Raw genomic sequence first — 60,948 nt, 5'->3', positions numbered from 1 at the left:
ACTAAGCCCAAGTATTAGACCTCTCCAACGGCGGAGGAGGCGAGCGAGTCAAAAAAGCGGAAAGAGGAAAACAAGACAGTGTACAAACCACTGCTGGATAATATTGATTCTCTAATTACACTATATGATGTACGATTCTCTACTCCTAGTCTACTGCACATGGTCAGCGGTGTGATGACGGTCGTACGGGGGACTTAAGCAGCATACGCAGTGAATTACTTCACATCATTGTGGTGTGTATCGTGTGTCAGTGTACATCGTTCGCTCAGAGCGTGCACAGTTGATATTTTTTATCTCAGCTTTATGCACAGGGGCTACTAAAAAGGATTATATATCAGTTAAGAACATCGGCCATTAGGCGGGATCTAGTGGATTTGTATCTGTGAACCTGGACGTTAATTCAGTCGGAGGAATGCCATGCATGGTAAGGAGTTCTTGTGGTTTTGTGTCAAGCTATAGTCCCTGTTTGCGATTGGGTATAGAGACAATCGAGTGAAAGTGTTAACGGCTCTCTTTGATTGTGTGCTAATATTTTTGGGGGGTGGGTGAGCTTTCCTGTGGTCTGTAGAGAGTTTATCAGAGTGTCCCAGATTATCAAATACAGGAATGATATTAAGTCTGTTTTTCAATTTTATTTTTTGCCTTTGGAAAAATCAAATTTTTGTTATTTGTACGGCCTGAAAAATCTGTTACAGTCTACACCATGTGTACGTACATGTAGGTCCGCCCTTGTACTTGATAAAATGTTCATTTTTCATTGGATCAAAGATCATGCCAGTAAATGTGTCTTGATTTCCCTCTACATTCAGAGTTGACTTGGCTGTATTCAGATGGTTGGGATTTTATTTTATATGCTGGATTAATTATTGATAAGGTCTTTGATGATATTCCGGCATTGAAGTTCAACTGTAAAGGTTGAGAAACAACTGCATTCAAGTGGATTTTGTTGTTTCGACTGTCGGACTACTGTAATTCTGCAAATAGCCTTTTGCTTGTGAGCAAAAGTGCGTCAACCAATGGAAATGTGGGTTAGGTGCTCCAAAAATATTTGACATGCGCGGCGTTTAGACAAATATTTGGAGATAAAAACATACGAATTCAAAATTTAACAGTACATTACCGGTCTGCAGCTTTTTTGTTTAAATGCTATAATTATTCATTTTTGTTTGCATCCTAATACACCGATGTGTGTTAGCACTGTATACTCAGTACCCAAGTTCTGTGAAAAAACAAACAGGCATTTTACTCGGGTTGGATTTGAACCCACGACCTTTGCAATTCTAGAGCAGTGTCATTGGTCCTTGCTCTATGGTCATACCAACTAGACCACCGAGATTGCCCGGAGGCTAGAAGCAGTTCTAATCCTATGTTTTAGCAGCGGGTACTGCAAACCATTTAATAGATGTTAAATTTGCATCGGGGATAAAGAGCGTTTTGGTTTTTACCCAAATACACTGCTGTGTGTTAGCACTGTTTTAGCTAATTAAAAAAAGTATATTATTATATTATTAAGTAAACTTTCTAATGACATTAGAAGATTCTGTCTCAAAGACCATGTTCAAAACATGAGGCTATTAATGATTTTTTTTAATGATTTTTATTATTATGAATACTGAAATAAATCAGTTATTCAGATTTTGCGCAGACCAAATTTAATTTATTGGTTAAGTAAACTTTAGATTTTAAAACATCTCAGGACTTTCTGACCCAGATTATTCTCTTTCAACTGAGCAGATAATCTCTACTCCTTTATAAAATACAGCAACAGCAAGACCAAAAACATGAATCAAACGTGGAGCGCCTCTTTTGTACTGATGTAGGTTTTTGACTCTAATAATCAGCTAGAGTATCACTCAAAGGATATTGATTTTGATTGGCTCTATTACTCTAAAGTGTTTCCAGGCAAGGTCAAGGCTAGTTTCTGCAAAATAGGAAAACTAAAATGACTGCTCAAAATGTTTCGTCTGATATTTATTGACTCGTTCTGGTCCGGCAAGTCAATTTGTTTTATGATGTTATGTTTAATAAATTTAATGATAATAAATTATGTTTATAAACCCCTTACATACATGACTTGTTCTCAAGGCTCTGTACAAATTAAAATAGCACCAACTGAGAGGAAGAAAAAAACAGACAGCCTAAACAGATAACAAAAAATATCTATACAAAATTGACCAGCTAATTATTTTAACAGCACACCATTTGGGAAAAGGGAAAAGCCACATGCGGCTGAGAAGCCAAATCCATATGCAAGGCTCCGGTCCAGGTGTCGAACCGGGGTCCTCAAAGGTGAAAGGCAGGGATAGAAACCACTGAGCCAATCTGACTGCCCTGTGGTTTGTTATTTGATAAACATGCTTCGTCCTTCGGATGGGACATAAAGCCGTTGGTCCCGTGTGTTGTGTAATGCATGTAAAGGAACCCAATGCACTTACCAAAAAGAGAAGGGGTTCGCCACAGTGTTCCTGGTTTGATTGGCTGCATATTGGGCCACAGCACATTGTAAACAATTAAATGATGCTGTGTAAAAAGAGTAGGTCTCATAATTTAGATGTAGTCCCACATACCTTGCAGGAAAAAACTTTATGTTGAAGCGCCTTGAGTGTCACTAATGAGTGACGGATATGCGCGCTAATTAAGAAGCCACTATTTTTTTTACTATTGTTTATCATTTTGAATTACTCAGCAAGATGAATTTAGGACCAGTTGCCTTTTTTCATAAAAGTAGGTCAACCCGGTGAGATAAATGATCTTGTTTCCTGGTGAAATGGTATGGCACTCATGGGGCTCCATATACATAAGTACCAGTTGTCTTGTTTAATTAATTAGTTTTTTTATGAGGGTTTCCCATCACAAGGCCATTAACAACCACTCAAGTCAGGACGTGTGGGGGATTGTAGCTACAACAAAAAGGGAAGGAGAATTAAAACTCAAGAGAATAAGCGCCAATGTAATTTAAAACTGCTGATTGAGAACGATTTCCATTTTTAATAAATACCAGAGGTTGAGTAGAGTTTTGTTTTTGTCTCACTGTGTTGTTGGATGAAGGCGGGGGAGGGGAGAGGGGCAAAGTAATAATTTTGGGGTTTTCTTGGATGATTTTATAGATCTCATTTGAAAAAAAGGTGGAGTGGGGCAATTTTCATATGAGAAAAAAATGTCTTCCTATTTCTCAGCTCTTGTTCCAATTGCCAAATTGCATCGGTAATCCATTGGACAAGTTCAGGAAAATATGGAGAATAAACTTTTTGTTTGCTTTTCATTTAAAAAAAATAATAACATTGGTGTTTCCCCTTTAATATCTATTATGCTTGATCATTATTCATCATGTTAAACAAAAGAAAGACTAAATTGTTGTCGGGGAGCGAGAAAACGTCACAGAAGAGAGATCGTGTATGAAAAATCAATTGAATCAAGGCGCGATGCATGAGACTATTTTTTTTTCTTGTTCTTCCATCTTCCCCTTTGCCCTCCCTCCTTAAGATAATCAAGAGGGCTGTGTGGATATAATTCAGTGCCTTCAGCGTGTAACAATAATAACATCATATTGCTTCTTTGGTACATGGCACTGGGGTCTGTATAAACAGCTCAATACCGGCACACTTCAATATGTAGCCAGAGACCTGAGTGCAGTCTGGCTGGATGTGTTTAAAGGGTCTGGTGACAGCCACTAATTCCGTTCATTAGAGGGTTTGTGCACAACGGGCACTTCTGAGAGTTAGCTCCCTGATTTTTTGATAATTTTTGTTAGGGGGAGGGGGTATGTTTTTGTTTTGTTTTTTCCTTCTAAATTGTCTAAGGCCAGTGTTCTCACTTGGTGTATCGCATTGCATAAAATAACAAATTTGTGAACATTTTTATTCAATTGGTCGTCGAGTTTGCAAGAGAATGATGAAAGAAAATCGCACCCTTATTGCACAAAATGTGTGTGCTTTAAGATGCCCAATAAAAGGCTTCAGGCCTGAAGTCTTTTAATATTTTGAGTGAGAAATACCTCTTTTTTTTCTAAAAAATAGCCTACACTTGTTTAGGGGGAGCGGTTTCTCACAATATTTTATACTATCAACAGCTCTACATTGCTCTTACCAAGTAAGTTTCAATGCTAAAAATTATTTGGAGTAATTACCAATTCTGCTGATCAGAAACACCACTGCTTGAGTCCTGTGCGGATGACCGCTTGACCGCTCGGCCACAAATAGCCAGTCATACTTTTCATGTACATGTACACCGGTGTGACTTCACTTTAACATATTCTTTCCTAGGCACTAAAGACTGTTAGCTCCCCCTTCCAAACACCAATGATGTATTATACATGCACCTTTAATTGTGGATTCATATACAGTCATTTAGAATGTGTAGACATTTTAAGTACACAAAATAGGTACTTCAGGTATGAGGTAGCCAGGATGTGCCTAATGAATTACAAGAAATTTGAAATTAAAATTCTGCTTCTGTAATAACACAATTATTGTTTGAGAGCCGTATCCATTTTCAATTAAACCTACTTGGGTTACTGTACTTCTGATATTATTAGATGGTTAGGCACTTAAAGGCAGTGGACACGATTGATCAAAATAATTATTAGCACAAAACTATACTTGGTAACCAGTAATGGGAGACTTTGAAACGCCAGGTGGCAGCAGACTTACCAGGTAAATTTCCATTGTTTACGTAGTTCTGAGCGTACGCACATTACTGAGAACAATGGATTTTACCTGGTAAGTCTGCTGCCACCAAGCATCCCAAAAGTCTCCCATTGGGAGAGGTTGATAGTAAAAAACATTGTGAGAAACGTCTCCCTCTGAAGTGACGTAGTTTTCGAGAAAGAAGTAATTTACAGCGCATTTGATTTTGAGACCTTAGATTTAGAACTTGAGGTCTCGAATCAAGCATCTGAAAGCACACAATTTCGTGTGATGCAGTGTTTTTTTTCTTTTATTATTATCTCGCAACTCCGACGACTAATCAAGCTTAAATTTTCAGAGGTTTGTTATATTATGCATATGTTGCAATACACCAAGTGAGAAGACTGGTCTTTGACAATTACCAACAGTGTCCAGGGTCTTTAATATGTTTTTTTTTTTGCTGCTGAGAAATAGAAGTCTCTAGTAGACACAGTAGGTGTGGAAGTGAATTATTACTAGGGAAATTTGTATTGTTGGAGGAACATAATGATATTTTAATAGTATTGATCTGATGATGGAAAGGAAAATAATTTGAGTCACGTGTGTTCCTACTGTTTGATGATTTGTTAACATGCTGACATAGTCTTCTCTTGATGAAGTACAATTGCCACTGTTAGGCAACCCGGACATAGATATTGACAATTAACATGGAGACTGCCAACATAGGGCTAGAAAGTTAAAATTTTCTTTGTTCGACCCCAAATCATTTAAAATTTACCCAATCAGTTTCCCTTGTGGTTTATAATATTTGGATCTGAACTTAAGATACATGTATACCTTTAATCCTAATATTAAATAAATGTAAATGTACACAATTAAACTAACATTCATGAGATACCGCTGAAAATCCAGAGCGAATAAAATTGTGTCCATGCAAGAAAGTCCCCATAGGGATACACAATTAGTCTTAGAAGCGTTATCGCGTAACGTATCTCAGATTCAAATTTGGGGTTGTCTTGTAACAACTTTTTAAAAATACATTTAACCATATTACTTCAAAGTGAAATGTTTCTCAAAGTGCTTTATGGGTGGCATGGTTGGCTTGTGCGTAAAGCGCTCGCCTCTCACCAATGTGACCCCGGTTCGATTCCCGTCCAGGGCCATATGTGAGTTGAGTTGTGTGTTGGTTCTCTGCTGTGCCACAAAGGTTTTCAAGACCATCTGGTTTTCTTCCCTCGAGATCTTTGCTGTGCTCCGTGGTCATATTGGGTTGATGTGGCTAGCAGCCAAATGCCCCCTTGCATGCCTGCTTCTCGAACACGTTGTAGCCGTGTCCTTCGCAATTCAGCTCTTAGCTGCGAGTAAGGATGATTAGCCCCCCAAATTATTATTGTTATTATTAATATTTATATATCAAAAGCTGCTGTAGGCTTCTAAACAATGTTTTTATTGGCAATAACTACACGAGTAATAACCAAATGTATAGGGCCTACCTTCCCCTTTATCAATCCAGAAAAGAAGCATTCTATTAAAATTCAGTGTTTTTGTAGCTTATTGACAACACAACACTTCTACCACATCTAAAATGTAGGGCTCTGTTCACAGCAACGAGGTTAACATCAATGTAGGTCGGCCATTGTTGACAGTCAGTCGTTGTTTGACAAAGGCTAATTTGTGGCTAATCAAATTTGTCACGGTGTATTTGGTCGTTTGTTACAAGGAGAATAGAGGCTGTGTCAATTTTCACCGATGTCAGTTTGATTAAATTGGAAAACTATCAATCCAGTTAATTGAGCTGCTGACTTTGGAGCATTTCTCCTATTTCAAGGATTGTTGAACTCTTTTAATTTATGGACAGAATGTGTGTAGTTTGGGCGGGGTTGGATAAACCTCAAGTAGAAAATATTCCAAGGGGCCTCATTTCCATTCAGTGCATGCTCAGGTCAAATTTCCTACAAAATTGTGTCCAGAATGCCCCACAGGTTTTTAAAAAAAACATTGGGAGAACCCAAGTACAAGTGTCTCTGATGAGGTTAATATGAATAACGAATTGATAAGGCTGAGCTGACAAAGTGAAACATTATCCGTTATTGACACATAGCCTCCATGAAAGAGAAATTTCAATTTGGTCCGGGCGTGTACTTGCCCATAGCTATACACGCTTAGAGAATAAAAGCAAGACCTTTGGCTCTTTGGTTTGAGGTATCTCTGTCTGTAGCTTAGTGGTCGCCACTAAAACTATCGCAGATGGTCGGCACTCCATTTAGGATCATTGGAGATTGTGATTAATACTAAACCATCCAACGTGAAAATGAGGACCTGAATTGTGGTATTTAAAGGCACAGGGGTGGATTTCACAAAGAGTTAGGACTAGTCTTATCTTGAGTTAGGACCAGTTACTCGTCCTAACTTAGGACTATCCAAGCAAATTTGTATATCGACCCCTGGACACATTTGGTAGCTGTCAAAGACCAGTCTTCTCACTTGGTGTGTCCCAACATATGCATAAAATAACAAGCCTGTGAAAATTTGGGCTCATTGGTCATCGAAGTTGCAAGAGAATAATGGAAGAAAAAACACCCTTGTTGCATTACTTAGTGTGCTTTCAGATGCATAATAAAATGCTTCAGCTGATGAAGTTGTTTTATTATTTGAGTGAGAAATTACCTTTTACTCAAAAACTTTGTTACTTCAGTGGAAGCTTTTTCTCACAATGTTTTATACTATGAACAGCTCTCCATCGCTCGTTACCAAGTAAGGTTTTATGCTCACAATTATTTTGAGTAGTTATCAATAGTGTCCAGTGCCTTTAAGTCCGTTATGAGTGAACAGTCACGACTCTGATTCAGCGCGCGAATGTATGCGTCAGAAATCAGGGCAGGTTGCGGGGTGCAATCCAAACCGCCTTTTGTTCACGGGGCTAGAAATCTTAGCCAGAAACGCCTTGTTGTATAATGTTTGGGCGAGGTTCGTTTTACATCTCGCCACATCACACAATGTCATGCTTTCATTATGGGGATCGTGTGCTTGTTGACAGATCAGGACGGTCTCTCTGTGCGTAAAGTACAGTTCTGTGATTGCTATGTCCTGATAGACATGGGTGAATATGAGATTTTGCAGAGAGTGTTGGTGGGAAGAACAGGTGAAGAAACCAGGGCCCATTTTCATAGAGCTGCTTGGGCAAAAAAATGAGCGAATGCCAGTCACAAATTGTATGTGACATGATATTTTGGCTGGTAACCCTGTTCCGGTAAGCATCAATATATTGTGCTTAGCTAAAGTTGTTGTGCTTAAGCAGCTCCATGAAAATGGGCCCAGGGTTCTCTCCAAGGAAAAAAAAAATTATTTGGACACAAAATGGATTCAGGAATGCCTCAGGAGACATTCAGAATAATCTATCTCAAAAAGAGGGGGAAAATATTTTCAAAGACTAGTGCCCGCTCGGGAACTAGTCCCTGCAAAACCAGATTTTTTTTAAAAGTTTAGTCAGGAATGATGAAAATATTGCCAGCTTGGCCAGCTTGGTATTTTGTTTTCTTCTTTTTCGTTTCTTAATCATAATTATTATCTGTATTTTTTTTTTAACAAAAAACAAATTTTGATGTTCAGTTATTTCTTTTAAGTCATGAAATAGCTTTTAAAAAAGGCCAGTCAAACTTGTGTAGGCACTACGAACATCGGCCCTTGTACTCAATAAGATTTTCTCCTTTTTTGAAGTGTCAAATACTATGCCCGTTGTAAATGCACTGCACTGTGCTATCGGGAGCCATTAAATTAAAAATCATTCTGTCAGATTACTGTATTTTTTTTTTTTAAACAAACAACAAATTTTGATGTTCAGTTATTTCTTTTAAGTCATGAAATAGCTTTTAAAAAAGGCCAGTCAAACTTGTGTAGGCACTATGAAGATCGGCCCTTGTACTCAATAAGATTTTCTCCTTTTTTGAAGTGTCAAATACTATGCCCGTTGTAAATGCACTGCACTGTGCAATCTGGAGCCATTAAATTAAAAATCATTCTGTCAGATTACTCATTAGAAATTGTGTTAATGATTGATAATCGTGATGTGAATTTATTATGTTCCGTTTCAAGCCAAGTCCAGGCCTTGAATTTTGTTCTTGAAGGGGCACAGCAATTACCTGTGGTAAAGGCCACTTCTATGAGGAAAATTAAAATATTTGAACTTTGAAAAGGGCGCCAAGGCAATTGCTGTGGGTGCTATGGGTTATTTCGAGACTTGCATATAGGTCCCTTGAAGCGCCTGACCTTATTATCTCTGTTCATCGGGTCTGAAGCATTTTTTAAATTATCTCAACTACATTTGTCATTTGTCATTACAGACTTTTACGGTCTTGGAAATTCTGATTCTACATGAGATTGTTGAAGAACTTTTTTTATCGGAATCATTATAAAAGTAATTTTTGCGCACGTCTCCAAAAAGCTGATCAAGGCGCCTACACAAAAAATGACAGAAAAAAAGAAGAAGTTAATTCTACTTTGTAAGTTTCTTTTAGCTGTTCAATCTGTAACATGAATACATGTAACTATTTGCAACGAGGTAAACAAAACCTTTCAGTGTTCGGTCATGTTCCTTCAGTTTCAACATCAAGGGGACGTTGATCTATAAAATAATGCCTTTCCCTTGAGGCTTGTGTGTGTTAAAAGCCGTAAGTAATACGACTAAAGTGCCCCATGAAGTGCCTTACTGACAAGCTTCGAGAAAAGCTGGAGAAGTTTACTTTTGGTCATGTATTTGTTATGCACCTGGGGAGGATCAGGTGGGTGGCACATTTTAAAGGGTCAACACTCCCTTCGGATTGGGCGCTACGGGCTGCTGAATTCTTGCACAACACGCAGCATATCTTTTGCAGAAATATCCTTTGAAATTTTGTGGCTTTCTTGTTAGTTTGTAAACAAACGTGACTCATCATTTTGTTTCACAATAAATGCTTTTGGTTGCCCCAAAGTGTCCAAATCCGAAGGCACCGTGTCCCCTTATTAAATGATAGAAGTAATGTTGACAGGTTGTTGGATGGTGTCTGGGATTGGAAGATAAAACTGTAAATAAGAGAGGGATGCTGCTGAACGGTCTCGATCATTGTAAGAAACTATCTCAGTGTGAATTTATCAAGAGGACCGTCGTTTCCTTTGGGTCGGACATGAATGCTAAAGGCTTTTAAAGGGGGCATTTGCCGATGGAGACGTATACACCCATTAGTCAGGTGACTGTGCAGCAAGGCCTAAGAAATAGGACTGCCATGCTGCATCATTCTCAAATGTTACGTGAATATGAGGATGGACAGATCTAGAGCTTACACTTGAAGCCGACGAATCGTTGCCTTTAACTCCAAGAAAAGCCAGCATTTCTTGCTCAGCCATTAAATGCTCCGACACAATGCGCTGAATTCTTCTGCCCCAATTTATCTTGTCAGAAAAGTCGAACGCTGAAATGTAATGTTTCAGTTTACCATGAGGCTCATCATCCCTTACAGGCACTGGACACTATTGACAAATATACTCAAAATTATTATTTACATACAAAACTTGAAACTTAGCAATGGAGAGCTTTTGATAGTATAAAACATTGTGAGAAACGGCTCCCTCTATGAAGTAGAGTAGTTCTTGAGAAAGAGGTGATTTCGCACTCAAATATTAAAAGGAACATGTTGTCTTGGATCGGTCAAGTTGGTCTTTAATAAGTGTTTGTAACCGTTTGTTGTAACATGCATATGGTTAGAAAGATGTTATAAAAGTAGATCAAATGATCCACACAAACAATTACACAAATCCTGATACTTTGCAAACTAACATATCGGCCATTTATGGGACATAAATGGCCCACCGTGTTAGTTCACGAGGTAAAAGGAAAACCATGCAATTTCGAGTGATACTTGTGTGGATCATGATTCTACTTTTAAAATATCTTTCTAACCAACCATATGCTTTTTAAGGAACGGTTACAAACTCTTTTCAAAGACCAACAAAGATCCAAGGCAATGTGTTCTTTTAAACCACTGCAGGCCTAAAACCTTTTAATAGGCAACAAGAATGTTTTTCCTTTCATTATTCTCTTGTGACTTCGATGACCAATTGAGTCCAAATTGTTACATATTACACAGAATGAGAATATAGGTCTTTGACAAATACCAAAGGTGTCCATTGCCTTTAAGATTTATATCTAGACTCTGATAAGACACTAAGACATTTCTCGCTCAGCCTTGAAATGCTCAGACACACAGTGCCCTGATTTCTTCTGCGCCAATTTATCCTGTCGGGGAAAGTAAGAAAAGTCATTCACTGAAAATGCGTCTTTCAGTTTGCCATGAAGCTCATTCCTTTAGATTTATATCTAGACTATGATAAGATGCCCAGACATTTCTCTCTTAGCCATGAACGTCTCCGACACAATGCCCTGAATTCTTCTGCGCCAAATGATCTTGTAAAAAAATTTGAACGATGAAATTGAGTCTTTAGTTTGACCTGAAGCTCATCCCTTTAGATTTATATTTAGACTCTGATAAGATGCAAAGACATTTCTGGCTCAGCACTAAAATGCTCCGACAAACAATGCTCTGAATTCTTCTGCACAAATTTATCTCGTCAGAAAAATCAAACGGTGAAATTGGGTCATTTAGTTTGCCATGAAGTTCATCCCTTTAGATTTTTATCTAGACTCTGATAAGATGCCACGACATTTCTTGCTCAGCCATGAAATGCTCTGACACGATGTGCTGAATTCTTCTGAACCAATTTATCTCGTCAGAAAATTCACATGGTGAAACTGAGTCTCTTAGTTTGCCATGAAGCTCATCCCTTTAGATTTATATCTAAACTCTGATAAGATGCCCAAGACCTATCTTGCTCGGCCATGAACGTCTCCGACACAATGCCCTGAATTCTTCTGCGCCAGTTTATCTCAACAGAAAAGTCTATTGCTAAAATTCCTTTAGTCCTAAAGTCCTTTAGTAGATTTATATCTTGACTCTGATAAGATGCCAGATCCGTTTATTGGGTTATGAACTAAACCCCAGATCAAGTACGTCAGAGAAGCGGGGCGTTTGTTCTAGTTCTTGTGGGGTTATTTAGTCACATAGCCCATGAAGGAAGGCTTCCTCCATGCATGTAGTCCAAGAATAACAAAACTGGTTATATGCTGGCTAACACATAGGTGTATGGGTTAGGACACTAATAATGTTCTTTGTCGCCGATGGTCTTATATACAGCGCACGTATCTACCAATAAAGTACTCAAAGCAATTTAACACACTGAAGTACTTTAAGACAGTTTCTGTTTGTTATTGTGTTTTTTTTTAAGGTCAATTAATGTAAGGTTTTACAAGATACTGCAAATGTAGCATTTTATTCATGGGTAGATAGGGACTCTTTAGTTAGGGGCTGAGGGGTTGACCCCATCCACATAATATTAAATCTATAAATAAATAAACAACCAAAGAAACATGAAATTATACCAGACCGTAGCAACGTAAAGAAAAGCCGTGACAACCTGCACTGCATATAAATAGCCTTGCTGTAGCATTTACTAGTGTCATACCAGACAAACCTCCACTGCATGTGTCCAATCAATGGATGCAATATGGATTTGTAGCCGTGTCATGCTGCGGTGAACACCCATCGACGTGAAATTACATTAGGATTTGTAACTACAGTTCCAGTCGGGGGGCACGGCTTCCAATGAAATTAGATATGATAATTCTAGTTTGAAATGCTGTTGGAGAGATACGCCTTCGGGATGTATTTTTTTATTTCTTTTTTTTGGGTTGGGGGAGGAGGGGGATGTTTAAGTTTGTTTCAGACATGATGTGAGTAATACATTGGGGGTAGAAAGTTACTTCAAGCATGGATGAGATTTCTCTGTTTTTAACAGAAGGATTTTTTGTTTTCCTCCCTACGACCCCCCCCCCCCCCAGAAAAAAATATATAACAATAATAACTTTTTTACATTTTTTATTTTGAAGATCAAATTCATAAGAACATAAAGTAAAGATAAAAACCATATAGAACACCTTAGATTGCAGAGTAGGGCTTTTATAACCAATGATGTATGTAAGCAGGCTTCGCACTAGCAAGCTTCTAGTATTTGCCCCCCCCTTTTTTTTTTTACAACATCCCTCTTGAAGGTGAAGGTGAATCCACATAGAATATTGTGTAAAGCATGTCCAGATAATGATATAAAATGCCTTTTCCAACGTTTGAGTCCCATCAGTGTGATGGGAGTAGTCCAAAGAAGACTCAAGAAAGGGTACTTGTTCATGTGTCACTGTTGTATCTTTGTTCAGTCTATTTTTAATAAGGAGCATTCTTATCACATACATCTATTTTGAATCTACACAATATGGTCTCCTGCTAGCATTCCCTACAAATCAATAAATTAATAATTAAGACAACTGACTCACTGCAGAGCTTTTATAGATTCTATTTAAAGAACTGCATACTGTCTGAAAACATTGAAATTTCCATTCATGTAATTTTGTATTTAAACAGCATGTGACGGTGACTATTGCAAAATTATTTAACATTTACATCAATTTACTATAAATATCACTATACTTAAGGCACATCTTAATTTGGTGAATATTATTTAATTAATCCTGCATGCTTTCATCCAGTAAATCGTGCTCGGACACGTTACTCTGCCTCTATACATGACAGTTAATTAATCTGGACTGGACATGTTAATAACTTTGAAGCTGAAAATTCTACATTCATCAATCATTGAAAAAGAAAAATCGCCCACAGCGGCCCATGAGTCGCAAACGTGTATCTTCGGAGGCTTCTGGCTGATCCAGCGGCAGAATGGACTACTACAACGATGGCACGGTCCGCCTGTCGGACAATAAAGCTACGTTGTCTGCATGGGTGTAATGAAGCTTTTGGATTTTCGGATGCACTTTAGGAGGAAGCGATGCGCATAGTGTTCAGCAGTTGTGTTTGGATTGTTAATCTCAGAGTTATTTGTGAGCAGAGTTTTTATATTTGGATGCTTGTTTGAGGACAAACTGATAAGGAAATTGAGTGCTCACCCCTTTAGAGGCCTTAAAAACGCCCAGACGTTGCTAATATAAGTAATTTCTATAGTCAAATTTTGTGTCAACAGGAAAAAAACATGAAACATAAAATTTAGTTTTGTGTTTTGAAATTGGGATGCTCTCCATTGGAAATTTTCACCCCTGGACATGACCTTTACTTAAACCTCTTTGTGGAATGGAAATATGTCAAACCTATTGCGTCTGTATGCTATTTAAGGGCATTTTGGTACAAGCCGCTTCTGGCCGCTATGATCTCTATATAGAGGGTTAATGCGGGGGAAATCATCAACAGCAATACAGTCTTATAAGTAGAGGACACTCATTGTGTTCTAAGGTAGCAGAAAGGAATTTATAAATCAAAAACTAATTTTCACAATAATTCTGCAAGGGACTCGACGTCAAGGGACTTTGGGGTCAAGAGGGAACTAGGCAAACCTTCACAAACAAGGGGATAAACACCTACTTGTCAACAGCGAATCTCTCTCTAACAAACATTGGTTGAACATCTGTGATTATGAGTTGCACAAATCAAGAGATTGGTTCAGTGACTACTACATATATTACTTATTTTAGTCATTGTGAAGTGCGCTCTTAGCTTGGTAGGATTCAAACCTACAACCTTGTGATTGTAAGTACTGCAGTCTAACCACTTGACCACAGTGATTAGCTTGTAGGATTTGAACGTACAACAATTGTAATTGTAAGTACTGCAGTCTAACCACTTGAACATAGTGACTAGCTTGTAGGGTCTGAACCCACAACCATGGTATTTGTCAGTACTGCAGTCTAACCAATTGAACATAGTGACTAGCTTGTAGGGTCTGAACCCACAACCATGGTATTTGTAAGTACTGCAGTCTAACCACTTGAACATAGTGACTAGCTTGTAGGGTCTGAACCCACAACCATGGTATTTGTCAGTACTGCAGTCTAACCACTTGAACATAGTGACTAGCTTGTAGGGTCTGAACCCACAACCATGGTATTTGTCAGTACTGCAGTCTAACCACTTGAACATAGTGACTAGCTTGTAGGGTCTGAACCCACAACCATGGTATTTGTAAGTACTGCAGTCTAACCACTTGAACATAGTGACTAGCTTGTAGGGTCTGAACCCACAACCATGGTATTTGTCAGTACTGCAGTCTAACCACTTGAACATAGTGACTAGCTTGTAGGGTCTGAACCCACAACCATGGTATTTGTCAGTACTGCAGTCTAACCAATTGAACATAGTGACTAGCTTGTAGGGTCTGAACCCACAACCATGGTATTTGTAAGTACTGCAGTCTAACCACTTGAACATAGTGACTAGCTTGTAGGGTCTGAACCCACAACCATGGTATTTGTAAGTACTGCAGTCTAACCACTTGAACATAGTTACTAGCTTGTAGGGTCTGAACCCTCAGCCATGGTATTTGTCAGTACTGCAGTCTAACCACTTGAACACAGTGACTGATCATCTTTTCAGTGTGCTATCACCCTCTCAAACAAAATTCAAGGAATTGAAGAATTCAAATCACAGTCTAACGGTCCCCTCAGTTAGAAGCTAAATAGATTATTGTTTCTTTTGCTACGTCCACGCCTCTAATTATACCTTTAGTAGACAGCTAAAATAACATAAGCACTCGTACCCCACGCTCCTCTCCGTAAACAGACAGCGCGTACATGTAAGTGTACTCTAACAATTAATCATTGTTCAGTAGACAAAACAGTGTTTGTTTTTTTGCATTTCTTTTTGTCTATTTCCGTTGTGACTGGCAGTCAGTTGACTTACAACTGAATGCACTTTCCGTTGTCTCTATTGTATGAGTTGTTTACATTGGTTTGTACTATAATGTACGTTCAATTTATTAAAACCTCAGTGACTAGACTATATTTCAAAAAAGTTCCAAAGGAAATTATTTACAATGTTTTCTCATTTCCTGATTTTGATTGGCAGCTATTTATTTTTTTATTTGAAAACTTTAACGGTGTACTTGAAAAAACAAAACAAAAACAAAGTCAAGGTCAGAAAAAGTCATGCTTTAGGATTTATATGGAGACCTTCCTTGAAAAAGAAAAAGAAAATTTAATCAAAATGTTAGATTGTCAAGGGCCTATTTTCATAAAGCCTGTAAGCATAAACTCTTGCTTAGTACAGAAATATCATGCTTAGCAGAAACAGGTTACCAGTAAAAATTCCATTAACTTTGCATCGTCGCAACTAGTGCACCAATCAATTTTGGATTAGCAAAGTAGTATTTTCTGCTGAACAGCTCCATGACAGGGACTATTATTACAGTGTTCATGGTGCTGCTTAACAGCTGAATTTGCGCTTACTGGGCGACTTCCATTTTGTTAGTGTTGCTAAACGTCAGCACAGGGCTGCTATTAACCTGCCCAGGCTTAAAACTGTGAGCAAGTTATAAAAATGCCAATCCTGTGTGAATGTTGAGCAAAATAACCTTGCTAAACCTGTGATTTAAGTTGCGCTTTTAAACGAATTTGTTTATGCTTAAATATGCGTCAACATTTGCATGGCGTTACGCAGCTGTATTTCACAAAGCTGCTTAAGCACAAAAAGTAGCTAAGCACAACAAAATTCTTCTTACCAGAACATGGTTCCTGCCTAAAGACCAAGCCATATGCACATGGATTATCTGTATCTTGCTATTTTTTGCTTAGCAGAACATTCTTAGGCAATATTTTCTGCTTATGAGCAGCCTCATGAATCCGAAATTAGCTATGCACAGAAGGTTTAATGTATGTCATTGTTTACAAAAAGGTTTACAATCTTTTCCGCATGTCAATTTTTCTTTTCTTCTGAAGGCATTTAACTAAATAAGAGCTACTTGTCATGCAAATTTGTTGCTAAGCACAGAGGACATACTGCTTAGCAAATTTAGGTCACAGCAAGTACCATGTGCCATTGCCCTTGACTGGTCTGCTGCTTAGCTGAGTAGGTTTTTTTTTTTTCGTTTAGCAGCTCCACATTTATTACCAGGGCAGTAGAGGGTCTTCTCCTGGGTAGTCAAAACATAGCAGAGACCAGTACAAATTTTTACAGATTTATTATTTCATGCATATGTTAGGATACACCAAGTGAGAATACTGGTCTTTGACAATTACCAAAAGGTGTCCAGTGTCTTTAAACACCAATGTACCAGTGTGTTGATTATTAAGACACTGTGTGAGGAGCTTTTTCTTTGCACCTGTCCGGAAGCTATCTCTTTGCAGTCTCTTCCTCCAATAGATGCAAGTCTTGGGGGTTTGTTTCCCTACATTCACAAAGAGTCGTGCGATCAGGGAAAAGGAGGGGGGTAATAACAGGTGTCTTTTTCTCCATAAACACTCTGAGGTACAGGGAGGAGGGGGGCAGTTGTACTGTAATCATACATTTTTTTGCAAAGAAGCCTTTGACGGATTACTTAATTGATTCATTCAAATCAAGGATGCATATTCCATGTGTTTCCCCTTCTTCGTCAGAATATTGAAAACAAATCTTTTCTTATTTCCTTCGGCAGTGAAATCAAATTACTTTCAATTGAAGGTGTTTTTTTCCCCGATTTAATTGATGGGGGGGAACTTTAAAGGTTAATGCTGTTATTTATTGACCAAAAATTAGTTTTAGTTTGCAGCTTCATCAATTAAGTTGCAACTGTCAGTAAGTTTTTCATCAACTGTTGTCATATTTAGCTTGGGTACTTTTTGTATGACGCTTAACACAATATCCACTGATTTACAGTAAACTTGAACGGTTTGAAGATAATGATGGTAGAAAGCTTTCCTTCAAATATTGTGGAGGCTTTTTGAAAAATGAGTAAAGCAATGTCAAGAAAACAAACAAACAATTTGTTTTAGCATGTACAACGAGTTTACCCGACTCTTCTAAAAACAGACTGCTCTGTGATTTTCACTTGAATTGATGACTTATGAATCTGAAACTTCTACAGGTAAATAATATTACATATACCTTAATTAATATTGAGTAGGGATTCATGTTATCTATAAAAAGTATCAAAACCCTTTAAAGGTCAGGTCATAGATTAGTCTTTGTCAACATAATGCTTGGTTATGGGCAACATGATCAAGAAAGATACAATAACAGTCACATGTGACAGTTTCATCTGAGTGGCTGTTTCTTTACTTTTTAAGAAAACACACTGTGCAAAAAAAACTGTCGCTGTATTTCCAAGAATGTTGAACCCATGTTTTTACTGGGGTGACTGACCGTGGCAGGTACAATTTCATTTCTTATCTGTCCCCAGCATTCACAAATGGACATCATGGAAATTTGAATCTCCAAAACTCGCCTTGAGGTTGGTTCTGGAGATTCAAGTTTGTCAAGATACTTTGAATTCACTGGACATTTTTGGTAATGGTCATGGCCGAGCGGTTAAGAGCATATTATTTAAAACTTTATATCGTCGCGTTTGCACTTTGAATGGACTGGATGTACATTTACAATTCATTATTTAAAACTTTATATCGTCTGAACCATACGAAAAAGGGTTATAATTGTTGCTCTAAAACAGGTAGCTCATGAACCAAGTGTCAGAAAGTCACAATGTTTATGCCATCTTGTAAGTCTTGACACAAGTGCATTTTTTTTAAACATCAACTTTGACCTTTCCTTTCAATCCAAATAAGAAATTCATTTTTTATATGACGCGTGATTTTGTCCATATGATGATATTTTCTCTTTTTGTACCACCAACGGCCGAAACCCCAGTGTTTGTTTGCTCCAAACTTATCTCTAGTTTTAATAGGGTTAATCCAATTTCGAACCATTGATTATTATTATGTTTTTTTTTTTTGGTTTTTTTTTGGGGGGGGGGGGGGGGTCACCTGATTTCAGACCATTTTATAACCTCATGTGGGATATAGGATTTAAGACTTGTAATGATAATCTCTAAATGAGTTGGGGTGGTTCTGAAAAACACTGTTGGTTTCAACTCAACGTTTCGATCAGTATGCTCTGAGTGTTTTATGAATGTTGTCAATTGAGGGTAAATTTACCTGATTTGAGACCATCGATACCTTCATTTGGAATGGGTTCAATCATTTAATATTATAAGTAAATCCTATCTCCAGATTGCTTGTACATTTTTGCATCGCTATCAACAAATCAAATCAGACTGCTCCACATTCTGACAGATCTCGAAGGACATTCTGAGATGCTCATTGTTTACTAACGGATGCACAGATTGCAGCGGGTGCTTTTAAACTGTTTAGGTTGTGGCTCAGTCAGTGAGCTGGCATACAACAACCAACAGCTGAGCCATTGTTTGAGAAGATATAATTTGCTAACAGAGCAGGGCATAATTGACAACAAGGGACTTCCCTGCCCGAGTTCTGATTCTGTTACTTTAAAGGGCTGGCTTTGGTAATTACTCACAAATTAATACAAATTAACACAAAAATTCACTTTGTAAAGTGGAAAGCTGTTGGTGACCCCCATTGAAGTAATTTGCTTTTGGAGGAGCGCTAATTCTTCACCAGAAAAAAACCCTGTATCTTCTACCACCAGTCTATGCTATAGAATATTAAACATCTTCTAAGGGAAACCCTGGCCAAAACATCTCAGGGTGAAAGATCATCTACTTCTGATGCCCCTTCATCATGGAACAATTTCCTTCATCATAAATTGGCAAATCTGTGCCAAGGGTGTAGTGTTCAATCTGTGCTGTGGATTGAAGCATTTCATAAAATGTATATATCATGGTATGACATTAAAGGGAATGAAATAAGGGTGTAAAAGTGAGGCTTGGGTGCTGTGTGCCTCATTATGGCAGAGTGCCTCATAATGGCAAAATGCCTCCTCTCACATGTACCTCACCTCACAGGTATTGTACATTCCCCACAGACCTCACCCTGTCAGACTGAATGAACAGGATTCCATCCACTGACTCGTCATTGTGTTAATTAAAGAAAGATTTCTTCTGCTGAAGTCAGTCAACTGTCTATGCCAAGGGTGTTAGTTCAATCTGTGCTGTGGATGGAAGCGTTCTGTACCAATATATATATATACCATGGTATGACATTAAAGGGAATGAAATAAGTGTGTAAGTGAGGCTTGGGTGCCTCATTATGGCAGAGTGCCTCATACGGCAGTGAGTGCCTCCTCCCACATGTACACCTCATCACCTCACAGGTATCATACATTCCCCACAGACCTCACCCTGTCAGAATGAATGGGATTCCGTCCACTGACTCGTCATTGTGTTAATTAAAGGAAGATTCCCTCTGATGAAGTCAGTCAACTGTCTATGCCAAGGGTGTTAGTTCAATATGTGATGTGGATGGAAGCGTTTCATATAATGTTTATACCATGGTATGACATTTGATCAAGTTTTTTGGCCACGATTTAGATTCCTACTCAAAGATGTATGTAATATAATTTACCTGTAGAAGTTTCAGCTTCATTAGTCATCAAGTTTTTGAGAGAAAACAAAAAGTGAAAATCACAAAGCGATGTTTTCAGTAGAGTCGCGCAAATACCAGGACTGGTGTATCAATGTAACATGCTAAATTAATTTTGGTCTCCTGAGACGGAAATGATATTCGTACATTGGCAAGTTAGGTGTGCAGTGCATGTGCACATGCAGAGGTTTCTTGTTCACCATTCAAACGCTCTACTGTTTGGTCCCATTTTATTCACCACAAGCATTTTCTTTCTCTATATCGAAGGTAAGCAGCCCCAGGAAACTGGGCCAAGTTGATCAGCTTTTGTGGCAACAGTGTCTTTGAATGTATTAGGATGCGTGGTTTTCTTTTCCATTAGGAAACCCAATTACCAAGGCGAGTAGTTTAAGGAGGCACCAAGGCAAGGACTATACTGTTCTAAGGACAACTGAGAAATTCAATCGCATTTATTAACCTTTAAAGAGGTCCCTCGATCGTGGACGTAAACAAAATCCAATAACCTTGTTCTAAATAACGATAATGTAGTTTGCTCATCTGGTTGTGCGGTAGTGAGGATGCCGCAATTTGATCTCAGGCTGCGGCTTTGAATGGTTTGAATGTTTCCTGAACCTCAGTAGATATATCTTTGCTGGATGCAGAGGGATGGGTTGTTGAGACAGGTTAGGGTGGTTGCAAGCCTGGAGTTTCATGTTTAAAAGGGCAAGGCCATTTTTATTTTGCAAAGGGCACTTCCACTGGAAAATCTTAAAGTCAAGAGAAATTTTTGAAATACATTGTTTCACACAGGGACATTGACTCCCAAGATGGCACAACCAAGAGTTGTGATGATGACATCAGGCGAATTGGGTCCCAGTTAGTTTATATTTGTGGGGTTTGTTAGATTTGCGCAGATTAACTCTTTTGAAGATGCAGTGGTGTCCCCAATACCAATCCTAATGAGAATGATTTCCCTCCAAATAAGACCTTTTTACGCACATCCTGGCATGTCTCATTCAGACTAGAAGTCAAGCACCCTGGACACAATCTCTTGCCTTTCTCATCAATGTTGGTTTAAGTTTATTATAAATCTGCGGACATTTGTGTTTTGTGTCGTACAACAAGTACCCAAACCCTTTAAAGCAGTTTCCATTTTTGTATATCTTCAAACTGCTCTCAACAATTCTCTCTGTATCAACGTAGATAGACCCAAGGTATTATTTTATCTCCGCGCACGCTGTATGGTTTTATTGAAATGGTTTGGAATTACGATAAAAATCAGCAAATGCAATTACGTGGCCTTGGTAGTTGGGTACTCCAGGGTAATGAAAGATTCCTTGGCATTTCAGTGTCCTTGTGGAATATATGATACCGAGCTAGGATGAATTGACACAAATGGGAATTTAGCCGAGAAAATAGAATGTGGAAGTAGCACTTTATGAAGTGATGTTTGGTCAACTCATTTTTTTAATTTTTTTTTATTAATTAATATTTATTTCCATATTGGTGGAAAAGGAGATTAATAAACAAGTTAAGTACAATTATTTAAGTCAAAGACAGTCAAGAACAGGTTAAGAAAATAAATAATAAAAGATTAAATGAAAAAAATATAATGTATTGGATAGCCTATGTTGTTTGTTTGATTTTGGGCATATAAAAAAATATGTCCATTCGCACAACAACCTGAAGAAGAAAAAGAAAAGAAAGAAGAAAGAAAATTAGTTAGAATTGTTAATGAAAAAAGTTATTACAATTTTTTAAAGTTTTTTGGGTAAGTTTCAGTTTACTTTGGACGGTGTCCTCGAACTGTGATGGTTCTCCATAGGGTTCTGTCCTGCATTGCTTTCAATAGCTCTGCTGTCTCCGGTCCGGTGTCTTTCCTCAAATCTTCTAAGTAGGTCAAATTTGGTCTACCATATTTCTTGCATCCATGTTTTGGTTCCCAGTGAATGAGTTTTGATGCAGACTCCTTGCTCTTACTACGAGTGCCAAGCAAATCTCAATTCCTTGTTCCTTGATTTTATCACTCAATCTTGGCAAGTCTTCATACAGCTCTGCGTTTGTCACTCCCTATTCCAAGTAAATATTAAAGGAACACGTTGCCTTGGATCGGACGAGTTGGTCTATAAAAAGCGTTTGTAACCGTTTTTTTAAAATAAATGAAATGCATTTATATGGTTGGAAAGCTGAATTCCTTTTACCTCGTCTTCTAACACGTTGGATCATTTATGGGAGTCAAATTCTTTACTCTCATAAATGGCCGACCGTGTTAGTTCGCAAAGTAAAAGGAAAACCACGCAATTTCGAGGCAAATTTGTGTGGATTATTGTATTCTACTTTTACAACATCTTTTACCCCATATGCATTTTATAAAAAACAGTTACAGATGCTTTTTATAGACCAATTCAACCGATCCAAGGCAAAGTGTTCCTTTAAGGACAGTCCTGAGCGTAAAATTTAATAACTTAAAATGGAGGAAACATCTAACCTGAGGAGGTATATATAACCTTCCTTTAGTGGAGTTATACCCAGACTACAATTGGTTCATAAATTATACTAAGTTCTTGTGAAAATACATAATTTAAAAGGAAGATACTACACTCTCCCTGGGTCAACTAATAATAAGAATCAAATATGATAAAGAAAAGGAAAAAAAAAGAGTATTTTCTGCTGATTTAGAACATGAGCGGTGTCATATGCTAAACGGCAACAGATTTCTATCAAAGATTTTTTTACTTCTTTTTAGGATCTTTATTTTTGTCTGTTAGTGAGTTGGATATTTGTTGGGGATGTTGGGTTGTTGAGATGATGTTTTATTAATTTCTAAGTACTGAACAACTGACCCGACATATGCATAAAATAATAAATCTGTGAAAATTTGGATTCAATTGGTCATCAAAATTGAAAAAGAATAATAAAAGAAAAAACAACAACACTGTAATATCCAAGTGATAAATAACCTCTTTCTCAAAAACTAAGTTACTTCAGAGGGAGCCATTTCTCTTAATGTTTTATACTATTAACAGCTCTCCATTGCTCATTACCTAGTAAGTTTTCACGCAAATAATTATTTTGAGTAATTACCAATAGTGTCCAGTGCCTTTAAACTCAAAACTCAAAACTGATGAAATGTGCATAACTGATTGGCTGACTGCCAAGGGTGGTAGACCAAACTAATTGCAATCGGGTACCCTTTAAAACTAGTTCAACAACACAGTCCGCCAAAGGAATTTACATAAAATCATCTCGTGCCACTTGAGCGCACACTCAACAAACAGATCTGATTTATCTAGTTTCAAGTTTAATACCCTCTGCATTTTTTTTACCTCTTTCTTTTTCTTTTTCTCTTTTTTTTGCTGTCCATAGGTGCTGTCCGGATTAGAATCGACATAAGCGGGCATTTATAACGGGATTAGACACCGGGGTAGAGAATCCAACAAGGGAGGATTATCATAGGAGACAAAAAACAACCTGCAAACGCTTTTTATCACTCGCCATTCTGTCACACGGAAGAAGCGTGCCACATTTTAAAAACGAAGCTCCATCTCTGTAGTAGAGTGAATAATGGCTTCATGGACCATCCATTACAACTATTCACCAAGGCAATTGTGATTCACTGTTGGAGCACATTACATCAAACTGCTAGAGTAAAGCACCAAACGAGCCCCCCTTTATCGGGAATACTAATCTTACTGTTTGTCGCTGGCGTTGTTGGAACGCTTGTGGGTTGCGGGAAAGAAAATTGACTCACTGTCGATGCACGGTCATGATCGTTTTCTGATCCTAAACAGTTTGGTTATCTCGCAAAGTGGACTGCGTCTGTCATTCTGCAGATTTCTTAAAAAAAAAAAAAAAAAAAAACAGTTCTGCTGCAATTCTTGTCTCATGAAGCACTGACAGAAATTTCCAATTCATTCAAAAGTCAAAGAAACGCTGTTGAAAAAGAAAAAAAAATATTATTTGATATTCAAAATTAATTATTCAAGAAAAAACACCAAGAAAGGTCAGGTGGAATTCTCTTCATGCCATCGTTGTAATTTTCTACAAGGATCCACACCTGGGGGATACTCTAAAGGAGGGCTGTCGCCAAATCAGTAAGAACGACTGGTTCTGTAAAAGCCGGCCTGATCTAGTGTTCAGCCGGGAGGTATTCAATACTAGCGGACCTTAACACTCAGATGGAATAAATCCCCTCCATGGTTTTGCCTGGATTATAATTGGATTAGCTCATCTAATATCAGTCTCCAGACTACAGCGGAACATCGCAACATTTTTTTTCATCTTCTTCTCTCTGCGTGCTTCGGTGTGTGTGTGTTTGTTTTCGTCGTCAGCCACCATGAATTTTCTTCGGCGCCGTTTCTCCGACCCAAACTCTCTCGGAAATGTACCCAATGGATATTTTCAGAATATCGGGACTGAGGATACCCGGGATAAAGCTTTGGCGGCGGCGGCCGTGCCTCCCAAACGCGATCTGGGATTCTTAAGCTCGTTAACAACGGGGAAACAACAGGAGAGGACGAAGTGTAAGACGCTACTTGTCATCGATGATCAGCACACGGACTGGTAAGTGGAACATCTATTTATAAACTCAAATTAAAGGTGCATTTTTTTGTGTTTATTGAGTCTACTCTGACCCAGAGCCCTGTATATATGAAGAGACTATTTCGTTTTCGGTTACAACGTTACCGGACGCCATTTTTGGTCCAAATATGCACAAAATAATATGCAGTCTAGTCTGGCACCATTGTGTCTTTCTTGTGCTGAAATTGCCTTTTTGTATTCATTTGTATCCATCCTACTATTTAATTTAAAGGGAGTGCACAACATAATTAAGATTGAAGATGTGAATATTCTCAGTTTTGCACATAATTCTCAGTTTTGCACATATTTTTTTTTTCTTTTTTTTTGTAAACAGTGAAAACATACTATTACAAGGGTTTGGGGATGTTTTTTATACTTTATTCTACTTACTAAATGAATTTATTTAGCTCAAACTTTTACAGATTTTTCTGTTATTTCATGTTGGAAATTAGTGAACTCTTCAGTTAAACCACTTACTTGCCACATTTTAAAAATGTATTTTGTAAAGTTACAAGTAAATGCACAGTTCTAGTATAAGGAACTTCTGAACAAAGCTGACAGATGGCATAATGTCATTCATGCATATCTGTGCAATGAGATAATAATACCAGTTAACTCACTTTAGAATATTTCCCTGATCTTGAATGCAAAAATCACTGAATGGTTGACTGGGACCTATAAACCAAGACACCGTGTCTTTAGTTATAAACTTAAAAAAAAAACATGGTCAAGTGACTGAATTATATGTGTCATATCATACTTTAAATTTTTAAAGTTCATTTTGGTAAATTTACATCAAACATATCGGAGTGTCTTAAAGAAACTTAAACATTTCTTCGAGTGATGCACTGATGTCTTGAAAAACAAAAATTTCGCCAGAAGCTGAATAAATATTCAAGATAAAGTTAATGTATTCATCAGTGCATGATGTTAGATGATATAAATTAACATATTGAAATCTGTTTCACATAAACGCATGATAATAAGCATGCAGAGGTGTGAATATCAAATATGTTTTGAATATTCACCATAATTTAATCATCAGTGCATACATTTTAACATAAATTAAAACCTGATTTTGAAAGTGCATGATGATCAGCATGCAGAGGTGTGAATATCAAAACATTTTTTAAATATTCACCAAAAGCTGATTAAATATTGCAGGATAAACTTAATTTAGTCATCAGTGCATGATGCTAGACAAAATAAATTACCATATTCAAAACCGTTTTTGATCATATGCATGATGATCAGCATGCATGGGTGTGAAGAGGTTTTGACCAAGACTGCGCTGTGTGTGCACAAGTCCCGAAGGGAAATGTGGAGCTCCTTTCCAAGAGCTCCCGAGAGCACACAATACATATTTGCTCTTCTGTCGAGGGCAGAGTAGCCTCTTTAAAAACTGAAGTAGAATTACTTTTCTTTAGCGGTCAGGATGTCCCTACCCATCTCAGCAGCAAGACTCTGGCTGGAAATTCATTCGTCTGTCTGTCATGGGATGTGCGTATTGTGTTGTGCACAATCCTTTGTTGAAAATACATAACAAATAAAGACACAAAAAGCAGTATGCAATTCGCATACCTTCCCTTTGAAGTCAACATTTGATGATATTTTGGCTTGGTTTACTTGCACATTTTACTTTGATCACTTTTCTATATTATTTGCAGCACCGTACCGATCATTCACTTGTGATGTTCATCCTATTTCATGTCGATATGTCAGTGACATTTTGCCATGGCTATGCGTTGTTTACATTGGCCGCATCTAAGATGAGGTTTTACCTCATCACTGTGTGTACACTCTGATGCTTGTTAACCTAATATTGGGATCTATCTAGAGCAATAACGTAAGATAAACTAAGCTAAGAGAGGCCAGGTATCAGCTTGATTTGCTTCGCTTGGGTTATTGGGTTACTGAATTCTTGATTGATCTCTTTAAAGATAGAGAGTAAGAACTGGGGCCCAATTTTAATGGCTTACAGATTGCAAAGAATCCTGCGCTCGTCGACTAACACTGTCGGCCATTCATGTGAGTCAAACTTCCATTTAAATGGCAGACTGTCTTAGTTCGTAAAGTAAAATGAAAACCACGCAATTTTGAGGCAAATTTGTGTGGATCATTGTATTCTACTTTTAAAACATCTTTCCAACCAATGCATTTTATAACAAATGGTTATAAACACTTTTTATAGACCAACTCGTCCGATCCAAGGCAGCATGTTCCTTTAAAGAAGGAGGGAATTACGCACTTACAACAAGCATAATTCATGGGTTAGTGGGGAATGATTGCTTGTGCCCGGGCGTGTTCCTTGTTTGGTATTCTTCGCTTTCGTAGCTAGCGCAGAAATTTGGTGCTCACACATTAAGTTGCGAATGGTGGTTGTCAGCGCAGAATTCGGCTGTAAGCAGAGTCGTGACATTGTGCCAGGGCCTGTAAGCATAAAAACTTGCTAAATAAGCACATAAATATATTACTTAGCAGAAACAGGTTACCGGCCAATTATCGTTAAGTTTACATTGCTGCGACTAGTACTCCACTCAATTCTTGTACTAAGGCCACGACTAGGGCCCAATTTTATAGAGCCGGTAAGCAAACAAATTTGCTTAGCATGAAATTTCTTCCTTGATAAAAATAGGAGTACCAACCAAGTTTCCATTTGTTGCATATTGCGTGTTACTGGTATTCAGCTGTTGTTTGCTTATCCTGAAAATCACATGGAAATTTGGTTGGTAATCCTGTTTTTATCGAGGAAGAAATGTCATGCTTAGCAAATTTTTGTGCTTAGCAGCTCTATGAAATTGGGCCCAGAATACCTCGTTTCAATTCAACATGCTTTGGCCAATCATACGAACAGTTGGGGTCCAGAATACCCCACACACAGTTCGTGGGGAGAATCCTAATATATTAAAAACCACCTTTATAGACAGAAGTACATACACCCCCGTGATATTTGACTCCTCTGTGCAGACACATTTGTTTAATATGTTTTATTGTACTTGTTTATCGAGAACCCTAAATTTCCTGGGGACTCGAAAGATGAAGTCTCAGTTTGACTGTGACAGGCGACTTAAGACATCCTCAGACTCGGTATTTATTTATTTATTTATTTATTTATTTATTTCCAGGCAAAGAATAGGAAATAAAAAATAAGACTACACAGAGAACAAACCTGCAGATAACCATCTAAAGGCGATCTTAAGGCGATCTAACTATCTAAAGGCGATCAAGACAATAAAAATAACATAGGCACAAAAGGGCACAAGGACAAAAACGTCATAAAAATTGCACAGTCAAAAACCATATCAAATATATATAAAAACTATAGAAAATACATTAAATTTTGTATACAAAAAATATAGATCAACCAGAAGACCATGCATCCTCGCTCTTTTCATGTATTGACATTTTTTTTATGAGGTTTATTGCGGAGATGAAAAACAAATTGACATACTGTAACAATAATAAAAAAGATGTTCAGTTTTGTCAATATGAGTTTTTATTGGCGTGTCGTGCCCGAGTGGTAAAGTCCAACCGGACTTGAGCTCTGGTGTTTCTGATCAGCAGAGTGTGCGTTCGAATCCCAGTCATGACACCTGTGTCCTTAAGCAAGATACTTGACCATGATGCTTCGTCCTTTTTTTCCACATTTCAATTTTGCGCTTTAAAGAAAATTCTGGAGCCCTTGGCCCAATTTCATAGAGCTGTTATAAGCAGAAATTATCACTTATCAATTGTATGCTAAACAGAAATGTGCAGGAAACCAGTAATAAATTGTACATCATGTGACAAGGTAGTTTTTCTGGTAAGCATAATTTTGCTGTTCTTAGCTACTTTGTTTTGCTTATTAGCAGGTGTTTGAAATTATGCCCTGATATGTCTAGTCTTATTTCCAGTACCTGTAAGGATGCCTCGTTGAATACTTATGTCCACGATGACATACCCATTAAGACAAATGTCATAACACATCCACTGTGTGCCAATTCCTCTATAGCCTAATGCATACAATTTAGACCTGATTATGTGCATGGACGCTTTGCTGTTTCTTTCCTTTCCTTTTTTTTTTGAAGTAAATTGCTAAACGGATACCCAAATCAATTCTGTCTTTGTTACTGCTGCATGGTGGTCATAGCAAAGTACAGTGACTCAACCTCTTATGTTCAAACTCAAATTATCTTTAAAGGCAAAGGAAACCTTTTGTTTTCCAAACCGAGTGCTTCTTTTTAATCCTAATAAATGTGCCAGATTGTAGCACATTTTAATGAACCAATTCCAGGGGTGGGTTTTGGGGGTCATAACCAATAACTGTTTTTGTCATTGGCCAGCGATTAACCAATTGCCAAGTTCAACCGAAACAGTCACTGGTCAAAAACACACCCCTAAGATTATGAGTGAGCAGTTAGTCATGCTGGGAAAAAAATATGGCTCGGAAGTATAATGTTGCTACCCTGACTCTCCGCACAAGTTGAACTGCTCTGGATATGCTAGAATGAACTTTTCAGACATTCCACATGAACTTTGCAATTTCTTTCTTTTCTGGCGAGGCGAGGAGGGGGGGGGGGGAACAAATATTGTTTTCTAATAAATATTCAACCCAAAAGGTACTTGCAATAATTATTTGAAGTATGGATTTTATTTTTTTGGGACTTAGCCAATACTCCACAATGTGTAATCAATGTAAGTTGATTTCCCTTGTGGTGTATTACTCTTAATATAGATATAAACTTAAATCAGATAAAAATCATACCCAGAGAACGCTGTGCTCGGCTGCACTCAATGCCTAAACTGCGACGAATGAGTGCAGCGAACATTATTGTTACAGGCATAATGGCAAAATTATATTACATGACTTATGTGCGTTGCAAAGTAATATCGTGTGACAAGTGTGGTATGGCAAAAATGGGGAGATGCAGTGAGCATTTCTGTGGTTTTTGTTATTGTTCTATGTAATGAGGTGGTTGGAGTGCAGCGATCTGATACAATGTGACATGCATGTATGGGAAAATTATATCATATGACAAATGATGTGTGGTGCAGTGATATCATGTGACAGCGTGATATGACAAAAGTGGTGACATGCAGTGAGCATTTCTGCAATTTCTTATTGTTCGATCTAAATTGGGTGGATAGCCATATGTTGCCATACAGGTGTTTTGCAGGATATCATTTTTCCAAACTTGCCTCAGAAACAAAATGGCCAGGTGCAACCAGTTATTGGTCTTTAAACACAAAGTCACAAGGATAAATGGCTGATACAGCTGTCCATATATTATGCTCTCATGTTACACGGGGCACAAGTTGGTCACCTGGACCAAATTGTCATAGAGCTGCTTCTGTGCTTACTGAGGGAGTTATAATTTCATAGCGCTGCTATAACCCTAAGCCCACAAAAAAAGCAAGCAAAGTAACAATGCAACTCCATGATGAATGCGCAAGCTGGCTGCATAATTTTCTTAGTAACCCATGAAGTATTGCTTACGCTTCTAGTCACATTTGATGCTATAGTTAGCCATGAAATTTGCTTATTGTTAAGCAGCCGTATGAATAAATTTAGCGTACAAATTATGTTGTGTGAAAACGATGCAATGTCCAAAAATATGCACTACACTGTATAACACACAGGGACATTAACTCTCTTAATTACTGGTGCTACCTATAGATTGTTGTGATGATGGCGATTGTTGAATAGCACTATTCACTAATTAGTATTACGTCACTTTTAATCAAAACACCCGGATGTCAGACAAAGATTCCACCAAGGGCCCAATTTCATAGAGCTGCTAAGCACAAAAATTTGCTTAGCATGAAATTTCTTCCCTGATAAAAACAGGATTAACAACCAAGTTGCACATTGCTTGTTACTGGTATTAAGCTGTTGTTTGATTATTCTGAAAATCACATGGAAATTTGGTTGGTAATCTTGTTTTTATCAAGGAAGAAATTTCATGCTCAGCCAATTTGTGTGCTTAGCAGCTCTATGAAATTGGGCCCTGTGCATCAATGCGTCAGACTGCAACGAGTGGGACAGTCAGTACACATGAGTAATCATTTGGACACGATCGCTCGCATACGTTAGTCAAATTTGACACGAGACTGAGCGTATATTTTTAGCATTAGTACTATCGTGTCAATACACTCGGGAAGTTTGGCAAAAAAGAGGATATATTTTCAGCTACGTAGGCTATTTTGGAGATACCCAGACCCAATTACTCGATCCTCCGCAGAATTTTCCCTTTGTTGGAATCACAATATTTTATTATTATACTGTTTTATTTGCCATAACTGTAACAGTACAAAACAAAATACAAGACAAAATCCCCCGAGACGGGCAAGGGACAACAAAAGCAAACACATACTACGATCTGTAGATCTGTTGCCTTACATCTTGATTACACAATGATATCAATAAAGATAATTGTATACTAGTACACAGAGCAATAATAAAAGCAGATAATAAGGTCAAATATTTTCCCTGGTAAAAAATGCAGTAAATGGCAGTTTTTTTGTGCATCAACTGATCCCTTTAATGGATGTCTTCAAACAGTTTTCTGTCCGACTGCACATTTTACTTCCAGTATTTGCCCAACAAATCAACCAGTGTTTATTTTACCAATTAGATTTCTTCGTCCGAGGCAAAAGTGATGTATCGTGGACAGGCTTTCAAGCGCACCTCCTCAACACCACTAGGGGAGCAACCGACCACGATGGCACTCCCCATTAAGATAATTGCCTTTAATCATTTCCTTTCACTCTTCATTTTAAGGTCCAAGTATTTCAGAGGCAAGAAGATCCACGGAGAATTTGACATCAGAGTTGAGCAGGTAAAAGACCTCAATTTGAATTCTATCAGTGAGAAATCACATATCGGTAGCTCGTCTTCGGAGACGGAGGTCCAATTTCACGGCACTGCTTTAGCAAATCATTTTGCACTTTATGATCACAGGGTTTGGTGCAAGGTTCTGATGCGCCCAATTTCATAAAGCCTTTATAAGCATAAAAACTTTCTAAGCACAGAATAGTATCACTTAGCAGAAACGAGTACAGCCCAAAATGACATCTAAGTTTGCATTGTTGTGGCTGATGGTGCCTGGCTCAACTTTTGCTTAGCAAAGAAATTTGTCAAACAGTATCTTCTGCTTTATGAAATTGAGCCCGACACATCACTTTGTAAGCAAAGAAATCTTACCAATGTGAAGTAGACTCACTTTATACTTAGCAAAAAATTCCTTGCTAAGCAGTAAAAAAAAAAAAAAACATGAGCTTGAAATTGACTGTCACCTGAAGCCTCTCATATACTCTCAAAGAGGCATAGTTGCTTTTAAACCCCTTTCACACTAAATGTAATTTTCCCAAAAATGTTCTTGCTGCAATTTACAATATCACTTCCAATGACAATCATAAATTGATAACATTTCTGTTTGTGTACAGTGTGAGTTTTCCGAGTTGAACCTGGCAGCGTATGACGATGGTGGAGTCACCGTGGACCTTAGAGGATTCCGTCAGGGGCAAAAGATCGTCAGGTAAATCTGCTCACCAGCTTCTTAAGTTATTCTCAATAAATTTTATAAAAATAAAAAATTTACTTTTTGAATTCTAGGTTTTCCTTTTCACTTGGCTCACACCTTGTTAATAAGAATAGTGCAGATTTTTACCTCCTGAATAAATTCTGTGACAATGCACTTGTAAGCATTCAACATTTGTTTGTTACCAACTGAAGGTATTCATGGTGATCTGGTTGGCTTGGTGGTATCTTTCCTTGCCTTCCACCTCTCTAGTGGGGCAGCTTAGATTGTGCACTTTCCCTTAAAGACAGTGGACACTATTGGTAATTACTCAAAATAATTGTTAGCATAAAACCTTTCTTGATTACGAGTGATGGGGAGAGGTTGATAGTACAAAACATTGTGAGAAACGGCTCCCTCTGAAGTGACGTAGTTTTCGAGAAAGAAGTAATTTTCCACAAATTTGATTTCGAGACTTCAGATTTAGAATTTGAGGTCTCGAAATCAAGCATCTGAAAGCACACAACTTCGTGTGACAAGGTCGTTTTTGTCTTTCATTATTATCTTGCAACTTCGACGACCAATTAAATCATGCTGAAACCTCCCATTTACTCTGTCATTTTACGTTTCTCCCTGGAGTAGGACATTCAAGCCAGATTTTGTCCTGGTCCGCCAGCATGCAAGGAGCATGGAGGTACAGGAAGACTGGAAGAACATCATCATTGGGTTCCAGTATGGAAACATTCCCAGCATTAACTCATGGCAAGCTGTCTACAACTTCATGGACAAGCCTTGGGTTGTAAGTAATATTTGCACGTCATTGTACTATGTAATATTTGGGGTTGAACAAAGAAAAATTGACTAGAGCACGATTTGAACCTCTGGAGTAACGTGCCGTTGTCCCAAGGATATTGATCCGCCGGAGATTCTGTCCCCCCTATTATGGGAAAACAACATGAGCTGAAGGAGGATGATTCAAAAGAGGGCGCTATCAGAAGTAGTTTGTACAGTTCGCCAAATGGAAGGACAGAATCTCCTGCCGCACCGGCTATAGCTCTACCAACTGAGCTATTTAGCCCTATTTGTGTGATCTCCCTATGTTGTCAATATCTTTGTTCGAGGGTGCCAGTTGGAACAAATACAACCCTTAACTGCCATGTAGCCGGAATCTCACCGAAGTTTACGATACAACCTCAGGGAAGTGGCAGCCAGAGGATCACCTTAAGTGGATGCAACCTTTTAATTTCAGATATCAAATAATGAACCACAAGACAACTGACCACCAACATAGGGCTCATTTGGTAGAGCGTCGGTATTTTTAACCGGCAGTCACAGGTTCAGGTCCTGTTGTGAAATCCAAATTAAGATTTACTAAGTGCTCAATTTCATGGTTTTTCAAAGTGTAAACCGTGAAAGCCCAAACTGAAAAATGTGAAAGCTATTTCCAGATATTGATTATTGATTAAGCATTTGTCTTGGTGTGGGAGTATCTATAATTGAGTTAACTGAGCATTACGAATCAATGTCTGCAATTCTGGACAGAAAAGCTTTAAATAAGTGCTCATTAAAGGGTTTGGGTGCTTTTTGTACGACACAGATTTACATTAAATTTACACGGTACAAAGCTTCCCCTAAAGTATTACTTGCTGAGGTACTGTAGTTTTTGAGAAATGAGTAAAACAACATCAGGAAAGTAATTTTTGTCATGGTGAGACGAAAATTATTTTAGCTACAACTGATTTACGGGACTCTCCTAAAAACAATGCTCTATTATTTTTCAAAGTGAGTACGGATTTATGTCATGGCCGAAAAAATTGACCTACAATAGGCACCAAAACCCTTTTAGAGCAAGTTAGTGTGGGTTACTAGAGTTGACCATAGTTGATGTAGGTCAGCCTTAAGCCTGGTTCATACTTCCCGCAAACGCGAAGGGAATTTTGACGTCACATGGCTGTTTTCACAGCGAATGTTTCGCAGGAGTTGAGAACAAGTCAACTGATGCGAATTATTCATTGCAAATTTGTGACGTCAACATTTGTATTGACTCGCATTCGCAGGAAGTATGAGTTCGGGCTTAACGCTACGTGGTTTGACTAGCTCATCTAAGTAGATCTACCTAGCCCCAGAGCTTCGTTTCTTCTGTCACTTTTCTGAGTTACATCAGAACATTTTTGTTTGTTTATTTCTTGAATGACATAAAATAAAATAAACACAATATTTGGTATAGTGCCTAATCATCATAGATGTGAAATAACCAAATATGGGATGAGAGACAAATAAAATGGTAGTCATTGGGATTTGAACCCAAGACCCCTGACACTCTGGGCAGATGTTCTACCAACTGAGCTTAGAGGCACAGGGGTATACTCCCTCAGGTTTTCTCTAAGAACCACATTTTTCTCTTGGTGTTGATTGGGTGCGCAACTGGGCCAAATTAGTAACAAACAAAGTATTTGGTATGGTGTCTTATCACCAATAGAAATGAAAACATGGGATGAGAAATAAAACAGAAATCATCGGACCATTATTTTTTTCCCAAAACAAAAAGTGAGATTCATCGAACCAATCTTTCAACAAACCCTCTACATTTTGTCCTCTTAGTTTGCCCAGCTGACCAAGATGCAAGACAAGCACGGCAGAGAGAAGTTCCCACTGATAGATCAAGCCTTCTATCCCAACCACAAGGAGATGGTAAGTCCGTCAATGGATTCCCGCCCCCTCCCTCCTCCATCTTGATTTTTGCATGATTGATTCAATTGTTACGCTGGGCTGGTATGACTTGAGGCTACCATTGGTAACCTGCAGCACTGAAGTTCCTTTTATGCGATCAATAGAAGTGCTGGAATGTGATTTGTCCAAGAAAATTTAAGCGTCAACTGGGACTGTCTTTGATTTGAGGTGGGAGGAAAGAAATACCTGTTCCTTACTTATAGAGGCACTGGACACTAATGGTTGTTACTGAAAATAATTGTTAGCATAAAAACTTACTTGGTAACTTGAGAGCTGTTGATAGTATAAAACATTGTGAGAATTGGCTCCCACTGAAGTAACATAGTTTTTGATAACAAGGTAATATCTCTCTCTCTCAAATAATGAAAAACTTCAGTCCTAAAGTCTTTCAATAGGTATCTGAAAGCATACAAATTTGTGCAATAGGAGTGTTTTTTCTTGCATTATTCTCTTGCCTTGCAATTTTGATGACCAATCGAGTCCAAATTTTTCAGAGATTTGTTTTTTGTATGCATATGTTGGGATGCACCAAAATGAGAATACTGGTCTTTGACAATTACCAAACGTGTCCAGTGCCTTTAATGCGTATTGATCATCAGACCACTGCCTTTGTGCCAACTTATTTGATTTGTGAGAGGAAAAGACAATTAATTTATTACTGCAGGTCAGGGGTCAATACAGTAAATTTCAGAGCTGGCTAACGGTCCCTCACATATGCTCATTACATTTTGATCTTCTGTTCTTTGTTTTGACCCTACCCACGATTTCTAAAAGTAAAATCAAAATAATTTAGCCTCAATTACTCTGAACGGCCCATAAGAGCAGTTGGACAAATGCAAAACGCTGTGCCTCATGCCACCAGCGGTATCCTCATCAAAATAGGTGTGAAACGCTCATGTGCTAATCAGTGGTGTTATATGCGCACGCGTGAATTTAATCAGCATACTTGAAGTAGAACAATTATGACCGACAAGTCATATAGGTGTTTTAAGGCGTTTTTATCGTTTTGACGGCCGGCACGTTCAGGGAACTATCTCTCTGTGGTAGCCTCACTGCTCATACCATCTCAGTCTGTGTGTTGTGAAACTAACATTAACATTGCAACAGGATTGGGTGTTTGTCTGGTCTTCAAGCTATGAAAGCAAAAGGTTGACACCCAAAAACGACCGTGAAGAAATCAAATCGACACTGTGACCATCAAAGGCATCTGGCTTCAAGGAGAGAGTGTGGCCATCACCCACAGAACAAACTAATATAATAAATTTGTAACCCCAAGTGTTTCTACTTTGATAGGAAAAGGTTTTGTACTTTATATTTCAGGCATGATGTTCTTCCTACTTTTGTCGGATTTGTTTTGCCCTTGGAAAGATTGGACAATTTGTGATAAATTAGCCTGAAAAGTCTATAAGAGCCTTTTCCCGTACGTGTAAACATCTAGATCAGCCATTGTACTTTTTCAAATGTTCCCCCTTTTTTTTCAAGGACTAAATACAATGCCTGATACTAGGGATGCGAAGTTCCACATGTAACTTGTTTTTAAACTTCCTTGAGGAATTTACTTTTAAATCTTTGATGTCGTAACAGTCTGAAACGTTTTTGCGACTTGACTTTTTCTCGGAGCCTCTCACAAATCTTGAGTTTCTCCGCCCTGTTGGATTATTACAGGCACTGGACACTATTGGTAATTACTCAAAATAATTGTTAGCATAAAAACTTATTTGGTATAAAAGATTGTGAGAAATGGCTCCCTCTGAAGTTTTTTGAGAAAGAGGTAAATTTTCACTCAAACAATATAGGGAAGCCTTTTATGGTGCATCTGAAAGTACACAAAGTTGTGCAACAACGGTGTTTTTTCTTTCATTATTTTGACTTGTTCAAAGTTTAGTTATTCTATGCATATGTTGGGGTACGCCGATTGAGAATACTGGTCTTTTACAATTACCAAAAGTGTCCAGTGCCTTTAATTCACTGTCATTCAAAGCCATAAGTCATTTTGATAACGTAGCAATGTCTCCCTTAACCTCGGGCTGAAAACATGTCTAAGTAACCAGATAGCCGCACGACATAGGAACAAATGAGATTAAATCTCTTTCTATGTCCCCCCCCCCCCCCCCCCCCCCCCCCCTCATATTGATTTTTGTATGTTGCCAGAAATGGACTGTCTCCGATGAAGTCGGGACAGAAAGACACTTCGTGATAATTTTCTCAATCTATGAATTTGTTGGCTGCCTGTATACCTGATATATACCTTTTGTTTTAAGTGTCTCAGATTTTGTTAAAGCTGAAGTATTTTAAGTAATTCACAGAAGTCTATATAGGAATGATATTCTTCCTACTTCAGTTGGATTTCCGATTGTTTTGCCCTTGACAAAAATAGAAAAACTGTGATTAAACTGCCTGAACAGTCTACTAAATCCTATACATTATGATAGGTTAGCCCTTGTACTAAATACAATTTTATTAAAATTTCAAAGGACCAAAATATCATGCTTAGCTTATGTTTTTTTTAAAGAGCTTGTCTTGCTAAACAGGTAACTTTACCACTTGATAGATTTTCTGCATTTTTCTCAAAAGAACTGTCATGCTTATTCACTATTGTGGTGTGGTATCTGCTTACAGCATTTGAAATGACACAGAGGCCATAGCCTATGTTACCCCATCAAAAAGATTCCCATAGACTTACCATTTGAAGTGCCCTTTACAAAATGAAAATGGCCTTGCCCTCTCGACGATGAAATTCCATGCTTGTTGTACCACAAGTGGGTTTTTTGGTATACCATTAAGTGAGTTTCATCAAATGTTCATGCTTTGATGTCGGTAGGGGTCTTGAAAGATTTGTAAATATTTCTTAATTGAAAAAGGAACAAAATACTACAGTTTTAATCTTCCTCTTGGCCCTGTATTTTTTTTACATAAAGAGGAGTTGAACACCTACAAAAACTGTTAGCGTTTAAACCCCTTGGGGTCACGCGCCAGCGCGCTATAATTGTGTCACGCTTTGGTCCCGGTGGTGGTTTCCATTGACCTACTTCGGTAAATTTCTCACTGAATTAAGCAAGGATGGGATCCAATTTCTTGACGCAACTCCTTTCTAATTAGCTCGATAGTTTATCAAAGATTGCGGGATGAACTCAAGATGTTGTGTGTGTTGAGTTCATGTGCTCCATCAGGAGCTTTTTGTTGTTACCCCTAAGTGACCTGATCGTGTCATTGCTCCACATTCAGCGATGTGATTTCTCCCGTTTAACCCCCACCCCCCAGAAAAAAAAAATGAAAAAACAAAACAAAACAAAAAACATGAATATTTTGTAACTAAGATCACATTAATAAGAAAATAAAGATATAACCATTAGGAACACCCCATATTGCAGAGTAGGGTTTTCAAAATCAAAGATTGTCATTTTGCAGCCATCTTTGTCATGCACCTTGTGTGCAAAAATACATCATGGGTACTGAAGATAATGACATCTCAAAGAAACCAGTCTATTTCTTCTTCTTCATAGTTTGGTTGTCATAATTTTAAATAAGGAAAACCAAATTTGCTGGGCGTACACTAAAAGTCTGTTGTCAGTGCATAGGAAAAGATACAACACAGGTTTTTTGTCTCTATGAATAAACTTTCTTTATTAAACTTAAATATTGCAAATAAGGGTTTGAAAACATACAGGTTTTCAAAAAACAAAAACAAAATGCATAAATTAATATTACGGAGAGTTCAACCGACAAAATTCAGCTACCAGTGAAGTCAGACAATTAAAAACAATAATTAATTGCAAGCATAAATAACAATATAGCCCAACTTAAATTAAAGTAATTCATAAAATGTATATATGTACATCTCCGGGATTTATTTGAAGTTAATAATAAAGAAACTGTATCATTCTGTTTAAATACCTAACAACAATGCCACAAAATATCTATAAGTCCCTTATTTGTTGGGGCGCTTTTTTTTGTGGTTGTTGTCTATTTTGGAAGGGGTACTTGCTCTTTGCTTTTTCCAATAACGGGGGGAAAACATAGGTAAGATACCGTCTCCTCTTTGTCGGCAAATGCTGACCTTTTATCAAATTTAACTTGTCAAGAATACTTCTGTGATTAACAAATTCTGAAATAACCATTCAGAATTATTGTACTGGCCAAAGTTCAAGCATGTGTACATCTCTGATGTGTCATGTTTGTTTAACAGTTAACTTCTGGGGTGGAGGAGACTTGACCTTTCGAGGATTTTGTTTAAAAAATTGTTTACCGATGACACTTTTGTCTATAAACTAACCCCTTGCTCTCTGACCAATCATGGAACCTTTGTGATACCCTAAAGAACTATTGAAGACAGTGGACACTATTGGTAATTGTCAAAGACTAGTCTTCACTGTTGGTGTATCTCAACATATGCATACAATAACAAACCTGTGAAAATTTAAGCTCAATCGGTCGATGAAGTTGCGAGATAATAATGAAAGAAAAAACACCCTTATCGCACCATGGTCACCTGAAGTTGTGTGCTTTCAGATGCTTGATTTCGAGACCTCAAATTCTAAATCTGAGGTCTCGAAATCAAATTCGTGGAAAATTATTTCTTTCTCGAAAACTACGTCACTCCAGAGGGAGCTGTTTCTCACAATGTTTTATACTATCGACCTCTCCCCATTACTCACAATCAAGAACGGTTTTATGATAATAATTATTTTGAGTAATTACCAATAGTGTCCACTGCCTTTAAATAAGCATTGAAAGTAACTCTGACTTAATAATACAACCCATCTATTTAAACAAGTAGTGCTTGAATCACCACACAATTACACTACATGTATACCTTTAGTTTTTTTAACCATTTGATTGTTCTAATCCAATATAAATGTAGGATTTATAAATAAAACTAACATGTCAAAAACTTATCTAAAACAGTTGGTCGTGTTTTTGAGATATATTCCTTAGGGAATATTATGTCCTCGCAGGAAGAATGATCCGTATTTGATATACACAATCTGAGAAATGTTATTGACAGTAACGCTTCTCAGGTTCAAATTTTGGGGCATATAAGCTCATTATCTTTATACATAAACCACATTCCTTTGAAGTGAAATGTTTCTCCAAATGCTTTCTGCTATTAGAGGCTGCAAAGGCTTCTAATCAAATGTTTTTATTGCCATTTTAAGAGTGATTACCAAACGTATACCTTCCCAAGTGAGCAGTCACCAGACAGTATTTATATTTTAATCACAAATGGCCATTTGTACCGACGTTTGTCTGCATTCAGGAGGAGATGTCGTAACCAATCGACCATTCAAGCAGATAGCTTTTCTCCTTCTAACTCTCATTTGTCACTGTTAATAGTTCCTAGCCGCTGTTTTCTCAAGTGGAAAAATAATGAATAAACAATACATAGATTAAACCAGAGTATGCAAGTACGCTGTTCTACAAGAAACTTAATACTGGTGTGCGATGGTGTTTGACTTGCGATTGCAAACCAAAATATACATCTTACATGACATGTACATGCTCTTTACTTAAATATATTACACTCACTAACGTCACGAAACGTGACAAAAATAACAGCAGCCAGTAACACTGGACTAATCAAGTAACAAGAGTCACACTTTGAATAATGGTGTTGATCTGAAGTGATTTTCTCCTTTACCTCTTGCATTTTCGACTTAAAAATGTTTTGCACATTACTTGTGGAATTCGTGTCGTACTTCACAAAGCATGACTGTAAACAAAATAGCTGTAATCTTTTTTTTTTTTTTTTTCGTGTGACTCATCTTACAAAAGAGGTAACAGTTGGAATGAATTAACGCCAACTTTACTTTTGTTGACTCTATGAGGTAATTATATTGTTCTCTGAGGTGTGGCATGCTAAAGTAAATATTGGAAAATTTCATTCCGTTTTCAGAAAGCAATGGTTTATCTTGAGATGAGTTGTTAATTTTGCCATGGTCGATTTGTATAATAATTCAGAGGCTGATAAGCCCATTTGCGAAGGGCGTGTTTGAGCCACAAGCAGGCAAAGGTTCCTCTGTAAGACAGCCACATCGATCCATGTAAGACCATGGAGCACTGCCAGCGATTGAAGGCGCCAGTTTCATGACACCTACGATTTTATCTAACAAGTTACTTGTTCCAACTGCCCTCATTACTGTGATCTTTGTGGACGTAGAAGTATACGTACACAATGTAGGATCTTTCTACTTCCATACCTATCCTTTGAAATGATTAATAATAGTGGCTGAATTCGGAGACTATGATCATTAAGGAAAGGTTGATATATAGGAGCCTTTAGCTGCTGGTGTTGGAGGCTATCATTATCCCTGAATATTGAAGCGCATGAATAAATTTCAAGGTGTTTTGTTGGTGTTTTACAAATGTGCTTTTTTTCTCAAGGCACTGTTGCATAATGTAGCGTAGAAAATTTTGGTCCTCAAGGTACAAAAGGGGGTGTTCAAAAATGATTTAGAAAATCTGTCTTACAAAATATGTGCATCTCTTTTACATTTTTAAGAAGCAGGGCCCGATTTCATAGAGCTGCTTTAAGCTCAAAAAGCAGCTCAAGAGCAACACAATTATGCTTACAAGAGCAAGGTTACCAGCCCAAGACCTAATATCTGACTGGTATCATGTTAGTTTGTTTTGCTAAGCACAAAATGTGTAAGCAAAATTTTTTATTTGGCAGTGCGATAAAAACGGGCCCCGGTATACAAGTTAAATATGTGCTGTTAATACTCTACAAAGGTGGATTCACATAAAAATAGCAATTTAAATAACTCGTACAAGATGTTCATTTTTTTCTTTGGTTACATTGGGGAAGGATGTGAATTTTTTCACCGATGAAAGAAATCCTTCTTTTTGTTGAGAACCTTCTGGTTTGACTTTGTACAGTTCTTGCTCCTCATGAGCTCGGTGGTCTTGAACCACCTGCAGGCTCCGCCGTCGTGCTTGACGCAGGAGGAGTGGAGGTTCTGACACTGGCCGCTCATGGGGTCCCAAAGGCAGCTCTCTCCGCTCGCGGCTCGCTCCTTCTCTTGTTGACTGCAGGGGGAAAAGGCACCGCAGGCATCAATCTGTAGAGAGGGGAAGAAAGAAAAGAAAGAGTTTCCGTTGAGTGTGTGGTGACAAAACAAAGAATGAGCATCGACTACCTCGTGTCGTGTTTACTTCCTATTTGTTCAGAGTGATGCTGTATCGACTCGTCAAGGTGGGAAAACACAGATTTGTGTTTCACCGACGATGTGGCTTTAAGAGGTGTAAGTCAAACATCTGAGTTGACTTTCTTGGGGGTGTGATTGCGAGATTGATGCATTCAAAGATAGAGCAAGGACCAGATTCAAACAACCCACTTTGCTAGGCAAAAAAAAAAACCTCTTGCACAAGTTTGTGTGCTTTCAGATACCTAGTAAAAGGCTTCAGGCTTGAAGTATTTCATTATTTTGAGTGAGAAATTACCTCTATCTCAAAAACTATGTTAGTTTAGAGGAAGTCAGTTCTCACAAAGTTTTATACCATCATCGACCCTCTCTCTTTAAGCGGACAATTATTTGGAATAATGAACGATAGTGTCCAGTGCCTTTAAGCCTCAATTAAGGTGGCAATTTTTTCGTCATATTTATCAGCGGCTGGGTAATCAGATCAATGCTTTTAAGTTTGTCATTTTAGCATTAGTTGAACGGTAGCTTCCCTCGTTAAACACTTTACTACACCGTAATGCAACACTGGTCTAACTCAATTAAGTGAGATTCGATATGACTCTTCATTTAACGAGAGATCGTTAACATGTAATGTAATCTCGGAGGAGTAGTTAGTCGGTCTTGATCTTTTCCTGAGGAAGAGGAAACTGCTCCTCCTCGAGATGGTTGGATATTTTTCTGATTGCTCTCTAAGTAGTTAAAGATGCAACACATTATTTTGTTTCACTTTTTGAAAAACATTATTTTTACTTGATTGTTTTTTTTTATTGTTGGAGCGTTCTTGTTTTCCTTACTAATAGATTGATCGCTTTAATGTGTGTCAGTTTTGCATCAGGATAAAGATTATAATTTGTTTATTCTTACACGGATGTGTATAAAGCACTAAATCTCTTAGTTCTGTGAAAAAATTCGCAGCCAAATCACTGAGATTGAAAGCTAGAACGTTGATAAACACATACAGCTCTTTAAAAAAATAGTTTTAGAAGAATGAGGTAAGGCAGTGATTGAGTCGCTGTCTTGCATGAAGTACAGGATGACCAAAAATATTTGTAGCGCCATAAGAAAAAGTCTAACAGTTAGCAGGTTTAAGAAATGCGTTTAATTGCATCATGGTTAGAGTGTTGTTTGGGGTTGCTAGGGCTGAATCCCACGCCAGTAGTTTGCCTAATGGATAGGAGGGTTAAGTATGGGTTTGAAGTGATTTTGGTTCTGTTTTCCTTACCTTGCAGGAGTCGCAGTTTTTCTCGTACCAATATCGGAGCCCCCGTCGTTGATTCTTTGAAATCTTCTCCCATGGTTCCCTCCAGTTGCAATTTGTGAACTTTAGTTTTGCTGCTGAAATCTTGCCTGTAGGGAGTTGACAGAATTAGGAAATAGAATTTAGTAAGGCGTAATAGGTCCCAGCCTCCAAAAACTGTCCCACATGTGTTTAGTTTTAAACTGCAAAAAAATCAGTTAATGACCTGACAATTGGACCCTAGCAGAGTCTTTCTCGAAAGGCTAAAACACCGTTTGCAATTGGACCTTTTCAAACAAGGCAACTTTGAGGGAACTAAGTGCAGTGCAGGCCACAGAAACACTTTGGTAGCACACAAGTTAATTTTCAAACAATGTCATATAATTCCCAAGAAAACAAATTTAACATTTCAAATGTGGATGCCTGGAACTGGTTGGATGTGAATTACCTGGTGTGAAATGACCCTAATTAGTTTTGTAAATTTCACTCAGAGTTGTGTTTTCTTGCATTTGTTCAATTAACTTGTTAGAAAGATCCTTTAAATAATTCTGTTTGCGTTTTAGTCAAAATTGACTGTTATACTTGGTTAATGGTGTTCCAAATCAAATGGCTATACACATCCATGATCTGGGGGTGTGAGCCATGAAATAAGTAAAATGTATATTATCAACAGAGGGCGCTATTTTCATTTCATGTGGAGCTTTCATGTTTGGGTATTGGATCAGTGGTTGTGTTCAGGGCTTGATTGTTTTGGAGTGCAGAGTGGAACTCTGTTTTACTTTGATATTGAATATGTTTTGTATTCAAATGAAACAATTCCGGAGATCATACAATCAATAAGCTACTGTTGTAATTATTCTTATAGAATCTGAAACAGTTTATGTCCACACAAAGACTAATATGCAAATGGCATACACAATCTGAGAAACGCTACCCTCAGATTAAATTTTTGGGGATAGAAAAGGATTTACTCTTACAATAACCACAGTACTCTGAAGTGAACAAATTCTCAAAAAGCATGATACTATCCAAAGCTACTTAACCACATTTCCTAGTAAATTTTGATTGCCATTGACTTCCAGTTTCAAATATTTTTTGGTATAAAAAGTGATAACTTTTTTCCATATTTGCAGTCATTCATGAGGTGAAAAATTCCCAATTTTCAAAGCTGCTGTACTTCTTACCAAGTATGTTTTTACTACCAAGCGTAAACAGACCCTTTTTAAAAATCTAACCCAAAAATTTGAATTTCTGTTTTATATGACAAACTCACCCATAATGACGTATGTTTTTCCAACCTCCAGATTTGCCACGCCGCACATTGATTCATAAAAAGATGTGTATAATTCGGGGTGGCTCCCTTCGGCAATGAATTGATGTCCCTTGTAGACTTCTCGAACCCAAACCTTGTACGATCTCTCCGCGCTTGTCAAGACCGGTAGAGGGAGCTGTTGTAAATCATTTGTACTGAAACCTTTCTTGACGACCATCTTGACGGATTTGATGCGCACTTTGATAACTGAAAAGATTGAGGAGGAATAATGATAATAATAATTAAATAACTATCTTATATACTGTATTTTTTAATGAAGTATCAATGCACTTTACTATAGTGCCCTAGTCATTGGGCCAATAACATTCCTGTCTTAGCTCCCTGGGAAATTTACACCCCTGAGCTGCTTTGTTGATCCTACCTCCTTGGTGCACCAAAGGCTTTTTTCCGAACACTCTCATTCTCTACCCTCGCAGGCATACATTTATATACCATGGTAAAGAGAAGCAATTATAGTAGAGTATGTTGCTCAGGTACACAAGTGTTGTTACAGGGATTCGAACCCACACAACTGTCATAACAGGGATTAGAACCCACAACCAATGACTAAGATACTAGAATTTGAATTCGATGCTCCACCATGACATCCTACTCCATGATACTACAGTGGGTATCTGTTGAATAGCCATTTTGTGTCTATAGTTCTCCCATTGTGGGTTAACCATTTGGTTGAACAAAGGGACTTTTTCTAAACCTTCGGCTCCAGCTCGGGCTCCGGCTTGGCTTCCGGCTCCGGCTTGGGCACCGTCATCAATGTTGGAGCAGTCTGCATCAACATCAAATGGAGCCCGGAGCCAGATCTGGAGCCAGCTAGAGCCTAATCTGAGATTTTTGAAAATGCCCCAAAGCTCGAAGGTTAAATAGTTGCAGCTGTACTTGGTACACAATTGCGGGGAATATTATGCAGAGAGATGGTGGAGGCATATGTTTAGGGGTTCTTTACAATTTTTGTAAAGAAATTTTACTTTGTCTCAATCTCCAACAACCTCATATCTCCAGTGATTAAGAGGGACAACTTTGGTCGGTTTCAACTCCCTAGACTGCAAGAAATTTGTCATAAATTTATCCCACGGATTACAGTTTTATCACTTGATTGACACCAGAGTTTCTTTAGAGGGGGGGGGGGGGCACACAAAAAACTAAACGGAACATGTAATTGACTTAGCCTAAATGGTTTCATTTGTTGTGCAACAAGAGAAGATATTTCAAGATAGATTGTGATGGTCAGTCGACTACAGGTGGGCAATTCCACAGTCACGGAAGGACGATTTGACTCAAACAACATTTAAATCATGGATATCTTTAACAGTTTCATCAAGCAAATGTCACAGTTTCTTTTTATTAATGACTGCCTTCAAAATGGCCTCCTCTTTTTGGTTAAAAAACTTTTTGTTTATAAAATATGAATATTAATAAGGTCAGTAACGGAAGGACGCCAATGGTGTGATTGTTCACTTGGTGTCTTTGAAATGTTCCAGTAGAAATTAACAATTTCCTCATAGGGTGCCTTTTACATGGACTGTAAAGGCCCGGTCACACAGGCCCCGATAACGAGAACGAAAACGAGAACGATAAAAATGCACGCTCGTGATTGGTTGAATTGCTCCACGCAGAATACGCCCACGCTCATTCAACCAATCGAGGGAGTGCATTTTTATCGTTATCGTTTTCGTTATCGGGGCCTGTGTGACCGGGCCTTTAAAGGGGTAACCCTGTTTCAGGCCTAGGAGTAGGTGACAGCGGCCTCTGGACAATATAATTGTAGCCCACACCTTGAAGTGGCCTTCAGGCCTTGTGTCTGGCAACTTGCATTAAAAAAAAAAAAATAAAAATCCTTGCCCTTTCATAAATGAAGCATACAGGTCTGGGGTCAATTTCACAAAGAGTTAGGACTGGTCCTAACTTAGGACCAGTCCTAAGAGATATCAAAAAAGCACAGCTAGTCCTAAGTTAGGACTAGTAACTCGTCCTAACTCGAGATAAGACTAGTCCTAACTCTTTGTGAAATCCACCCTGGTCATCTACTATGCCATATTTACAAGTGCTTTACAGAATATTAATGATCGCCTGCTGATGGCCGACACAACTGCTTGACGGTTTCATATAAACTGAGTTTTTGTTCTTTGTCTAGACTCTAGTCTATGATATGTGGTGTAGTCACATGGTTGATTCTCCAACAAAAGGTACATCTTGAGCTTTAACCTACATACACCCCATTTCATATCAATTGATTTCTACAAAATATACCCATTACCATAAATTCATCACCCTTTTATTTGCCATCTATTGTAAAGGAGTGACAGAAGTTATACTAAAATGATACATGTGTGGTTTTGTCACCAGATGGGGCGGCGTGGCACCATTTGGCGTGCTCCCAACGCATGCAAACATTTATTCCAGTTGGTGTATCCTAAATAATGTGGTTGCACACCTGTTGCTTGGGCAAACAGCACTATCTGATCGCAAACTACCTGCATCAATTGTTGCTGGTAGATAAAAGATAATTGATTGTTCGCACAATAGTAAAGCAAAACCCACTGTGCAAACAATGGCACACTTATCTTGTGGGTTACTCATGACAATCCAATTCAGCCTAGATAACAAAAAATTGCAACAAGTGGTTCATTATGAAGCAAGTGTTTAGAACACGAAACCTTAGAAAAAACCACATCCAGAAGAAGTTGTTGTCAGTTGTTCACTTTTCAGTGTGTTGTATGAAAGGCATCGCTTTGGTGTCAATTGATTTCCAATCCAAGCATAGTCACACTTTCCAATGTTCTCGAGATCGCAGAAATTAATTCATAATCAATTGCTTTTTGAAATTTAAAAACTGCAGCTGTCCTATGTATCAATACTTCGTCAGTTAAACTTCTGTCAACGCACAATTGATGTGGGCGTGCTTTTTAATTTTTTGAAGGGGTGTTGTACAAGGCCATCAGACTGAAGCGACTAACAGGCCTCACTTTGACAATGAACTTGTTTGAATAAAGCTGTGAAGTAGTCAGCTGGCTGTTAACCGTCGCTGAAATATAATGGGGAATATGTATGGCGTCAGACAGTCAGACTTGGAAGCGACCCAAGAAGAGAGGGCCGACCGCGTTCTGTGTACACTCACCAAGGAGGAATTTCATTAACTCCTGTTTTTGCCACTTTGGTGTGTTTGTTTGTGCAGCAAAGTTGTCTCATTGAAAAATCTTGTTTTGGTTGAGTGGCCCAGTAAGCGCACTCTCCATTGTGACAAATTAAAAGAACGCAGGAAATATAACAAGCCTGAGGGGATGGTGGCACACGACGCCACGCGAAGCCACGCGAGCGAGGGATCCTGAGCCGTATTGTTCCGCTATCATCGTTGTTGCCAAACAAAGAGAAAAGCTATGTCACTAAGAAGCTTAAGCGCTGCCCAGCATTGTCTGCCCCTGCCCAAATTTTCGGCTTTCATTCCAAGTACCCGCTCCATTGATTACCAAAGGGTGTGTGGGACAAAAGAACATCTGCATGGCGCGTGCTGGCCAACAATAACCGACCATGAATACGAGCAGTAGAAGTGTCCAGGCAACCCAAATAAAAGCCACTGGAAATTTCTGTAGCTTTACTTTGCTTAAAAATCAATTACTTCTTAGATAGGTTCCCTTTGTGGCTGTAACCAGCTCTGGAAGTAACTTTTTTGGAAGGGGGGGGGGGATAAACATTGGATCTGCTTTAAGCTCTTAAGCAGCATCTTTCTTTCTCCAGAGTTTGTTCTTAGAGGGTTTGGTGATGAAAGCTTGATTGAATTGACTGGACTTTAGGAAGAGTAATCTCTAATAAGCTGTTGATTGGGTTGAGGTTGGGATTAGACTGGTAGGCTGTGGAGGAATCTTTAAAAGTCACTGGTCTTCCAGTGATGTGATAAATATCTTTGTAGCAAAAGTTGATCCTTTCGAAGGAGTAGATATTTGGACTAAATGAGATTGTCTGTGTGGTGATTATGTTGTTATAATGCTAAACCAGAGGAAAACTAGATTAGGAATAAGCATTTTCAGGCCTGATTGCCTCCGTTGCCCCTTGCCATTGCCTTGGTGCCCTTGAAATGCTCCAGTAGAAATTTACAATTTCCTCATAGAGTGCCCTTTGTCAAAGAAGAAATGCCTTGGTGCCCTTGCCCTTTCAAAAACGAAGCATACAGGCCTGCATTTTAGTTTAGTTTGTACCAACTTTGGCCGGACACAAAAGACAATGGGTATGCTGAAAGATCACCTAAGACTATTTATCTATAGTACAAATTTTTGTAATGGCATACTCTGAAATCTATGAGATTTGGTAATAGTTTGACGATACTTTATTCCCAACTTGGCTTTGTGATAATGGTTTAAACATGAGATGGTTTCTATAAAAAGCTATTCTCAGTTACAAAATAAAGATGGTCTTGCTTGAAGTTCCTTCATTTTCCTGAATACAAAAACCGTTTGGAGAAATAAAGGGCTAACAATTTTCAAAGATTTAAAACTTGATTTTGTCTTAACCAAAAGATAACCAGTCAGAAAGCTTTCCTCATTTATAATTAAGCGATTTGGTTCGGAACAAAGACTGTGCTTTGTGCATTGTAGAAAAAAACCATAACAGAACGGAACGCTTCCATAGTCCAAAGACTGGATTGTATTTTGGACTGTCTTTCTATCATAGTAGGTAGTGTTAGCACTTGAAGACAAATAAAAAAAATGCATGAGCTTTCAAAGCAACAACTACCTCATCAGGTGCAATGAAGGGGACAAGCGAAGTTCATGTATATATATATATATATTTTTTTTTTCTATCATGCTAAGTTTGAAATCCTACAAGATTATGCCAGACCGATAGGTTAGTTATTTTATTGCTCATGTGTTAATAGGAAGATATTGGATTTTGAGCAAGCTAGTCAGAAACGTTGAGACCAATTATGAACTCACTCCTCAGTATTGAAGTTAATAAAATGAAGTCCCCTCAATCCACTTAAGCTAAGCTAGTAGTCTGGGCCGTTTTTCTGCCGCAAACCAAATATATGTTGGTATAGAAAGAGATACACACACTCTGAGAGTTTGGGAGGAGGGGTTATGGTACTCCTAGAACTATGATGTTTGTTTCGCTTCGTCTCATCCCGATGAGAACTATGATGTTCGTCGAGACGATAGCGAAACGAAAATCATAGTTCTAGAGGAGTAGGGTTAGGGTTGAATGCTCTCTCTGTTAGTGGGGGTTTTACTTGCTTTTCTGTTATTAATATTTGGGGAAAGTTAAGCGGAGAGAGAGAGAGTGGGTGTATGATAATTTTTCATGGATGTTGACCAGAGCGTAACTGTGTTTCTCTCTTGTCCAAATGATTTTGTTTAATTATCAAACTTTCTTTAGAATGTTGTGGTTCGCATAATGCAATTCAGAAATCTTGTTCTTTTGGAGGATGAAGAGAAAGGGTCAGCGCGAGAAATACAACATGTTTAATTTTTAAGACAAAAAGAGAGGAAACTTACCGAAATGTGAGTTGCAGAAGTGATGTTGTGTATGCTGTGGTAAGCATGAGCAGGATGAGGCAATCTGTAGATGACATAGAAGTATCACCACCGTGAGTAAACACACAGACACAGCCACTGAAGTTGCTGTCATCTTGGCGCTGTGTTGATCTTTTTTTTCTTCCTCCTTTCACTTTCTGGTCCGATTTAACAAAGTAATAACAGGGCAACTCTAAGGTGACGACAATCCAGCACTATAAAAGCATGTACAAATTTGTCCCGTGCGCACACCTTCACTCTGTGAACTCCAAACAACAACTGAATGCAGGCCTAACACTAACGGCCGACGAGTCGTAGAGTAGTACCCCACTGCAGTATTGATCATAGTCAAACGCAGCTGCTTTATTGACTTAGTAGTCTGTGTTTACCAATGAGAGGCAACCAACCAGTGCATGGACCCAGGGTAGCCAGGCCCCCCTCATGTCCCCTTTGTTCAACTTGTGTAAACCCACAGCGTTCTCCCTCAAACAATACACCTGCCCATGTGGGGGAGCAGACGTTTAGGCAATTGTCCCCGGCACCAGGCAAGTCAAGTAACATCTAATTAACAATCGACAGTTTTTGTTGGTTAGATTATTAGCATATTATGGGTGGAGGGCCCTGTTTGTCTATTGCTACAATAAAAGAAAAAAAAGCTTGGTTGGTATTCATCCATGGTGCAATTAATACTTCAAGAACAGATAAATTTGAGCAAATTTGCTGGTAGTTACCCCTTCAAATTAACTTATGGTAGTCTCTTGAAACTAATGGCTCTTTTCAGAACCACCCCAACTCTTTGAGATCATTACATGGTTTTACAGCAAACCTTTCTATATATAGTCTTGTTGTATTGGACACCTTGCAGTTTAGCAGTTACTTGATGGGGTTTGTAAAGGTAAATGGCAAATTCTTCTAGCAATAGGCCGATCAGAAACCGTCATTGCCCATGGAGAAAGTATAACACTTTGGGCAGTAAAACCATGGTCCTTGCTCTCTGGGGTAAAACTAACATATCAACATTTGAGATTTTAAGATGACAGTGGCTTCAAAACAACTTACAACTACTTGTGGGAAATGCTTATTATGTAAAGTGTCAAGTTTAGTTTAAATCGAACCATTTTTAGCTTTTTATTTTTTACTAGAGAAGTTATCCTATACACAAGTCACATTTGATAATGGTGGAAGAAGTCAAACAATAAATTACATAAGTTATACTTGGCTTCATTATAATCCCAAGAAGCAGTTTACCAACTTCAATACTGATTTTGACGACCATATTAGAAACATAGCAGAAACCACACAAAGAGCTTGTGCATTAAAAATAAAACATGCCAAGAAATTGGACTTTGGAACAGTCTAATGTATTATGGATACTGTAGTAAATCCATGTTTGAATAGTTCTATAAGTAGGCCTAGTTCATGTGGATTGGAAACCTTGTTGTAGCATACCAAGCTGTTATGCATAATCTACTGGTGTACATAATTGTCTGCATTTGATGAGGGAAGATGGAGTGTCTTTGTTGAGAAGTGGAAACCAGTGGGGTTCTTGATTCATGAAAATCAATGCCACCAATCAATAACCACAAATTGTGGTTCCATTTGTTTTATGCATTAATACCCAAGTTATAGTTTCTTCCTAAGACCCAAGTTAAGACTTCACATTAAAAAAAAAAAATGCCAAGAAGTTGGACTTTGGACCAGTCTGTTGTATTATGGATTCTGTAGTAAACCCATGTTTGAATAGGCCTATAGTTCATGTGGATCGGAAGTGTTGTTGTAGCATACCAAGCTGTTATGCATAATCTACTGTTCTACCTAATTGTCTGCATTTGATGAGGGAAGATGGAGTGTCTTTGTTGAGAAGTGGAAACCAGTGGGGTTCTTAAATCACCAAAATCAATACCAACAATCAATAACCACAAATTAGGTTGAGGCATTGAGACCCACATTTAAGGGACTTCACATATTTTTGTGAAGAACATGATAGAAAGGTATCTGTGATATTGAATTTATTGTTTTGGGTGGCTTTATAAATTGGTAATTACAGTACAAAGCCATCCTGTGATAGAAAGTTCTTTTTGACAAACTGCAGTTACAGGCCTGTACCAAAAAACACATTATTGGGTAGATTTCTTTGTTCTTGACTTAAAATTTTGGTATTTTTTTCACTTCCGCTTACGACTGCTTGGTCAATACACCTTCATGGTCAAAAGAAACATTTATCCACAAAAGTCATACATAAAGGGTTGTTTCCACTCAAAACATGATGAACCAATTTGAAGTAATTCTCAAGTTTGGTGTACACAGTTAAAACCTAAAAAGGGATGAGACTTAATTTACTCTTCCTAATTTTTTTAAGCTGCTGCATAGTGCGGATTTCAAAGTAACCATTACTAGTACACTTGCGGGTACAGCACAACCATGTGCAAATCTCTTTTAACGAGGAGTGTTGGCATTGTCTGGTTTAGCGACATTTCAAACTGCAGGCCTGATATACTTCATGGGGGCAAAGAAGGCGACTCCCTCCATGCCCCCGGTTGGTGCCTTTGAAATGCCCTTCAGTGGGTGCCCTTTACCAAGAAGAAAATGCATTGGTGCCCCTGCCTAAGACCCCTGTCCTTTCAAAATATACTCTGTTTTCATGAGAATTGACTCTTCCACACACATGCGATACACTTTTCTGGTTCAGTCTTTGTCTTCAGTGGATGTTCTGGTGGAGTGTGGGATTTTAAAGTTATTGATCGCTGGTTTCTTATGAGTCTTTCTTGTTGACTAAGCTTTATTGATAAATCTATAACGAGTGGGCAGTATCCTGACGTCTCTCCTCAGCTTGTGTATCTCTTTTTCTTTGTTTCCCTTTCTCTGACGGAATCAAAAACACGTCTGATGACGGGCGGTAATTAGAACCGCGCTCTCGAAAAACAACAACAAATGAGTATCATTAAAAAAGGCTGGAGAATATGGCGGTATATAAAAAGATGTATTGTGTGTTACGTAAGACTGCGGTATGACTAATTTTATCTAGAATTTATGATAGGGAGGAAAAAACTCCTTCTTCTCATTCTTCTTTGTATGGTCTTTGTTAAGAAATCCAGGAAAGATTAAGGATGTAAGTATTGTGGTTGGGTTGACTGTGACTGTGAAAGTGTACTGAAAACCAGAAATAATGGTCATCAATTTATAATATCGCTGTGACTGTTCTCTTGTTCTCATGGTTAGCAATACAATTGAATTTCTTCATTGCTGTTCCTCTAAATTTCCAGTTAAAAGTACTGGAGACTATTGGTATATACTCAAAATAACTGTTAGCATCAAAACTTCCTTGGTAGCAAGCATCGGAGAGCTGTTGATAGTATAAAACATTTTCGTGTTGAGCAACACAATGGGATATCTTAATTGCTGTTCCTCTCAATTTCCAGTTAACTCTACTACTTCATTGTTACTTTTTTGAGGGAGGGTGTTGGGCTGATACCTGGTCAACCATTGCATGCTTGGTGTCTGTCTTTACATTTTGGAGCCACCAAACTTTCATGAAACTCTTCCTAACTTAGGATTGATCTTGATAAGGATGAGTTAAGTTCTGTTAGGCATTAGGTTGCATTGAACCCATCCTAAGTCAGGACGAGACTTGAGATAAGATTAATCCTAGTGTTTCATGAAATCGGCTGCAGGTGTACTTCAAGGGTGAATCATTTTATATTGTTCTTTCTTTCAGGGTGGGGTACTTGCAATTACACCCCCCTCCACTTCCTACTGCCCTGTCTTCCTTTGTCGAACTCTAGGGTTAATCATCATCATTCCTTCCTTTCTTACTTTCCTTGAACTGTTTTCCTTCTTGAATCCTCATCTTCTCGAATGTGAAATAAGAAAATAGAATTGGCTGTTGCAAACTGCTTATCCATCCAAAATAAATAATTAAAGGCACTGTAGGACACTTTTGGTAATTCTTCAAAATAATTGTTAGCATTTATACAGTTTTACTTTCCCAACAGTACAATATGATAGCCATAAAACTATGTTTGAAGTATTAGACTTGCACAGTGTATACTGGACTCTTTCAAGCTCCTTAACAAGAAGTTTGGGGGTTGAACAAAGAAAAGTAGACTAGAGCGGGCGTTGAACCATAAACCACCAGATTAGCATGCTGGTGCCATACCAACTGAGATATCTAGCAATATGTTGGTCGTCTCCCTATTTTGTAAATACCTTTATAGGAGGTGCCAGTCGAAATCCATACAATTATTAGCAGCCATTATCTGCTGAGAATTGTTATTAAATTGAAAAGTAAAACTGATCTGCAACGACCTTATTCCAAATGGCCTTGTTTACTTTGTCTGTCTCAACTCCACCATCACTTTCTACAACCCTTTTTGTCAGCTCCCTGTTGTACCCTTTCCACAATAATTGCAGTAGAATCCATTGGGAACCAATTTATCATCTTCCTGACAGCTTGATAAGTAATACGGTTCTCTTAAAAATTGTGTCAAGAACTTTTATGGTTGGAACAATGAACAAAATTGGCTTGAGCGGGATTTGAACCAACAACCTACGGATTAACGTGCTGGTGCTATACCAATGAGCTATCTAGCCCTATGTTGGCGGTCTCCCTACTTTGTCAATATCTTTGGTCAGGGGTGCCTGTCAAAACCCAATACAACAATTAACTGCTAAAGATTGTTATTAAATTGAAAAGTAGAACTTAGCTGATCTGCAACGACCTTATTCCAAATGGCCTTGTTTACTTTGTCTGTCTCAATGCCACTTTCTTTTTCTCTTTCTACAACCTCTTTTTGTCAGCTCCCTTTTGTCCCCTTTCCACAATGAATTGCTGCAGTCCAGTGGGAACTAATTAATCATCTTTCTGACAGCTAGATGAGTAATACATGGTTAGGTCGCCAGTCATTAAGGGTCCAAAGTCGAATCCATCATAGTGTCAAGGGAAGAGGATACTCTCCCCATGGAGGTAGCTACCTCCATACTCTCCCAAGGCTAGTCCTTAAAACCTTGGTTGAAAGCTATAATAATCTGTATCAAGTCATAGAAGTGCAAGGCGCGAATTTGGGGGGAAAATTTTTACAAGAACACATGACTTATAGCTCAAATTGTTACTTGACTGGAATTTTAGTAACAAGACCAGCATTTAAAATGAAAAGAGACTAGAATCAAAATAAGAACACGATTTTAACATCTAAACTGTTTCATTTGAACAAAACACTAAGAGCAGATTGATCTCTTCTGTTTTAGGGTTCATACTCAGCAGGATTGAGAGATATTTGTGAGACTCAAACTCAACATCTGTACTCCATTCTTTTGAGACAATGATGTTAACTTGAAAGAAAAAAGACCCAAGACGACTGGACTTGTCCTGTTTTGAGTTGACTGGCCCAAAATTTAAGCCCTGAAGTGTGTTTTTTTTTTTTTTTTTTCTTCTTTTTGTGTGTGGTTTTTTTTTTTTTTTTTGGGGGGGGGTATTTTTGGGGGGAATGATACTGGGTTTGATTCATATTTCCTAATGAAAAGTTGATACCAAATATTACGTTGATTTATGTTCCAAAATTTTCTTCATCATTATCATTTAGGGTAGTCATAACAATAAGTTTCTGAAAAAAACTTAATATCAAGATTCCAACAGGCCTGTTATCTCAGATTTCAAAGAGGATACAGTGCTGAATACATGGATGTGGGGCAAAAGCCAAATATTAGGCTTTATCCCTGAAGCAAAGTTAACATCTATAAAATCAAAACCTTCACTGAGTTTGTTCACTAGCCAATGTACCAAGAAATGTACGTTTGGAAATGTCAGTTGGACTTGTTCCATTTCACTGTTGCTGAATGAAGGATTTCTTGTTGTGCGCTTTTTTCCTGACAAACAAACTGTTATGAAATTTTGCCCAGGTGTACCTTTATAGAGTTATTCAATTTTCCGATAAAACCCGGCCGTTCATGACGGACACGCGCCCATTGTGGATCACTCGCCCATTTTTATTTTGATCCAGGTGAGTTAATTTTTTTTCCCAGTGATTTTCCCGCTGTTTTTGCATCAATTATGTTTTGGCATTGGGGCGAGACAGATTTAATCGTACTAGTTTGACGTCTGTTAGCAACAACATTGTGTGAATACCTTTGGGGATGGATTGCTCAGCTCTGGTAGTTTGAAGGGAGAAAAGAAAGTACGCTCGTTCCAATTCACCCGTTTTTAACAAAAATGGAATTATAAAAGTGTGGTAAAAACGTGTGTCGATGTCATCCAACTTGGCACTCTGACAACTTGCTGGGAAACAAACAATTTGGAGGAGTATTGGCTCTACTCTACAAAATCACAGTGTCACTGAGGGGAGCTTGAAACTACTGTAAACCTCAACCCTCAATAAATGTCTGAATAAATTCTTCCTCCTTCATACATTGTAATAGAACTTGTGGCTTAGCTGACGAAACACTGGTACTTAGGGTCTATTGAACGATGTTGGCTAGGGCCTACGGAACACACTGGTGCCAAGGGCCTACAGAACACTTATCATATAGGGCCTTTGGAACATTGGTGCCTAGGACCTGTGGAACATTTGAACAATGTTGGTTAGGGCCTACAGAACACTGGTGCCAAGGGCCTACAGAACACTTATCATATAGGGCCTTTGGAACATTGGTGCCTAGGACCTGTGGAACTTTTGAACAATGTTGGTTAGGGCCCACAGAACACTGGTGCCTATAGGGCCTTGGAACAATAGTGCCTAAAGCACGTATGGAAAAATGGTGTCTAGGACGTATGGAACATTTCGAACAATGTTGGCTAGGGCCTACAGATTACACTGGTGCCTACGTCCTGTAGAACACTGGTTTCTAAGAACATGAAACATTGAACAATGTTGGCTAAGGGCCTACGGAGCACACTGGTGCCTAGGGCCTATAGAACACTTATTTATTTGGAACAGTGGTGCCCAGGACCTATGGGACATTTGAACAATGTTGGCTAGTGTCTACAGAACACTGGTGTCTAGGGTCATTGGGGGGAGCATTGGTTCCTAAGACCTATTGAATATTGGAAAATGTTGGCTAAGGGCCTATGGAGCACACTGATGCCTAGGGCCTATAGAAACACTGGTGCCTAACACCTATGGAACATTGACACGGGCCAACAAATCACTTCATCCACAAACACTCCTTGCAATGTTGAATATTATTTTCCTCCTTGGTTCAGCAGTTACTGGAAAAGATGATACTGCCCTCTATTGGCAGAGAGCCCTTATTGTGACTGTGGGTAGCAATCTACTAACTGGTGAAATTGATTTGAATTGAGTAGATTGCTGCAAGCTTGTTGTGTGGTGATTATTATTTATTATTTTTTATTATTTGATTATTTTTGTGTCCACGTGGCCCGGGCTCGACTTTTACACTGGTCCACAGGCCTTATCAGGCCAGTGATTTTACAGTTAGGCCAGTAAACACAATTCATGACCAAACAAAGTCAAGTTTTTTTCTTCTTTTTTTCTTCAATTGAATAATCAATTTATTAGCCCACCAAAGCATCCATTTAATGATGTAATTTGCAGTAAAACTCACCAGTATACTTAATCAATTTGACAGAAGTAAAAACAACCTTCTCCTAATGCTTGTTCAAATCAAAAACTGTTTTATAAACTGAATAGAAAGCTTTTCTCATTGTGATTCTGGTCTTTAAAAATTAAAATAAAACTTTTGGGCCACTAAACGTTTTTATTTACAAGCCCTGCTCGTCCCACAAATTCAAAGCCCTGCTGACACCCACTCAACCCACTGACAAATGAAAAAGTGCAACCCAGTTTTGATCTGTCAACAGATCAGATTGCCCACCCCGTTGTCAAACAAGACCCAAAGTACCCTCGAACAAGACCAAAAGTTCTGAACATGAGGCAGCGCTGCACCCTAATTTTAGCTAAAAGGGGGTTTGGGCTAAGGAGTCATCTGACATCTTAATCTGTATCGCTCTTCTAAACACCCTCCTTCTTTTCAACCACCTGTTGGTCAAGCTCTCGCATTACATTCTTCTTTTACTTTCTTTCTTTTTGGGCAAAATAGAATTCTGTCAGGCATTTTGAGAGGATAGTCAACAGATTAGATAAACACCCCCTCAAACGAGACCCAAATTTTCGAACATGAGGCAGTGCTGCATCCTAAATTTGAGCTAAGAAGGAGGTTTGGGTTAAGGTGTCATCTGGCATCTTAATATGTACCGCTCCTGTAAACACCCCCTCCTTCCTTGCGACCACCTGTTGGTCAAGCTCTCACATTACCCAGGTGGCAATCATCTGATCTTTCCAAAATTCCAAATCACATTTCTTCTTCTACTTTCTTTCTTTTTCGAAAAAAGGAAAGAAAAGAATTCTGTCAGGCAGCCTGCTTATTTCTGTCTGGCCTTAACTGCTATTTTGAGAGAAGATAGTGTAACATGATCGTGTTTTTCATTAAGAGCTTCCGGATTGGGGGTTGTTTCCATTAGAATACTAATGACAAGAATTTTGATTTGATTTGGGGGTGGAGGGAAATTGTAAAAAGTTGTTTTCTTTTTTTTCTTCGTTTGGTTTGTTTGCATTTCCCAGCACTACGAGGAAATTTTCATGCTGCAGGCTTTGTAAATAATGCTATTCTTCTCTGTAGGCCTATATGTGCAGTTTGCGGTTGAACACCATGTGTATATATTTACTTTACTAATTTGTTCTTTGAGAGCTTTTCTTGCTACTTATTCTACTATACACTGCTGCAGAGCAGATTTCCCACAAAAATGGTCAGTGATGAGTTTTAGATTTGCCATAATAATGATGAAGGGGAACAAAGAACTTATATTCAATATTTGGACAGTCATTTTATTATCCAAAGTACTGAAAAAATTGTATACACAATAGTTAGATTTCTATATGGTTTAGATATAATTATTATAATGTACAGAATGAATGAAACACCATTTTAATTTATAATATGTATATAATATATAATTGACTTAAAAGCTACAACATATGCACATTCAAATATTTCAAGAAAATAGAAGTTTCAAATAGAAGTTTCATATCTGCCTCTATAAGGGCTGGTTAAAACAGTTTGGATTTCCAGTTTGTACAGTATATCACCCCATTATATGCCCCCCCCTTACCTACCCTATGGTTCTTCACAACAAATACCTTTCTTGTCTCATTTGGTTTGATCTCAGGGCGTGGTGTCCCCCCCCCCCTACAAAGTACAAAAGCTGACAGACCATTGAAGTGCCAAGCTACAACTGGTCTGGCTGGCTAGTCTCTAAAAAGGGCTACCTTGTATTAAACAAAGAGAGAGTTCTGGCGGACCAGTCACAATTCTTTCCAAGTTGTCAAGCTTGCTAGTTCAGTGTTAAATAAAAAACATCTGTATTTAATTAATATGAATTGTGGAAAAGTTGACGGACCATTGAAATGCCAAGCTATATAACTTGTCTTGCTGGTTAGTCTCTGAAAAAGGGTTAAGGCCAAACTATGACTAAAGACATGCCTTTCTACCTTGTATTTAAAAACAAAAAGAAGTCTGGACCAGTCAGCAGAAATCTCTCTAAGTCGAGCTTGCTAGTTTAGTGTTATATCACACTTGTATTTAATTAATATGAAATATAGACAAGGTGTACAAAAGCTGTCAGACCAGTGCAACGCCAACTGGTCGTGCTGGCAAGTCTCCTGAAAAGGTTAAGGACAAACCCTTACTAAGGAAGAACCTTTCCACCTTGTATTTAAAAATAGAGAGTTCTGTACAGCCATAAATCTTTGCAAGGCTATGGTTTGCATCCATATATAATTAATATGAATTATGAACATGTGTAAGATTTGACAGACCAGTCAAATGCCAAGCTAACTGGGCCCAATTTCATAGAGCTGCCAGTTGACAGACCAGTAGTATGACAAAGCTAGCTTGTCATGCTGGCTAGTCTCTAAAAAATGCTAAGTGCAAACACCCAGACTAAGGATGTTCCTTTCTACCTTGTATTTAAAAAAGAAAAGTTCTTGTCAGTCAGAAACCCCGAGCAGTAATTTATTTCTCCCAACCGGATATCCTGATTGGTCGAATTGGATGTGTGATTCAGATGGAGGTTCAATTAATCAAGTTCCTCATTGCAGAGGTCAAAGGTCATGGACTGGGTGTAAAAGCAGACTACCAACTATGAATCAACATTCCATTGATTTGAGAGATATAAAATTCACAGTATCTGCTTATAGTTTTGATTTGAGTAACATGGAGAAAAAAAACCCATCAAAATAGATAATCCAAAAAGTAAAAAAAAAAAAGTAACAAACCTGTGACAATTTTGGTTCAAGGTGCTTTTGGGGTTTTTCCCCTTCATTTTGAGTCATTCCTTCCCTCTTGAAATTTATTCACAACATTCAGAGAGAAAAATAAGCTGCAGAATTTGAGAAGAAATTGATACTATACACAATACACAAAAGTTGAGTTACAATACATGTACACAGCTCTACATTAAAACATGTAACAACACCAATCAATGCTCTCTCACTCTCTCTAAGGCATGACTGAGTTTCCTTGTTGTCCGCTGTCGGCCTCGCACTTCCTGTAGTCTCGATTTCTCTGCCACTTGCAGGATTTCTTGCTGCGTGTGCAGATGGAATGCTGGGCCTCGCAGCCGTTGCCCCCAAAGGCGTCGAACATGCAGAAGTCATCTCCTGGCGGTCCGAACTTGCACGTCTGACCGTAGCATGTTGCAATCTGACCGGAGAAAGAATTTAAAAAGAAAAAAGAAATCTAGATTAAAACAAAAGAGATGCATTTCAAATGTCCTGAGCCAAATTTCATGAAGCTGCTTAGTAAAAGTCTGCTAAGCAAA

At 38.2% G+C, this 60,948-nt stretch overlaps 3 protein-coding genes across 3 annotated transcripts in view; 1 reads left to right on the top strand and 2 right to left on the bottom strand.

Annotated features, from left to right (window-relative positions):
- Positions 1–215: 215 nt before the first annotated feature.
- LOC117303335 (synapsin-3-like) lies at positions 216–34,969 on the top strand. The gene is made up of 6 exons (XM_033787505.1): positions 216–424; positions 23,422–24,618; positions 31,397–31,454; positions 32,062–32,153; positions 32,778–32,934; positions 34,737–34,969. The coding sequence occupies exons 2-6, from the start codon at positions 24,392–24,394 to the stop codon at positions 34,869–34,871; spliced, it is 669 nt and encodes a 222-aa protein (XP_033643396.1). The 5' UTR covers positions 216–424; positions 23,422–24,391; the 3' UTR covers positions 34,872–34,969.
- A 5,240-nt stretch (positions 34,970–40,209) lies between these two features.
- On the bottom strand, positions 40,210–50,438 carry LOC117305747 (metalloproteinase inhibitor 3-like). Its single transcript, XM_033790626.1, has 4 exons — positions 50,100–50,438; positions 44,557–44,802; positions 43,269–43,393; positions 40,210–41,923 (listed from the first exon to the last, which is right to left on the bottom strand). Exons 1-4 carry the CDS (start codon positions 50,230–50,232, stop codon positions 41,684–41,686), a joined length of 744 nt encoding a protein of 247 aa, XP_033646517.1. The 5' UTR covers positions 50,233–50,438; the 3' UTR covers positions 40,210–41,683.
- Positions 50,439–59,198: 8,760 nt separating this feature from the next.
- LOC117305737 (metalloproteinase inhibitor 1-like) overlaps positions 59,199–60,948 on the bottom strand; it is a 12,024-nt gene continuing 10,274 nt past the window's right edge. The window contains exon 5 of the mRNA XM_033790615.1: positions 59,199–60,830. Coding sequence (XP_033646506.1) covers positions 60,627–60,830 — 204 coding nt within the window. The 3' untranslated portion in view covers positions 59,199–60,626. The remainder of the gene's footprint in view (positions 60,831–60,948) is intronic.

The sequence above is a fragment of the Asterias rubens genome, chromosome 2, assembly GCF_902459465.1.
Source record: "Asterias rubens chromosome 2, eAstRub1.3, whole genome shotgun sequence".
NCBI lineage: Eukaryota > Metazoa > Echinodermata > Asteroidea > Forcipulatida > Asteriidae > Asterias > Asterias rubens.
Note: the sequence above shows the minus strand (reverse complement) of the source record. Positions and strands in the feature narration are given on the sequence as shown.

Bases quoted from the DNA above. Each gene is read 5' to 3' on its own strand.
- LOC117303335 (XM_033787505.1), top strand. From the start codon at position 24,392: ATGAATTTTCTTCGGCGCCGTTTCTCCGACCCAAACTCTCTCGGAAAT. The intron at 24,619-31,396 runs GTAAGTGGAACA...CTTCATTTTAAG, and splicing joins GATGATCAGCACACGGACTG to GTCCAAGTATTTCAGAGGCA. The intron at 32,935-34,736 runs GTAAGTAATATT...TTGTCCTCTTAG, and splicing joins TCATGGACAAGCCTTGGGTT to TTTGCCCAGCTGACCAAGAT.
- LOC117305747 (XM_033790626.1), bottom strand. From the start codon at position 50,232: ATGACAGCAACTTCAGTGGCTGTGTCTGTGTGTTTACTCACGGTGGTG. The intron at 44,803-50,099 runs GTAAGTTTCCTC...CAATCTTTTCAG, and splicing joins CTTCTGCAACTCACATTTCG to TTATCAAAGTGCGCATCAAA. The intron at 41,924-43,268 runs GTAAGGAAAACA...CCCTCTCTACAG, and splicing joins AAAACTGCGACTCCTGCAAG to ATTGATGCCTGCGGTGCCTT.